This window comes from Rhipicephalus microplus, chromosome X (assembly GCF_043290135.1).
Source record: "Rhipicephalus microplus isolate Deutch F79 chromosome X, USDA_Rmic, whole genome shotgun sequence".
NCBI classification, from domain to species: Eukaryota; Metazoa; Arthropoda; class Arachnida; order Ixodida; family Ixodidae; genus Rhipicephalus; species Rhipicephalus microplus.
Genome location: NC_134710.1, coordinates 106,009,262 through 106,081,350, shown reverse-complemented (window position 1 = coordinate 106,081,350; position 72,089 = coordinate 106,009,262). Strand labels below are relative to the sequence as shown.

General features: G+C 42.7%; 2 protein-coding genes across 2 annotated transcripts; both read right to left on the bottom strand.

Annotated features, from left to right (window-relative positions):
* Positions 1-18,549: 18,549 nt before the first annotated feature.
* Positions 18,550-20,120, bottom strand: LOC119176275 (retinitis pigmentosa 9 protein). Its single transcript, XM_037427478.2, has 5 exons — positions 19,907-20,120; positions 19,644-19,804; positions 19,489-19,580; positions 19,347-19,408; positions 18,550-18,833 (listed from the first exon to the last, which is right to left on the bottom strand). Exons 1-5 carry the CDS (start codon positions 20,023-20,025, stop codon positions 18,650-18,652), a joined length of 618 nt encoding a protein of 205 aa, XP_037283375.1. The 5' UTR covers positions 20,026-20,120; the 3' UTR covers positions 18,550-18,649.
* Positions 20,121-31,819: 11,699 nt separating this feature from the next.
* tamo (PUB and ZnF_RBZ domain-containing protein tamozhennic) lies at positions 31,820-70,617 on the bottom strand. The gene is made up of 4 exons (XM_037427479.2): positions 70,052-70,617; positions 49,469-49,800; positions 49,214-49,393; positions 31,820-35,178 (listed from the first exon to the last, which is right to left on the bottom strand). Exons 2-4 carry the CDS (start codon positions 49,778-49,780, stop codon positions 34,135-34,137), a joined length of 1,536 nt encoding a protein of 511 aa, XP_037283376.2. The 5' UTR covers positions 49,781-49,800; positions 70,052-70,617; the 3' UTR covers positions 31,820-34,134.
* Positions 70,618-72,089: the final 1,472 nt, after the last annotated feature.

Sequence of the window (72,089 nt, the reverse complement as noted above, 5' to 3'; positions counted from 1 at the left end):
ATGTGGCATGGTTTACGTGGTTTCGACTAGTCGCTTTGTTAATGAACGTTCGAACATGCGTGATCGTCAGGCGATCATTCGGCCAAGTTCATGAATGTACCCGCCCATTGTCGCTCCTGCAAAGACAACGCAAAATCTGTGAGCCACAACTTCAGGGGATAAAAATTCTTGCTAACAGTTGAGAGAGATTAGCTCGGGAGCTTTCTGAAACCCCTTATATAAAGCAAAGAGTTGATACGTGCGTCGGAACCACTTCTTCTTCTCTACGCGTAAGCGAATACAGAATAATTGATAGACAAGTATAATCAGTGTGTGTTCCTTCATCTTCTGTCTTGAATGCGCATGCGCCCAGGACCTCCCGCGTCGTGTGCAGAGTGTGTCTATTTTCAATAAACTTAAGGCACGTTTGCACTAGAGCGACGCGACACTGACATGACCCGACGAAGACAAGAGGCAGACGCAGACCATCGGCCGACGAGTCACCCGCCGACGAAGTTACCAGACTCCATGGTCACACTAAGCCGACGACGATGCATAAGACAGCATGCCGTCGTTGTGTAACATGAGGACAAACCAAAAACACCAGCAAAACTCATCCGCAGACCTGTATAGCCGGCGAGTCGTCGGGAGATCTGCGGCTAAGCGAAAATTTGCCCGTGTCTTTGCTTCAAACGACCACGAAGGGGCAATCTTGGGGGAGTTAACAATGCCCTTTCCGAGGCTTCCGCGACGTCTGAATAGGCATCTCAAGCACCCAACGAAAGTCTTTTCTTCGAGTGCATTTTGTGTTTAACCACCCCCGTCTCTCGTCACCGTGGATTATGGCGGGAGCTGCGTCGCCTAGCCGGAGAGGGACAATGGCAGAGCAGGAAGCATGGCTGAAAATGAGCTGTAGGTGTGCAAGTTTAGTCAGTGTCGCTGCGTGTGCCTCCAATGTGACTACAGAATCGGTCAACGAAAGACTGTCAGCACGACAAGGCGTGGGCGGAGTCATCGAGAGACAATCGACGGACTGTATGTGTCTTTGCAGTGTACATAGAACGACGACAAGACCAAGTACACCTTGTTATAATCTTTGAGAAATCATTGCGTACTTCTTGTTTACCTAGTGAATGGAAAGTCGCAAATGTGGTTCCGATACATTAGGGTGGCCCAAAAAATATTGTCTCCAACTACAGGCAAATTTCCCTAATGAGCGTGTGCAGCAAAACGATGGAGCACGTAGTCTACAGCGTTATAATGAAACATCTAGAAAGTAACAATTTTTTTTATCGAATATCAGCATGGTTTTCGGTCTGGTCTTCATGCTCAACACAGCTCATTGAATTCAGCCATGATCTTTTTTGCTCATATGACCTTGGGGTGCAGACGGACTGCATATTCCTGGACTTTCAGAAAGCGTTTGATTCTGTGCCCCATGTTCTGCTGCAACATATACTCGCATACCTCGGTATTACTCCTGCATTGCTTGATTGGATCAGGTGTTATCTACAAGACCGGATGCAACGTGTCGTAATTAATGGTTCTCAATCTGAATATGTTGCTGTTACTTCGGGAGTTGCACAGTGGTCTATATGGGGATTTTCGTTGTTCTTGGTGTACATCAACTATATTACTCAGAATGTGTCATGCAAAGTACGTCTGTATGCAGATGATTGTGTGATTTACTGCTGTATTAGATCTACCTCTGATCATCACTACTTGCAACGTGATTTAGACAGTATTATACGCGCTGGTGTGATAAGTGACGTATGCGTCTGAACCCCAAGAAGTGCCAGTGCGTATCCTTCACTCGTAAACGCGACCCATATCTGTTTCATTATACATTAGACACCGTCCGGCTAACGCGAGTAACTGAGTATAAACACCTAGGTGTTTACTTTTCATCAAATCTTACCTGGACTAAGCACGTTGAATATGTCACAGCGAGATCCTGCGGAATGTTAAACTTTGTTAAACGGATCTTCCGGTTAGCTCCTCCCAAAATCAAAGAACTACACTACTTTTCGAATGTCCAACCTATCTTAAAGTACACCTCTGTGGCGTGGGACCCACAAACAAAAACTTTGTCTAATATGCTTGAGATCGTTCAAAACCACGCAGCTTGTTTTGTGACTATAGTCGCTAAACTATAGCAGCTATAGCAGCTACAGCTTCAGTGTCAGTGTCACTGTGCTTAAAGATAGGTTAGGGCGGGATCAGTTCGCATTACGTAGAAAACACTTGAGATTAGAAATACGCTATTCAATGTATTTCATGGGTTGATCAAAATAGACAAAGAATCTTGCCTTTCACCTCCCCACTTTTTCTCTGAGAGAGCTGACCACCCCCTAAAATGAGGAAAACTTTTTTGCAAAACAAACATTTATCAAAACTTTTTTTTTCGCTCACAATCTCTCAATGGAATCGGCTCCCACAGGAGGTTTCAGACTGCCGCACTGAAACATGTTTCAGGGACATATTGCTACTTTCATATCTGCATTTTTTATGATCTGTTATGGTGACCACCTTGTTTTTGAATAGTTCTTTTTGTGTAAGCGTATTTTACGTTGTGTATTTCCCCCCTGCAATAATGCCATTGGGCGCTGCAGGTTTTTTGATAATAAATACATAAATAAATAAATAAATAAATAAATAAGCAAAGACAGTCGGCAGACCAAAATTGGTGTCGTGTTGTAAACGCGTCTTTAGTAGTAGTACAGAGCCCATCCCGTCTTGTCTTCCTGTGTCTGATGAGGACGTGTGGGGTTTAACGTCCCAAAATCACCATGATGATGAGACACGCTGTAGTGGAGGGCTCCGCAAATTTCGACCGCCTAGGTTTTTTTCTTTAATGTGGTCATAAATCTAAGCACACTACCCTCAAGCATTTTATGCCTCCATCGAAAATGCAGCCGCCGCAGCCGGGATTCGTTCCAGCAACCTGCGGGTCAGCAGCTGAGTACATTAGCTGAGTACATTAGCTGAGTACATTAGCTGAGTACATTAGCCACTGCACCACCGCAGCGGAGGATTCCTTTCCCTAAACTTTAACGCTGAATATATAATGAAAATAAAAACGTATGCATCACCATCTAGCCCCACAGCATGCTTTGTTGAGCCAACCAGATGTTAAGCGTGGGCTCGAGCTTTATGAAACCACAAAAAAGAAAACTCCTAAAAAGAAACCAATGATCCAAGTTAAGAGTGGTATATTATACACATAGTGTCAATTTAATATCATAACTGTCAAGGTTTACGTCGCAAAACAACGATATCATTATCAGGGACGCCCTAATGGAGGGCTTCGAGAATTTTGACCAGCTATTTTCAGCCGCCATCAAAGTTGCGGCATTCGTTGGCCGCCACGGCCCGCATTCGAACCCGTGACACTAGGGAGCGCTAGCGCGCAGTCAAGCACCATGCATATAACCACTGGACAACCGCGGCGGGTTGATATCGAAGCGTACATTTTAAGGTCTCTCTAGCTTTGCTCACTTTCTTTATTTCTCAGCATTTTCCCTTCCCCCTCGGTAGGTCAGTGGCCAGGGTGCCCGGCTGCTAATCCGAAGGTCGCGGGTTCGATTCCCGCCACGGCGGTTGCATAGCGGCAGAGGCGTAACGGTAGAGGCCCACGTACCATGCGACCTCAGTGCACGCTAAAGCCCACGAGCTGGTCGAAATTTCCGGAGCCCTCCCCTACGGCGTCTCTGATGTGGCGGTTTAGGGACGTTAAACCCCACGTAACATTATCATCCTTTTATTTTCCCCTTTCCACCTTTCTTACGTCTTCCTTTGATACTCTACACAGTAGTGGCGCTTAACCGAATTTCTGTGGCACATACCAACTTGAAGAAGTTTCTGCTGACACCGCATTAAACTAAGGCGAGCTATACAACATGCGGCTTCACTGTACATAACTGAATAAGTTATTAACAGACTGTGTCTTCGTGATCAGCTGGGATCATTGCGGCATCCGGCGAAGCGGATCTCAACGACGCGCTTCCTTCTACACGCCTCCGTGATTCGCTTCCGAGGCGACGCGTTGCTGGAGTTGATTTGCGGGGGGCCTCGTAAAAAAAAAAAAAAAAAAAAAAAAACATGTGGTCGACATCTGCTCCCGCAAGTGCCAAACGCAGAGCAAACGTGGACGGACGCGCCGCTCCACTCGTCCAGTGCACTTGAATTAGTTGTACCAGTTCAGTGAACGAGCAGACTATTTTCTGTGAGTATGTGTGCCAAGATGACATATACCCACTACAAACATAGAGTTTCCTAATATACACTTGAGGGAACTCTGGCGCTAGTGTCTATGGGAGCTGCAACGCACGGCGCTTCAGCGAGATGGGAATGATGGGCAGTACACACGTTTGTCTAATCTTCGTACTTCTGGCCTCCTTTTGGCTCCGTGTGTGTTCGTGTGGCTTGGAGCTATTTTCTCACAAAACAAAAATTGGCAAATGTTTGGCGGTTGCGCTTCACCACCGCATTTTTTTCGACTTACGTTTTCAAATCAGGTCGCGAAGTTCAAAAGGGTTGAATTTTTCTTTCAAAACGAAACCGAAACAGAGCAATAAATGAAGCCACAAGTACGATTCTCCGCTCGCAAGTCTAGGCAAATGTGTTTATTACGCTACCCATCATAATCATTCCATGGTCGCTGAATGGGTGGATGGATTGATATGGCTGTACCCTTCGGATCGGGAGGCGGCTAACGCCACCTACCCGTAATAATTAGTGAACCAGAAACTAGATTTATCTTTTTTTCCTTTATATAGTCAAGTTGAGGACTGGTACTTTGAAGGGAAGGATCTAATTTTCACTCGTGCCTTGACTTTAGCCACCAATCAGATAACCTCCTTCTAGTTAAGTCTACCCGCTTAAAGTCTATTTTACCCTCCCTGTCCCTAAACGCCCCGCGCTTTGAAAAACTCTGCGCCATCATCCTGAACTAACAGGTGAAGCCCTTTACAGAAGATTATCAAGTGTTCGACAGTTTCTTCTTCCTCTCCACACGCGCTGCATACCGTGTCTACCCCTTCGTATTTGGCCCGATATGTCTTGGTTCACAATACTCCCGTCCTGGCCTCAAATAGTAGAGAACTACCCCGAGTATTATCATAGATCCTTTCCTTGGTAATTTCCTGCTTAAATGTTCGATAGACCTCTAGTGCGGACTTCTTAATCATGCCACTTCTCCACATATCGGTCCCCGTTTCTTTCACCATCTTCTTAACCGATAGTTCTTTATGGTTTGGCCCCCTGCTCTATTCTAAGTATTTATTTATGTATTTAACATACCTTACAGGCTCTCGTTAGAGCATAGGGTAAGGGGGCTTACAGAAAAAAAGAAGGAAAAATGAGAACGTATAAATTCAAATATACAAATAAATGCAACATAACAGCGGCACTAATAACAGTAATAGAACAAGGAAAATACAGTCACCAAGTATATGCACCTCCATACAAATGTCTATGAAATGATGCTAGATGTAGTGAGAGAGTAGTTTCTCGCGGAACGCGTTGTTAGTGACTGAAACTATCTCGTCGGGAAGATCATTCCACAGTGAGATTGCCTGTGGCAAAGCAGATAAGTTGAACGCGCGTGTTCTGCCAAAAATACGCTTAAAGCTGCGCTGATTTCGCATGCGTGCAGACATGCGATCCGGTGTGTGTAGAGGGAAAGCGCATGGTTTTCTGCTATTAATGTACTTGTGAAACAACACAAGGAGGGCTATCTTGCGGCGGATATCCAATGGTTGTAAACCGATCTCGCGTTTATTTTGAGATACACTGCTGTGACATAGGTAGTTCTGTGTGATGAAGCGGGCTGCTCTGTTTTGAATGGCTTCGATAATCTGTATTAAATAGTTTTGATAAGGTGACCAAACTGGTGAGGAATATTCTAACTGTGGACGTACGAATGGTAAATAGGCTACTTTGCGGACGCTCGATGTGGAGTAATGGAGATTTCGACGTAAATAACCTAGTGTTTTTGGATGCCTTGGAACAAATGGAAGTTATGTGGGAAGACCATGAAAGTTTAGAGTCAATAATAACCCCTAGATATTTGTATGATGTGGTTCGAGATACTTCACTATTTTTAATTTTGTATGAAAAAGTGGAAATCGAGGTTTTTCGGGAAACCGACATTATTTTACATTTTGAAGTGTTCAAGCTCATTAACCACTTATTACACCAACGGCAAACGAGGTCTAGGCCACCTTGAAGGGCCTCATGATCAGAGGGAGATGTTATAGTTCGATAAATGACACAGTCGTCTGCAAACAGGCGTATACGGGATGAAATGTTAGTCGGCAGATCGTTGATGAAGATTAAAAAGAGTAGAGGGCCAAGGACGCTACCCTGCGGCACTCCTGAAGTGACTTCGGCGATATCTGAATGAGAATCATTTGCAAATGTGAGCTGTTCACGAAATGAAAGAAAATTTCGAAGCCATAATAGCGTTAAGGCGTCCAATTTAAGAAAAGACAGTTTGGAAATCAGACGACAATGGGCGACACGGCCAAAGGCCTTCGAAAAATCGAGGAAAGCGCAATCTGTCTGTGTTCATGTCCAAGTTAGTCTGTTGATCTGTCGTGAATTCAAGTAGTTGTGTATCGCAAGAGAAACCTTTCCTAAAGCCATGTTGGGTGGAACTAAAAAAATTGTTTCATTCAAGATGACTGTAAATGTGAGAAGCAATGATATGTTCAAGTAATTTACAGCTGATAGAGGTTAACGAGATGGGACGATAATTTTCAACCTGATCTTTACATCCTGCTTTAAATATGGGAATAAGTTTTGCGACCTTCCAGTCCCTAGGACGCTGACCGGTACACAAAGACTGTCTGAAAATGTGAAATAATATATGAGAGGACGTGGGAATTGTATTTTTTAGTATCTTTGAATTGATATTATTTAGGCCACTAAAAGTAGAAACTTTGAGGATGTTGATTAGTTTAGTGATGCCCTCAATGTTAATATCTACGGGTGCCATGAAAGGGTAATCAAGTTCCGGAAACTCAGAAATGCTAGAATGATCTTCCCGTGTGAAAACAGAAGAAAAAAATGTGTTAAATGCAATGGCACACTGGTCTCTTGGGAGAGGTAATTGATTTTTGCCTTTCAAAGTAATATCTGTCACAGCAGAAGCAGGTGATAATTGTTGACAAAATTTTCTGGGATTGCATTTTTATAATGGTGTTAGGTCATGTTTAAAGTACTTGTCTTTAGCAGTGAATAACGCAGAAGTATAACTTTTAAGACATTCCTTATATGAATTCCAAGCAGAGGCACTACAAGCGTGCATCACGGTCCTATACAGCCTTTTTTTTTTCGATTTCTCAAAGTTCGCAAATATTTGTTCAACCATGGGTTTCTTTTATCATTAGATATGGCAATTTCAGGGACGTATTTGTCGACTAATAAAGTAATCTCCTCTCTAAACAATGACCAACTTTCATCGACGGTACGACTTGACAATGAGGGCAAGAATGTGCTGTGATAGAATTCTTCCAAGTCAGAATTCATACAACTATAAATGGCCTTACTGTAGTCTCTAATCACTTTTGTAGTTTTACCCGCAACTTTGAGAGGAATGTTTATTGATAATTGAACGAGCTTATGGTCACTAAACCCTTCAAGGCAAGATATTTCACCTACATTATCAGGATCTGAGGTAAGTAATAAATCCAAAATATTATTGCCCCGTGTTGGCTGGTTGTCAATTTTGCCCTTGATTTTAATTTCGCTCAAATAATCAAAGTCATGAGGAGACATTTCTGAGGTCGATGAACAATTGATCACGTCAATTTGTGGTAAATTGAAGTTACCAAACAGATATTATTAGTGCGGTATTCTCACTAATGTGAGAATTATTAGTGCGGTATTTCTCAATAGCTATTTTCTAATAGAATTATTAGTGCGGTATTTCTCAATAGCTATTTTTCAATAGCTATTTTTCTCAATAGGTATTTCTCAATAGCATTATTAGTGCGGTATTTCTCAATAGCTAATGTGGTGTTGCTGCGAAGGTGATCTATAAATGATGGTTTAGAATCAGGAGGACGGTAACATACGCCTACTAGTATTTTAGTGGCACAAATCTTGCACGCGACCCAGACAATTTCCAAGTTTAAGTTTGTATCGATGACAAAAGTAGGTATAGATTTTTTTATAGCAATAAGGACACCTTTCCCACGTTTGCTTTGACGATCGCGTCGGAAGACGTTATAATCGGCATTCCCGTGAAGAATTTCACTGTCATCAACATCCTGAGTAAGCCACGTTTCAGTGAGCAGGAGGACAGCAGTTAGGCTATCTTATGGACATCATTTAGTCGCCAACTTTCTGGTTCGCTTCCTCCATTTTGTATCGACATTATTCATGTACAAGTAGCTGAAAACCTTCCTAGCCCAACGCTCCTCCCCTATTTCTCTCAATCACTTCTCAAATTTTATCTTGCTGCTAGCTTCCCTGCCCTCAAATGATGTCCATCCCACATGACCTTGTACTCCCTGATTTGGTGTATTCCCGTGAGCTCCTAAGGCAAGCCTATCTATTCCACGTTGCTTAATTTCTAATCTTGCTTGAACTTCTGAACAAGACCGCATTGCCGAACGTCAGATCAGGAACCATGACCCCTTTTCATATTCCTCTCACAACATCATACCTATTCCACAGTGTCCCATTTTTCATCACTGCTGCATTCCTGTTACCTTTAGTCATTACGTATATTTCGTGTTCCTTTATGTACTTGGTTCCATTGCTTATCCATACGCCCAGATATTTGTAAGTATCTATTATCTCTAGCGTGACCTCCTGTATCCTAAGCTCACTATCTTCCTTATCATTAAAAATCATGACTGCTGATTTTTCCTTAGTGAATCTGAAATCTAACCTATCTCCCTCATTACCGCAGATGTCTATCAATCTCTGCAAATCTTCCTTGTTGTCGGCCATTAGCCCTATATCTTCTGCCTACATCAATGTTGATAGTGCACGTTCAATGAGTTTCCTTGTTGGACGAAAGAGGTTGAAGCCAAGTCACTTCCCCCTAATTTGGCCTCTCACCCTTGTAGGTGCACCATAAATAACAAGAGAGACAGGACACCCCTGACTAAGCCCCGTTTTACCTATGAGGGCTTCGATACCTGTTTTTCCCACTTTATAACAACCTTGTTACTTTTATAGATGTTCTGCAAAAGATTAGTGACTCCATATTCGACATCTAGTATTCCACGTCTAGTGTGTCCAGTATTTCCCACAAGTCCTCTTGAACCACGCTATCATACGCTCCCTTGTTATCCAAAAATGCTAGCCACAGGGGCCTGTGTTCTTTTTCTGTTATTTCGATGCACTGCGTCAGTGATAACAGATTGTCTTCCAATCTCCTGTGTTTCCGAAATCAATTCTGCAGTTTCCCCAGCACCCCTCATCCTCTATCCATGCCTGCACTATTTCCTTTATAATCTGCATCGCTAGCCTGTAGACCACTGGTGTCACTGTTATAGGACGGTAGTTGTTTATGTCAGCTTTGTCCCCCTTTCCTTTATAGATCATGCTCATCCTGCTAAGTTTCCATCCATCGGCGACTTCACCATCGATTATTATTTTGCTCACTAGCTCTCTCAAAGTCTACTTAGACTTCGGACCCAATATCTTTATCACCACAATCGGAATGCCATCCGGGCCTGTTGATAAACTACTAGGAACTCTCTTCTCAGCCCTTTCCCACTATCATTGTGAAAATGGAGCCATTGCGCCACTTGATTCATTCTTGTCTACTGTAATGCATAAGGCACTTCTTTGTTGAAAATTTTCTGTCGCCCGTGTTCTTATATATTCAAGAGCTTCGTCCCCTTCTAGCCTAGCACCTTCAGCTGTAGTTATTCCTCTGCTCTAGGCTTGTCTCAATTCTTAGGGAGTTTAGATGGTTCCAAAATTTCACAGCTGCCTTTCTATCCTTTTTATATACTTCTGCCAGTCACTGAGTCTCCTTTCTTCTAATCTTTTCATTGATCAGAAGGGATGCTTCCCTTCTAAAGCCCAGAAAGATGTCCCATTTTCTTTCAACGTCATCTGTCGGTTCACCCCGCTGCTTAGCATGTCTGGGTTCCCGAGAGGCTTCCTGACATTTTGCTATGGCTCTCTTAACTTCCTCTTCCCACCAACTCTAGGGTTTTTGTCTTCTTTTCCGGGGTGACTTGTCACGTGCCTTAGCAAGCTCTAGCTCAAAACAGTCTACTTAGATTTGTGTATGTCCACACTGTTTTATTATTCTCAGCGATTACTTTCTCAATTTGTTTAGTAGCTATTTCTATTTGCCTTTCTGAATAAAAATTTCCCTGTAGTTGCTCATCTTGTCTCCTTCCCACTTTCACTGATCTTCCAAAACTTAGCTTGATACGTTTGTGATCAATACCCAGACTTCTCGAGCCACATTCATCTATGTGCATTCCCCTGAGCCTATCATACATCCTATGTGACATCAGTGTATAATCTATCGTCGACTGCAGCCTTCCTACTTCCCATGTTGTTTGCCCTTCACACTTCTCAGTACTGTTGAAAATTATCAAATCATGCCTCCAACACATACCCATGATCATTTGGCCTGTTGGGTCGGTATAACCATCTATATCTTCTATGTGCGCATTCATATCTCTTAGTATAATTATTTCGCACTCTCCTCCTGATTCCTCAATGTCCTTTGATATACACTTCACCATTGCCTGGTTTTCCTCTCTGGCCTTTGCTCCCGTCCACAAGTACACCAAACAAAGGAGTGTCATCTGCCCAGCTACTTTCCCTCGTAACCATAAATGTTCCATGCATCCCTGCTTGACTCGTTGCCAACCCATACTTTTATGTATAAATGCACGAATTCCACCCCCTCCCCTTTTTTTGCTATCTTCTGTTCTAATGCAATATTCCCATACGTAGTCCGGATTTCAAGGGGGTTGCTCCATGTCCCGAAGATGTCTCCACAACCCCATATACCATCAGCTCCTCCTGCCTTAACTGCTATTCTATCTCTTCCAACTTTAACCTATTCCTCTCACCCTGCATGTTAATATGACCTATGTATGACTTAGCTTCAGATGCCATACCAACTAGCCGAAGCTGCTACACTTCTTAGCTCGGTCCTTGTGTTTACGTCGATTTCTTCTCCCACGGAGCCCGTGGGGCTTGAATATTTGTGCCCCTTCAGAACCGTCTTTGGCTATACTGTTGGCCTCAGGGCTCTGGGTCCCCCTACAAAAGCTGTGGCTTGACGACCCATCCTATTACCAACTCTTCTGCCCGTCACACCGCTGTAATGAATGCCATCCTGTGCAAAGGGGCGAGCGCCGGGCTCGTACACGTCTTGGTTCACCTCCATTACGCTGTATCCGAGCTGCCGGTTCATACCCTTGATCACACAGTTGGCCTCCACTACCCTTCTTTCAATCCCACGAGACTGCCCCCAGACCTCTGGGACTGCGCATATGGTCACATGCCCGCTCCCAGAGGCGTCTCAGAGCTTACGCATCCAATCCTCTGTCTCTGAAGGTTCTGATCCTTGCCCTTCAACACATCATTGAGACCAGCATGAATAATGAGATTTTCGCCCTCCATGCTGTCCTATACAACCTCCTGAGCTTTGGCCAGTGCATCCACTATACTCTTCCCTGACTGGGCCTCCACCCTCACTCTCCCATCTTCCTTCACTGTCGTGAAGACGCCATCCCTAACCCTGGCCACGTTGGAGTCCCCCACCACTACGACCCTTCTACGCTCCAATCGCTGGCTTCCTGTTTGTGATGGCGCCTCTGTTTGCTTCACCTGTTTTTCTCTCTGCCGTCTCTCTTGTGCGCCTGCCCTGCTCGAAGACTGCAGCGCCACCGAGCTGTATGTTCACGGAGCATCCATGCTGTGGCCAGGCATTGCGGCCCCCTGACCTCTCTTCTCGCCTGTTCCTTCCAGCTTGTCGTCTTCTCCGCTACCCACGCCTTCCGTCTCACACCGCACGGGGCCGTGGCAAAGCGCCATTAGCACCTTTACCCGCTGCTCGAGCTCAGTCCGCCCTTCCCGTTCTTTTCGAAGGTCGCCCTTCATTTGCTCTAATAGGCTGGCGGTAGCCTCCTCCCACTTACGCCACGCTCCGAGCTGTTTTTTGAGCTCTGTCCTCCACTCCCGTGCCGCCCTAAGCTCCCCCTGAAGCCCCTCGATGCCAGCCTCCATGCGCTGCACGGACGCGTCTTCAGTGCCTGGCACAGCCTGCACACGAAGCTCACCCTCTGCGCGTCCGCCAAGAATGCTGTCGCGTCCAAGTAGCACCAGCGCTTGCATTCTTCGCACTACACCAGCTCACTCTCGCCCGTGGTTTTCCTAGCCTCCTTAGCGATCCCCGCCCAACCATCGGACCCTAAGTTCAACCCTAATCTCGCTATCCAGCCGCCTCCGCTAAATCTCCTGCCTCAACAACTGTTTGAAGCTGCCGCCTACACCGCACACAGTGTTCAATTTCACTAGTAGCCTCTCACTAGGTCCACTTCGTATTCAATTCTAGCTGTTCCGTTTAACTAACAACTAACTGTTTAAGAACTAACTTCTTCAAAACAGCGAACGATCGCAGCGACAGAGACCTTTCTAGTTATTTTTAGGAAACTCTATGACAACAAAACAGTCAGTTTTTTTGTTTTTCACAATGATGTTTACCCAACTGAACCAAACGTCCACCAAACGCTGGGGCTACCACCATCAAAGAAACCTAAATTTAACATGAAGATCCGTTCAAGATTTTTTTTCCCCTGACATTCAATATTGTCGACGAAAAGGACGACCACTGCCGCAGCCCAATTGTTTATTCAGCGCGCAATGTGAATGTCGCACGTACGGTCCCCGCCGGCGGCAAGTTGCATTTTTGTCAACTTTATCTTTTTGACATCTATACCACAATTATTCCAATACACTTAAAATAATACTATTAATTTTTTATTTTGTCCACGGCATCGTGCAATCGACGACACTACACAAAATTGCTCCAAGCACGTACCTCAAAAACAAAACAAAACCTGCTAATCCGTGGAGGAGTAATTATTCAACAATATTCATTGCGATCTCTAAGTGGTTATGAAAAGGAAAAAGAGAAAAGTGCCGCCCGCAACTGCGTGTCTTTACGGTGACACCTCAACAGGTCGGCACAGGAATGGGGTAGTGGGAATAAAGGGGATAGGAAAGGGTAGAGGAGAAAAAGAAATAGTACACATTCACTCCGCGAACCACCACGAGAACCGCAACCGTCCGGAAAAGCCGCCGAGAAGGCCGGGGGAAAATCTCCGAAGAAGATAATGAACCGAAGACTAAGTCAGGAGTGCGCGAAACACTCACCTGGCCGCGTAGCCCAGGCACAGTGGTGCCCCGTCCTCGGACTCGTGCGACCGTGTCCATCCTTCCTAACTTTTCTTTACTTCCATATGTGGTCTCTCTGGCCCTGCCCCTCTCTCTATCCCTATACATTTTAATCTCTCCTTACCCGCATCCCTCGTGAGCTACTGTTGAGGTGTCGCACTATGATGCAGACAGTTACGGGGCTCACTTTCTTTCCTCTCTTAAGAATCGCCCCCCCCCCCCCCACCACACACACACACCACCGTTGTGGCATTTTTGTGTAGTTCGAAGCCGTGAAGCAACAGCTTGACCGAACTCGCGGGTGACACTGAGTTGGGCCGCCTGAAGCGGGAAGCTGGCGTTTTCGGGATGATGTTGTTTTAACAACTTCCACACTACCAAATACTATGTTGGTTCAAATTTATGTATTTCAAAAATAGTAAGAAATAATTTTTGTCATTTCATGACCACAGGGTCATGACAACGTAACTTCAATCCATAGATCGATAAACGTAATCCATTTAATCCATAGACGCAATTTAAACCCATAGATGATGCTTACACCACTGGCTCAATTTTTTGTTTGTGGTCGAGGTCCCATCAGAAAAATAGGCACCAAAAATGTCTCGGACAAAAATACAAATTTCAGGGCTGAAAGAGTTGAAGTACCTTCCTTGGATTCATTATCTGCAGGTTCTCAATAAAGCTGTTCATTACAAATCACTTGAACTTACACAACCTTAGTTCAGTTGATTCTGCCATTTTTACAGCTAAAAATCAATTACGAGAACAATTATTATAAAGAACGAACCAAAGTGAATTCTAGAACGGCTTGATGCACGGCTTAAATAACAAAAAGAATTACGCCTTAGCATTAAAAAAGAACACCGTCAACACTGTCTTGGTTAGATTCAATACAGCAAGTGAACATTTAAAAGACGGACGCACTGACGCAAACACCGACAAACTGTCAGCAAATGAACTTTTTTCTTGCGTCTGAACGGATACCGTTCATGTTTGTTGTTTTCCTTTCGAGGTACTCCAGAGCATGTATATAGCTCACTCCTTTTCATCGTTGTTATAGATATTATTGTAGATGTAGTTAAGTACTACAGAATTTTCACCGTTGTTTCTTTCCTGAGTGATAGTGTTCTCAAATCAAAGTAGTTCCACTAACAGCCTTCAGGACACCCTTAGTGACAAAAAGACTAACAAGTAAGCTTCATGCAAGTTTCACAAAAAGTGTCTATAATAAAGTATAAAAGAAACAGTGTACCAAAAAAGAGTGTACTTACAAGTTTTTGGCCGTTGCTTGACGAGACATTGTCACACAGACAAATGCTGCCCTTATTATATAGAGCGAGAAAAGGTTGCATTCCTTTACGGCGCAAATTCAAGCACGTGACTACAGCGATAATAAGGATGCCACATATCTAGCATCTGTGTGGCCCATAGAATGAAGTTAGAAAAAATGCTGGAAGTTATGCCTCCATAGTGAAGCCAAACCTCTGCTATTTTACGAAGGGAACGAAGAAAAAAAATGGTAGCAAAGGAGTGTTGAAAAAGCTTGTTTTGTGTTTAGATCACGTCATCAGGGGCGTAGCCAGGAGGTGACACACTGGGCCTGTGCCTCCTCTTGCCCCAAAATCACTTTTCACCAAGGCATACAGCACACTAAATACCAAAATACCCATTTGCCTGCCCAACCCCCGCTTTAGGTCAAGAAAGTGCCCGCCTCCCCTTTTCGAAAACAGTGTCTGTCTACGCCCCTTTGCGTGACCAGTGCTCGTCTATGTACATAATTTTCACAAAAAACAACAATGTCCTATTTCATAATTGGGGAAGTATTTATATTAAGAAAGCAAAATCACTATCACAAAGCGGGTATCTGCCAACAAGGCATGAGTCAGTGCCGGCTTCATCATTGCAAAGCCCCCTTGAGCCCGCACTGAAATATGTCAGCCGTGCAAGAATCGACAACTTCGCGTGTTCGACATTTCAATGAAACATTAGTTCCAAAGACGTCTCGCACTACCAGAGCACTCGTACTTAAGTTTTTCCACGAGTTCAATTAAAGAACGCTGCAAGGTACAACTAGCTGGTATGGCTGGTCGCAGGACTGCCAAACCAATTTGTGTTCCTTTGGGCTCTCAGCACGATTGCAAACCACGCTGCAGAAAATGATCACATAAATAGCACATGCCCGAGCGTGTACGTTTCAAGGGACATGTATAAGCTTCACGATAACAATAGCGGTTAACTTTAGTAGGACTTGTGTGTAACCAAGCACATGCAATTAACACTTTACGGCAGTTTTGCCATAATTTTTCACTCGATTACCATGCAGTGGCTCTTGCTGTCTCGCTGAATGCAAAATGACGTAACCCAGCTCAGAATACTTGAGAAAATGTAACGGGAAACTTTGAAAGTAGTTGTCAGTGAAGATAACAAAGTGTGAAGGGTTGCCGAGAGAACAGTTCGGGTTTGGCATACCTAACAACGGTATGATTTTGAGGACCGCCGTATAGTGCCAAGCCCTGCAAATTTCAACGACCTGGGGTTCTTTAACATGCGCATAAATACAAGTACACGTCCCTCAAGCATTTTCGTCTCTATTAAAATGCTGTCGCCACGGCCGTATAATTCAATCCCGTGACCTTAGAGTCGGAAGTTGAGCCCCATAACCACTAGCCCAACGTGGCGAGCCTGATTGGTTGCAGTGAGATAGCCAGGCCAGCTAGTCTTACTGGCCGCATCTTATACAATGTTAACGGTTTAAATGAAAGCCTCATAGAAGCAAACTATTAGTATAACGTAGAGATGAGCTAGTTGGTACGTATTCATACTAAAAATATAGAGCATGCAAACACGGACACAATAAGAAAGTCGGGACATCACAAACTCCTACTGACCATCAAAGATCAGATAAAAATTGAGGAGCTCACTCGTACTCACACTCGCAAAAGTTTTCTTCCACCGGACTTTCTCAGACTCAAACTAGCCAAAACATTACTCACCCGGACTCACGACTGGATCTGAGTCCGAGCGAGACCAAATGAGTCTACTCATGAGTCCGTTGACTTCGAATTAGTTTTTTCAACCATGTTATAAATGTTCTTTGACACCAATGTCTCAAGTAACCATAGTACCCTCGAATACGTATTATGAGTGGTTTCAAACTAATAAGGACACCTTTCTTGTAAGAGATGACAACATTAAGATATACTTGTCAAGAACTTCCCTGGAAGAGTCCCCGGGGGAAAGCCATGATACTACCTATGCAACTTACACCTCTGATTAATGAATACTAAAAGGTTGGATCAAAAGACTTTTTGCAATACGTGTGAGGAGACCCGACTATAATCGTGAATCCAGGTGAGGCGATGGTAATGCTGAAGATGCATAGATAGCACCATAGATCGGCAAAAAAAGTGGGACTCGCTTATCAAATATATCTTGCGCTAACCCAGACTCGGATTGAAGAAAATTTTCCAGTCAGACTCACACTCACAAAAATTTCCTTCATCCGGACTTGCCAAAATATAACTCGCCCGGACTCGCTCATACAGAGTGATACTCACAGCTCGACTTGAGTCTGAGTGAATCGACTCTTGAGCGAGTTCGCCAACTTATGCTAACAACCGAAGATGCGCACAATGGCGAAAAAGAAAAAAGGCACGAAAACTTATCTGCACATGCCCATGCAATATGCGAACCTATCAATCTGGCACACGTTAAAGTCTACGTGAAAACCGTTAAGGGCTTTGATTTTATCTTTATGCAAGTTAATCGACGGTTGGCTCACGCATGCGCTACCCCTATTATCTATATACCATACAGCAATAATCAGACGCGTTTCTTCATTCCTATGCCGGTACAAAACTGCACATTCATTGAATACTGTCGTGCCCTTACATTCTCGACAATGTAAAGAAAAATCAGGTGGTGACCCCAATCATATCTGGTTAAAGGAAACGTCCAGTAAACTGCCAGCAAATGTGGTTCTTCAGAAATGTCTAGAAATAGTATTTTACTATTCTGGGGCAATTTTTTTTTAGTAATACTTAGCCCTTCTTCACTTAATTCAAAGTTCTTGCTCCCTTAGGTTACCACAGTTCAAAGTCCTCTCCATTACAGAAAATCAACTAATCACATAACCGTCTACATAACATAGTACCTTAATAGAATTCCCTAAATTGCCTTCCAAATGTTTCTCAAATTCACTAAAGTAAGAATCACTATGAACAAGAACAACCTTAGAACATTAGGCGGAAATGTTGTAGGCCCGTGTGCTCAGATTTGGGTGCACATTAAAGAACCCAAGGTGGTCGAAATTTCCGGAGCCCTCCACTACGGCATCTCTCATAACCATATGGTGGTTTTGGGACGTAAAACCCCATATATCAATCAATCAACCTTAGAAAATTCTTCTGTCTATGATCGCACACACTATCTTAGAATAATCTATTATCTTTCAGTGTTCCTGCAATTACTACATCTTAGGACTGTAACTGCAAGCATTTTCTTCGAGTGCGTGATTGCAATCAGTTACTCCTTGTTTTTCTTTAAAATGTAAAGTCTGAATTTTCGATTCCGACCACGCCTCCTTCACACTCACTTCAGTTACAGAGGCAAAAATTTTCCAAGGTCAACGAACGTACTTGGCATGCTGAAAAACATTGAACAAAAGCACTTGTACATTTGTGGCCAGAACTATTCACACGAACAAGAGGAGCCGTATAAGAAATAGAACTGATCACAGAACGGAGCAAGTTTGGCGCCTGAATTCTCCAGTCCAAGAAATCTGATAAAAAATTACTCGTGCAGATTGGTATTAGGATTTCTACCTAGCGAACACGGTGGTGTCCACTTTTATTAGGTGCGCTCCCAAACTGCTGAAACTTGGAACACTCGTGGTTCATTGACTTTTCACATCGACCACAAAAAGACTCTTACACCTAAACAATTGTTGCGCTGCTCTCGAAGAAGGTTTAACCACAGGAATTGTGAGGGCAATTGTACTATCAGCGTCAAATGAAACGCAGGGCCTTTATCTTGCGACTCTTGCATCACTAGAGAGTTTTAGAAAAGCGCATGCGTCGTACGCTTACCTCTTGCGGGTTCCCGGTGAGTGACCGCTACGCCCGCAATCTTTGCGTACGGCATTCAAAAGCTCTCTACGGTCAACAAAGGAAATTTGAGTAATGCAAAATGTTTACTTCCGTAGGCATGATGTAATATGTAAGGCAATTATGAATGTGACAAAAGGAAGTTAAGTGCTATGTGGTAGCGAGCACTATTTTTTATGCTTCTTTTTTGATTTGCGATGATGCTTTCGCTTTTTTTTGGAATGGTGTTTTGAGTGGCTGTGCTTGTGGCGCCGCTTTCTTGATTTTTTCTCAGAGCTATCGCTGGTTGAAGAGCTCGAGCTGCTGTCTGAATCTGATGATTCTTCAAGAAGTGCCTGTAGCTGGCGAATTCTATTGTGGAATAAAAAGAAAAAGAGAAAAGAAAAATTACACTCAGAACACACATGAAAAACTGACAGTCTTCTTGATATCGCTAAACTGCAACACATAAATTACACTTGTCCTTGAAGTGACTGGTAGTGCAAGCTAAAAGTAAAAAAGAAAAAAAAGAAGGCTAGATCAAAGTTTGACAGAAACAATACTGTGCACAACTTCCATCCACTAACCACAATTCAGCCACTGCTTTCCCACACATTTCAACAGCTTCCACACTGCCAAATACTATGTTGGTTCAAATTTGTGTATTCCAAAAAGTAGCAGGAATAAATTAATATTTTTTTTTATTTCATGAACACAGGGTCATGACAATGTAATTTTGTCATGACCACAGAGTCATGACAACGGACATAAAGTATGAACCTTATGTCCTACAAATATTTGACGCTAACGAAAATCCGCAGACGAGCATCCTGCCGATTAACGAATGCATCGTAACGTTTAATTTTCATCAACGGGAGAACTTACCGTTCCTGCGTTTCTGCAGCTTTGCTTTTTTTCACGAACTGGTGCATCGGATCTTCGTGCACCTAGGAATGAAGCAGCGCTCTGACGCACTCCAAAAGCGTTTCAGAATATATGCAACTGCCACCGCGTACAATCGACTTACAGTTCTAAACTTCTCACTTTCCGAGTTCCCAGTGAGGAACAATGGACACTCCCTGTCTCCTGTCCTATGTCCGTAGGCTTTGCACCTCCAACCTGTTGGGAAAGAGTGACTGATGTTGAACGATTGACCTGGCGCTGCTGCGGAATACTACGCACATTTCATTACTTTAACTTGCTTTCCCAGGGGCATCCATAGACCCTTGGTGGGCGCCTTTGACAGGAACTCTCGCGCCCGCCGATTCTCTGGCAAGTCCGGAATGCAGTCTTCAGGATTCTCCTTTGCCTCCTGAATTAGACCCGGTGGGGCCTGGTTGTAGCTGAATAAATAAACAAATAAAAAAAAATCGCAAAAATACCGTTAGTTGAACTTTAAAGCCTAGAAGAGGACGTGCAACAGCAGCTTGAAAGACAGGCAGTACAAGGTGTCGATGTGTTTTAGAGCCTCTATTTTGTCGCTGACATTCTGCCCCTTGTCTGGCAGCGCCGGCCCCGGCTTAGCTTCGTGACTATCAGAGCGACTAGACTTGGTTGACGACATTATTAAAGGCAACACATCACAAACATGTCACTGACACAACAACTAGTTGCACAATCATGCCCATGCGGCAGCTACAACTATGGCTTGACTCGAACCGAAACATGTTTTGCAAACAAAACTGAATAACATTGTAGCATTTAGTTATAAAAAAATTCTCGTAGTAAGCATCAAAAAACGCGACACAAAAATAAATTGGAGTGAGTGTTAGTTGATAACACGAATACACACACACACAAAATCTTATCTCGCATGGCGCTGCCAGCGTCTTATTTTACGAAGCGCTGTGGCGCCATATTCAAACAGGCCACTTATAACTGCAGCACTACAACTTACTTGTTGCTTCCTGCAGGAATTGCGTATATTATGCGCAGGTCAGTATATTTAATGTCACTCCTACGTAAGCACAGTTAATGTTTTCACGTACCACACCACAGGGCGCGCACTGTCAGGTGTCTAAACAAATGTGCCAAAAAAAATTCAGAAGCGATGTCATGCACTCAAATTACACTGAGAACTTGTTACTTAGAAGCGTAGCGGTTTCGGCTAGTTGGTATGACATGACGAGTGACTAGCGCTCGTCTTCTTCTTGTCCCTTTGTCGTCGTTCTGATCTCGCGCTATAACAATCACCATGTGGACTTGTTATTGCTTATTCACACAGCACTGCTTTCTTAATTTACAAATTACGTTTATTAATCGATACTTGCAACTTGCCTAATGCGTTGCTCTCATGCCACAAGGGTGCTGTGCGTATTCTCTCACTCTCGGATTAAGCATTTTACAGAGACGGCTGGTAAGAGCTCATTATTACCCTGTTTGCGTACTCCAGCCTCTGCGCTTTCCACGCCGTGTGCTCAGGCGCTTTCTAAAGATCACGCGATTGCTACAGGCAAATTAGTTGTATCTAATTAAAACTTTTGCATTCATAGACGTAGAGTGTGTGTGTGTGGGGAGGGGGGGGGGTGTGCTGGGGTGTTCGGGCTCCCTCCGGGCTGCTTAATGAAAAGCAGAGCCCCCCACCCCTGACGCAAACCCGGGAGATTTTCTTTTTTGAACTTGCCTTGGGCTCTAATCCGCGCCAACCAGTCAGCTATTTTGCAGAAGATTGTTTATGACCATCATGCTTTTAAATTTTGGGCAGTGACGAGTAGGAAGTCTGGCGCCGTGGTCGCATTGAGAATGTAGTCACAGGATGACGAAAGATGTGCCATTCGCACGGCTTTGGGTACGGTATGTACGCGTAAGCATAAAGAAAATGACAGCTTTTGTACTTAACAGACAATAGTTTGGTATCTTCTGAATACGTTTGATAAGTCTCTCTCTCTCTCTCTCTCTCTCTCTCTCTCTCTCTATATATATATATATATATATATATATATATATATATATATATATATTCTTTCACCCACTTTTCTTTCTTCACATTTACATTACCATTCGGTCTAATCACTTCCTCAATACTTTCCTTGGCATGATTGTCTGCTATATCTCATTAATATTGAGTCAAACAAGGGAAAACAAGCCCTTAAATATGCACTTCTTCACACACACACATTATATATATATATATATATATATATATATATATATATATATATATATATATATACACACAGAGGGAGAGTGTAAAAGAAATGTTGAAGAGCAAGTCGGGCACCCCGCCCCCTCCAAAGCTAAGAAAACTCTCTGCCTTTGTTTGCAGTATCACGCAGTCTTTGTAAATAGACTGCTGAGTGTTTCAAATGGTGTGATAAAGTACTAAAGCACTGTATTTAGTTACAAAGTTAAAATAGACTCAGTAGCAAGATCTGTAGTTGAGTTTGAAATGATTTAATTTCCATGGCAGCTGAAGAGACTAAGGAAGGTAAAGATTAGTAGAAACCTAGTAGGTCTTGTGTATGGACCTTCTTAACGGATAGGTGGATCCCCTCTTTTTTGGGTTGTTGCACGAAAGCACAAAAGGCAATGTCACAACCTGGGCTATGAATTCTTGGGGAGTCACGCATGTTAACAACAGCCCAGGGAGGACTATGGCGGCGCCAAGGGAGCCTTCAGTAAAAAGGTGTATACACTCATAAATAATTTGAAGAGACCGCTAAAGACCTTTTCAGGCCTTGCAAGACATTTCCTTCAAAAACTATAAATGTGTATAGTTGCGATAAGTGCAATATTTATGGAACTTGGAAGTATACTTCCAAAGAAAAATTTTAAAAAGAGCTAATAAGAATGCACATCAAAAAAGTGCAGTGCAATTGAAGTTGTTTGTGCCCTCTCAATACACATGCAAGGCGAAAGGCAATGCTCGAGCCATTTATTGATACTTTCTTCTTCTTTGTGTTAAATGCACCTATAGTGATTTTTCAAGGCTGGTATCATTCAAAGATGCCTTAACAAAGATGAAAGGGTGTACTTATGTGCATAGTTTTGCCCACAAGTAAATGATGGTCAGGAACAATTGCCCATGGGCTGTTGTCTATGAGCTGTTGTGCTAGCTATGATTACGTTAACAGCGTCGAGATGAAAGAATCTCGAAACTTGCAGCCAAAGTGGAACCCGCTGATGGCTGACAAATTGAAAAGCACTTGGAAACGATTGGCTCCATCCAGGACATGCTCTTCAAGGATACTGTAGTGAATTTTTTTTAGTTGGGTATTTTGCATTCATGCTTAGCTGTTTGTTGTTTCATTTCTGGTTTTTGTATGCACCTACCAGTGTCAGCATAATTATGTGCAATTTATTACCAATAAATATTGCTAAGGTTAAAGCTTTGGTGTGTTGGTTCACATACGTATTAAAAAACTCAGCGCAAAAGCGGCAGAAAATAAAGGAAGAGACAGGACAGAGCGCTGTGTCTTGTCTTTTTCTTTCTTTCCTGCCGTTTTCGAGCTGGGTTTTTTAATATTATTCCCAATGCTAATCGGGAAGTTCTTGACCCATTAAGGCCCATGCAAAAACAATTGGTCGGATTTCGTTGAAAGTTTGCATATTTATCAAACTACAGTTGAACCCCTTTATAAGAGACACTGGTGTAACAGACAAACTTGTATAAGAGACACAAGTGTGGCTGCATTGAAATAGGTTTTGATAAGAAATTGCATTCGTGGAACCCTGCTTATAAGAAGCACCTCATATAAAAAACAAGAATTTCTTCTTAGTGCTTGTCTCTTATAAAGTGGCTCAACTGTACAGTAGTAAAGAGCAGCTGAAAATTTTCACAGACCTACATTTACTTCTTCAGAAGTTATGATATTGTGCTTCAGAAAGTACACTAGGCACTTAACGTAGGAATAGGCAAGCTGTCTTTTTACAAAAATAGGAAGCATGCTACGCCCTTGCCAAACTAATACCAAAGTTGTCTTGGCATATAAAACTTGTCAAAGCACCGACGCGTCTTGCAAAGCATAATGCCACACTCTTCGCAGCACCATTTCTTTCTGTTCAGACGGTACATTTCAACAGTCTTGCAAGCTCATTGTGCAAATAGTCATACAGATAGAGGATAATAGCAGGCACAATGAGCACTGGCGACTACTTGATAGCTCTGTTGGGTGTAACAAGGCAGAGGTAGTTTCTTTAGTTTCTTGCCATTATGTGGCTTAGTGAATGGCAGAAGTCAATGCATAGCGGGTCTGCTAACCTCCCGTAGGTTAGTAGATCCTTCATGAGTTGAGTGTTGCAATGTTGACCATTTCTGTAAATTAGAGCCTCCACCAGTTTTTATAGTGTATGAGAAATCTGTAATTATAGGCAGTTTCATCATGGAGGTGACTCCCTTATATGCCACTGCAGTAGCTGCTGATGAAGTTTCGTCGTAGTACTACATCTTTATTTTGAGAAGATCACGATCTCTTTCTCCAGAATAGTGACTCGACCATGTGGAAGTTTGTTTCCGTAGCAACTATGCTGTTTTCGTGTCTCTTTACGAAAAAATCTTCGTTTTCTGGATCAATACATAAACAGTATTTTTTCGTTCAATCTTCCTTATCTCTAGCAGAGGGCATCCATTAATATATGCTACCATCATTCCTCTCCTTCTCATCTATCCAAGTTAGGGTCAAAGGCCACAATGACGACACAATAGGGCTCTCATATATCTATATCGCCATCTGTTGGAGCCTTGCGAGCCTCAGACAACCGTCAAAATGGCACTCTTCCGAAGAAAATACGTGGTTCGGTCTCTGAGACAATCTATAAGAAAATGCTCATGTAAGTACTACGAAAAGCACACCAGCATTTCAATACTCTTCGGAGCGAAATTGTGCACTTTGGCTGATTCTTGCTCTTTGCAATGGTTATCTTGTTCATTCTGAAGCACAATCATTTTGTTCCTTTCAATATATAAAGTGTAAAACTTCAAATTTATTTAGAAAATGTTGCACACTTATTGTGCATTCAATGTGTGCTTGTTTTTGGGAAGTTTAATGAACTTGTAGCAGGGAAAAAATAAACCTTAGTCAATATGTCAGATTCTAAAGTGTTGCTTAGCAAAATCAGAATATTTGATGGTGTATTTTGCATTTTCACATTGGTGCATTTGCACAGTTGTGTTTTATATGGCGTGAATTCCACTGGGTGTCATAACTTTTATAGGAGTTCAGTGATTCAGGCATTCATGGATGTCGCTATTTCTTATTAGTCTTCCTAAATGTACCAATACAAGTGTTATGCTAAGTTGAGCTAATAGTTCACGTCAGTGTCGAGAAATGAATCTTGACGTCAAGCTTAAAAGATATTTAATTGTTGATAGATGTGAGGAACACGTTGGAACACATTGGTATGATGCAGGAAGCATATTAAAATAAAGTATGGTAGACTCAGTAAGCAGAAATCTGTTAAATGGAACTGTTGCTTAATGGGAAAACTGTCTCTGACCCGATTGGTTTCGTACTTGTATTTTGCACCCCTGTTCATCCCTTAGTAAATTAAACTCCTGTTAAATGGAACATATTTTCCTGTTCCCTTCAGGTTCCATTTACTGAGAGTATACTGTATACTTTATAAGATGTAATAGTGGTAAATGTGCCAGTAGTGTGTTCAATAAAAAAAATCAACATGACAGATAAATTTTAAAGCTTATCATTTGTGAAGAGTGCTTGAGCTAACACCGATCTTGTCGGAAAGCAACTCAATGGAAACCACACAGCCACTAATAGGTCACGGTACCCTATTTTGCAGCATCATTTTGAATGTACTTCCATTTCCATCAGCCCATGAGAAGCTCATCACAGTTCATGATTGCTTGACATGGTTAATGGACAGCATTACCCTATTCTGATTTCGTATTTGGTTGATGCATCTGTTTCATGACAGTTGCTTTAGCATCACAGAGAGCTTCTGCCAAAACGTAGTGGAATGGGAAGGAATTAAAGATGTGTGACGTTACTAACACATTCGAAATATCCAAACTGCCATGTAATTATGTTTCCACTGAATGAGGCTTCTTTAGACATTTACTACTTTGTTATATTAATATCCAGCTGCATGATGCTCGAGTCCTGTATAAGGCCTTACTATATTTGTAGTTGCTGACCATCATTTTGTTTCCATGCTGTATCTTGAAGGAAGCTGAAGGGCTGTTAGCACCACATGCTCGCATATTTATTGCTGGTGCTGACTGTTTCTTCATTCAAGTTTCTTTGAGTCGTGCAGAATATCATGTCTCGCCATATGCATTGGTTCCTCATACTAGTTCAATCTCGGGAGTCATCTATGCCATTTTGGCCACTGGTAGTGAAAGGATGGGTTCATGTGCATATAGAAGAAAAATCACTGTTTGTCTTGAGAAAATGAATGAAGTCTACCCATAGCTCCCATGAAAACAACTTGTAATGCTTATGTGCCTGGTCCAGTATGTTTGGCTTCTGTGATATTAGAGTCTCGCTTCAGAACAGGTAGTCGGCTTTTAGTGAGGAAACCAACCTTAGCATAGATACAATGAATGATAATGTGACGAGTATCATTACGGAGTGTGCAGTGAAAATTCGAGGCAGGGTAGTTAGACAAGACATGGGCAAGCTTTCCCAGGAAATGAAGAATCTTATTAAAAAGCGTCAAAATCATGAAAGTTTCAAGTACAACAGACAAAATAGAATTGGCAGAGCTTTCGAAGTTGATTAATAGGCGTAAGGTATGCGATGTAACAAGGTATAACATTGAGAGAATTGAACATGCTCTGCAAAACGGAGCAAGCGTCAAAGCAGTGAAGAGGAAACTTGGGATATACAAAAATCGGATGAATGCACTAAGGGACAAAAAAAGCAAAATAACTACCAATATGGGTAGGATAGTTAAAATAGCGGAGGAGTTTTACAGAGATCTGTACAGTAGCCAAGACAACCACGGCCTTAATACTATAAGAACTAGCAGTAACCCAGATGACACCCCACCAGTAATGATAGAAGAAGTCAGAAAAGCTTTGGAGAGCATGCAAAGAGGCAAAGCTGCTGGTGAGGATCAGGTATCATCAGATCTGCTGAAAGATGGAGGACAGATTGTGTTAGAAAAACTAGCCACCCTGTTTACGAGGTGCCTCCTGGCGGGAAGAGTACCAGAGTCTTGGAAGAATGCTAACATCATCCTAATACATAAGAAAGGAGATGACAAGGACTTGAATAATTACAGGCCGTTCAGCTTGCTCTCTGTAGCACAAAAGCTATTTACAAGGGTAATTGCTAACAGAGTAAAGAAAACAGAATTCAATCAACCAAAGGAACAAGCAGGATTTTGAACAGGTTACTCAACAATCCACCACATTCATACTATCAATCAGGTAATAGAGAAATGCTCAGAATATAACCAACCACTATACATAGCCTTCATAAATTACGAGAAGGCGTTTGATTAAGTAGAAATATCAGCCGCCATGCAGACACTGCGGAATCAGGGCGTCGATGAAGTATATATAAACATCCTGGAAGAAATCTACAGGGGATGAACTGCTACCATAGTGCTTCATAAAGAAAGCAACAAAATACCAATCAAGAAAGGTGTAAGGCAGGGGGACACAATCTCCCCAATGCTGTTCACCGCGTGCTTACAGGAGATTTTCGGAAGCCTAGAATGGGAACAGTTAGGGATAAGAGGTAATGGAGAATACCTTAGTAACTTGCGCTTCGCCGATGACATTGCATTGCTCAGTAACTCAAGGGACGAATTGCAACTCATGATTACGGAGTTAGACAAGGAGAGCAGAAAGATGGGTCTTAAAATTAATCTGTAGAAAACAGAAGTAATCTACAACAACCTCGGAAGATAGCAAAGCTTGGAGATAGGTAATAGTGCACTTGAAGTTGTAAAAGAATATGTCTACTTAGGGTAGGTAATAACCGCGGAGCCGAACCACGAAATTGAAGTAACTAGAAGAATAAGAATGGGGTGGAGCACATTTGGCAAGTACTCTCAAATTATGAGGGGTAGATTGCTACTATCCCTCAAGAGGAACGTATATAACAGCCGTATCTTGCGGTAGTTAGCTAAGGAGCAGAAACCTGGAGACTTACAAAAAGGGTTCAGCTTAAATTGAGGACGACGCAGCGAGCAATAGAAAGAAAAATAGTAGGTGTAACCTTAAGAGACAAGAAGAGAGCAGAGTGGATTAGGGAACAAACGGGGGTTAAGGATATCATGGTTCAAATCAAGAAGAGGGAATGGACATATGCCGGGCATGTAGCGGGTAGACAGAATAATCGCTGGTCAATTAGGGTAACTAACTGGATTCCCAAAGAAGGCAAACGGGTTAGGGGGAGCCAGAAGGTTAGGTGGGCAGATGAGATTAAGAAGTTTGCGGGTATAAATTGGCAGCAGCAAGCACAGGACCGGGTTAATATGGGAGAGGCCTTTGTCCTGCAGTGGACGTAGTCAGGCTGATGAAGAAGTTATTGGAGCAGCTTGCACAACAATAGATTTTGTAGAATACATGAACCTCGTAACAAAACAAGGGCATGGGTGAGTAGCAATTAAGGATGCCATGTATCTCATAACAATCTTTGACTTGAGCATATACCAATTTTGATGCATGAATATATCGTGATTAATTGCTTGTTTGCCCACTGTTTTTAGCGCATGCCCATTGTAGGTGACTACTCGCCCATTATGGGGCATTCTATAGGATAGGAAATAAAAGTAGATGTAAAGCTCTAACTAAAAAACAGTTGAAATATTTCATTATGAATCCAAGAAATGAAAAACGGTATAAAGTGCCAGAAACTAATCTAGTTGGTTACTTTGAAACAATAATAAAATCCTCAATGACCGAGTAAGCATTCCCATGACATTGCCAAAAAAAAAAAGGAAGCTCCCATGGAAATTATTTCATGAATAAAAATTAGCTAGTTTTTCTAAACATTACTTATAAAATGTTTTTATTTTCATATCGAAGCTGGTGATAGAATAAGGCAACACAAGAATACATTAATTTCCTCATTTTCTGTGCAGAATGAACAAAGCTGGGAATGCACCAGAGCAGTACTGTACTGACAAATATTTAAGTAAGGCATCGAAAGTGTGAGGCGATCTTTGATTCTTCAAGTTAGAGATTTCCGAACCGAAAAAAGCGGCATAATCAAGTATCTGCTCGAAAGTGCTGATGAAATAATTCTAACTAAAAGTGACCTTCAAGAACATTAAAATGCACCATTTCTGTAGCAGGTTTTATAGATTAAAGGTTGGATTTATAGATGTAACAATAACGGCACTGATAGTGTTACAGAATTTGAAGGTATCTTGCTGAGAAAACTCGACATACAAGAAAAAAAAAAACATGTCTTCAACATGTCTTCACCTTGAATTGTGCGAGTTCTCCTATCCCCATTTTTCTCGCCATCTGATGCAGCCCCTCACAGCCAAAGGTAAGAGCTGAAAGTGCTGATGCAGATGAAGCCTGCTCATTGTTGTAGCCTGTTCTGCCTGGTATGCTTATTATCACTTATTACCATGGCAATAAACTGGGTGAAGCCACAAGCTAGTGAAAAGAGCGTTGGGGCAATAATTTGCTGAAATGATTGCACTGCTTGAAAAACGCTAACAAGCACTCAAAATGTGCAAAACAAGGCAACAAGAAGGCACATGAGTGTACACAAGCAAAGAGAAGCTACTCTTCTGTGAACTTTTTTTAAATGAGAAAAATGCTCACAGACCAAATAAGAAAGAACAGGTAGGACCCCTGCAGAGTTTTGCAGTTCAAAAAGGGTCCTTGCAATACCTTTCTAAATGTTCGCCGAGTGGGTGCATTAAAGTTTATTACATCACAAATCAACTGCCAGACAAATTTTTTGAATGCGTCATGAATGAGCGAAGCTCACACGTTTCAAGCACTTTTTCTCTCCTGTTGTGCCAGCAGGCACGCTGAGAGCTGTGCAGCGAACAGATGTCAAGGGGGCAAGAAGCTTTGTCAGTTAGTCAGTGCATGCCATAAACTTAAGCACATTCCTTCTTTTTTTTTTTCCGAATAAGTGGCTTATCTACAGTGTGATTACAAGCAAGCGCGAAGGAATGTGGTGGTATCCCGTGGCAGCCACTGTTACTGTGCAGCTCACTATACTCAAATCAGTTAAAGAGGTCCTGAAACACTTTTTTAAGTAATCATGAAATGGATTCACTAAAAGAGCTTATTGCCTCACGATTTCAACATCACAAATATTAAGAATCTGTCCAGTACGAGCGGAGTTACAAAGAATTGTCGCACACTGCAATTGCATTCTTTCTTTTCTCGTCCCGGTGAATGTACTGGAGGGAAAGCAGGGAGGGATGGCAGGGGCAAATAAGATACGTCATGTACGCCTGATGACCTTGAGGACTTTTTAATTTTTTATTTTTGGAATACGCGGCTTTTTCTATGTGATCACACGCGCATGCGTGGACAAGTCATGGCCTCTCGCGGCGATCCCTGTAATGACCGAGTGCGCTATGTTCAAATCAGCCAATGGGTGATAGATGGCCTTCTATGCGTGATTTTTTAGTGTCTTTCTCTCGAGAGAAGAGAAATCAATTTTGAGCTGACTTTGATAATTTATTGTGAATTACAGGCCGTGTGCTGCACTATAATATTTGGCTTCCAGAGGTGGCACTATGATGACAGTGCCACCTCTGGAAGGATGGTAGGTGCAAAATTATCTGCAAAAATATTAACTTGTGATCTTGCTCTACACAAGTTTCCGCAACGATGATTCTCAGAACGAGGCTGGTTAGAGAGACAAGTTTGGTGTACTGAAGCTCAATAGATTGAATTGCAGTTCCACTTAAAGCCTTTCAACAAGTCTAAATTGATGCTGTGCTTCTTCTTGTACACTCCTCTAGTTTTCCAGAGGAATGCGTGTCTTTCACTGTCCCTAGTAGTAAGTGCTGTGACAATTTTCCTCTGAATATGTATAATCTTGCAAAAGCCAGCTATTTTACTGTATTTCTCCACTTTCAGCCTTTCTGTTACTTCATTGTCATCTAAGCAGCTTACATTTTTGACAGTAGTTATTTCAAGCTAGTGGTAGTGAACAAGGTCATTCTCTCTTTATACAGGGGTGCAATCTTGAGCACATTCTGCAAGAGAATGGTACGCAACGTTACCAAAGAACAAGAGGGAGCAAACAGCCAATAGGTGAGCTCAGGCAATTCAAAAATGTTTTTGAGACATGAAGAAATATAGAATTATTACAACTTAACATCAATATTGGGAGGCATAACTTTTGAAAGCTTGAACTTGAAGAAAGCAATGACTGACAATTTATTTGTGTTAATGTCTTGATTCGGTGCCAGGTGTTTGCCACAATTTCAGGAAACTTTTCACATAAACTTTCCTCCACACATTTTCACAAACTATTAGCGTGATATTGGATTAAGCCAGGCACAAAACAGGTTCATTCAATTATTGACCTGAGCACTTGCGTTTCGATCCAATTGAAGTCACTCGGAGACTGTTGGATGAGACCGAAAGGGGTCTCCATACGTTATGTGCCTGTTGTTTGCTTAGCAGATGACAAAATGATTGACGGCACTGCCTTTTCTGGTTGCTGTTCTTACGTCTGACCATCAGATGAACCTCGAAATATCTCATGAGCGCGATAAAATGTTCCATCATAGAATATGTTCGAGATTGCACCACAGCTCCGTCAATGCTATTTGCAAGTGTGTAATGCTTCCACAGCGCATTCCTTTCATTCTGAGAGATTAGCATCGTGGCACATAGCAGAGCATGATTTCGAAATAGCTGGCACAGACTATTATACAGGTCGGATGCTGTAATTTTGTGAAAAAACTAACATGCCTCTTATATGAAGCAACCAGCGTGAGGCTTCATCTAACTGCCAAGTAGGCCCTTTTGATTGTAATAATTTTTAAAATTTGTCAGCTGCATAATGGCTGCCGAAATACTATATTATAGTTCACGAGGGAAGCGATGCGGGCTTGCTAGTAGCACATCTTCAGTAAGTTTTCTTGTAGCGCCCGAAAAGGACAGAAAAAAATGAAGGCACATAGCAGATCATGATTGATGCTCAGAGAGCGTTTTGTTTGCTTATATGTGCCTTCATTTTTTTCTGTCCTTAACGTGTGCTACAAGGAAACTTACTGAAGACCATATATTAGGTTACCGATTTGGTAGCTATCTAATATGTACGTAAGTACAGACTGACAACTGCTGTGTTATTGAATAATTGGAAAATGAAAGAAATAAAACTTCTGCTTGAGTAATACTGAGGAAAATCACTAGAGAAATGACACTGGGGTATTGAACAAAAGGTCCCACGTTGTGTCATGTCACCTGCACTGCACACAGCCTCATTAAAAAGTTCACAGCAGACACTGCATAAAGCCAATAAACTTTATTCATGCATGTTTCATGCTTAGAGTATGCAAGTGACAAACTTTTCTATCGTCAGGGTATCTACATTCACATACGCAACCGGTGCAGCAACACAGTAAAATGGTGCCCTGAATGAACATAAGCTGGCATTTCTGAGACAGTCCCAGCTATCTTGACAAACAATCACAAGAATAAAATTGGTAACAAATATTTCCATAAGTCAGTTTACACTTCAAACTTTTATGTCCTATAGAGTGCTCCGTGAAACAACTCTGGTACTTCTCTAGTCTGGCGTTCCCTCTAAAGTTAATGTGCGTTTGCATCAAGAAGACACTTGGTTGTTTGCAGAGAAAATAAAAATAATGTTTCTCCTTCCGAACTTCATACCTCAACTTCAGCATTTGTGCGTTAGACTGATGTCATCACGTCAAAGTACTTTTCACATTTTCAGCTCCTTTTGTACAGAATTTTCAAAACCTAGTGGGTTGTGTATGATTCCTTCAGAATGAGATATATAATCTTTGCTTGTTGATAAACTCCTACAGTAGAACCCCTGCAATACATTTTTTATAGGACAGCCAAAAAAAAAAAAACACAGTAGCTGAGAAAGCTATTATGCAAACATATAGTTAAAATTAAAGTGCTGCTAAATAATGAAACACGTTAGACTCAGATTTACCCGGAAAAATTTATTCGTCAGTTGATGGAAGTCTGACATCTCTATTGCATTTCTGCAGACCCAAAAAGTTTTGAGCATTTAAATGGCCCTGTCACATCACCAAACTGATTGATGGATAGGTGTTGTCTGTAGATTCATTGCTGAAAGTGGATGCCTGAAATGTTTCAATTAGGAAAACGTATATGTGAGGAATGTATAAGTGGGGTTCACGGTACCTCTTTTTAAGAATTAAAATTTTTAAATTAATTTTTTTGTAACTGTAGGGGCTTTTTTGTCGCGAAACCACGATAAGATTAGGAAAGATGTCGTAGTGGAGGGCTCTAGAAATTTTTACCATCTGGTGTGCTTTAACGTGCACTCAAATGCAGGTACACGGGGCTCTAGCATTTTTCCTGCATTAAAATGCAGCTGCCACGGCTGGGATTTGATCCCGCGACCTTCAGGTCACTAGTCAAGCACCATAACCAATAGACCATTGTGGCAGGTGATATTCTTGAGAAGATGCTTTGCATATATATATATCAAGAAGTCATAAGGACAAGGTGTGGAAATTCAGTTTCATCCTTTTTTGAATATGTTTTCGGGCTTCCTCTACTAACAGTCAGACTTGCATTTCGAGGGTTCCAAAAATGCAAGATGCTGGTCAAGCTTAACATCACTCTTTAATTTGCATTTATCTTCCTTTTTTTTTCATAATCTTTCTTATTTTCTTCAGCGAAAAAGGTGAGCAAAAATTGTAAACTAATGTGTTGAGGAAGTGGCAAATTTCTAGAACAAAGTTGCATTCATCCATAGATCTTGTAACACTGGTTAGCAGCATTTTGCTGCCTCAACAAACAATATCAGCACAAGAACAAACACTCGAGCCATCTAAAGTTCCTGCCGATGGAATTCTTTAACTGGATAACAATCCTGAGTTAACAAGTCATTAAAAAGCAATCTGCCACAAAATGCAGGAGTTGTGACCTTATATCCTAGAAGAAATAATCAACACACAAAAGCAGTAATGAGGGCTTTGCCACTGCTTCTAGCAACAGAAAAAAAAGACTATACAAACACACTGTACATGCCCTAACATAACATTAGTTTCATTCTAAGAATAAAGACTAATGAAATGGTATAAGTGACGGCACCCTGTTGAATGCTCATAGCCTTAAAAGCGCACTTTCTCATGGATGAAAAACCTCAGTAAAATACAACTGAAGGCCATGCATTAGGCGAAATAAATTATGTGAATAACACTCCAGAGGGACATCAGGTGAGCACCTGCAAACATACTGTTTATCAGTTTATACTCCAGAACATTGCATTGCAACACCTACAACAAAGGCTTCATTGTGACACTCTTACCAGACTTATCTGCAATAGAAAAAGCCTGGATGCTCCAAACACACAATTTTAAGATTGAAGTTTACAAACAAATTGAATAAATTTTAATGTTTTGGCTCTTCTAGCTGCCAAACATGAGCATGTTTAAATACTTGCACAGCCAACATTGCGTGATGGACCTCTGGAGGATGTAATGTATAAGAATGAAAAAAAATACGGCAGCAAGCGAGCTGAAACATACTATCGCCTATTCCAATGCCCATGACCCATTTCTTAAGACCTAGCATAATCACCAAGGTAGAGGCAGTATATCAAATGTATGTGGGCGAGTCTTTCAGCGACTGACTACATGCACTGCAGGACAATGCTTGACGATCATTGACAAGCGTGCATAAAGGGCACTGCTTGCCGCCAGAGAGCAATGGAGTCATCTCTGGGCCCAGGTGCTTGCTTTTGCTGCACATCTCGCACACGTCACGCTCTGGCGCATTGAGATATGTGCATGCCCCACAGGACCATATCTGCTTCTCACTAGCTGCTTCCTCTGCCTCTAAGTAGCGTTGGGAGGCCTGTACCACAGCAGCTGCATCGAGACAGTCCCCAGTGCTGTCAGGATGAGAAGGTAGCCTAGCATTTGCCATGGCAAGGGATGGTTCATGAGGCATGCCATTCATTTCCAGCCCACTCAGCTTTGATCCCAGGGAAAGTGATCTAAAATCTTGAGACAGATGGCCAGTTGCATCCCTACTGCTGCCGCAGTCCCCAGAGTGGCGTGATAGACGGCCAGGCATATCTGCAAGCACTGGGTAGCACTGTTCCCCAACCAGACCGCAGTGCAGAAAAGACCGATCACCAGCTCTTGACGCAGCGCCAGGAAAGTCGTAACCACTGGCAGTACAGTAACCTCCCCAGGAGCCAGCGGAAACACCGTAAGCATCTGCGTACGAGTCACCATCAGCTACAGTATTGCCCAAGACATCTGGACTGCCCATTACCAGATCCTCAGGATGTCTGGCTGCATGCAGTGAAGCTCTGTAACCTGATGCTGTGTGTCGTTTAATATCTGAAGTATCGGGAGCTGATGCCCCAACGTGTGATTGCCAATTGGACGATGGCCAAGTGCCATTGGAAGTCATTTGATAATCGCTAATCGGTAAATCTCGCCACGATAAACAAGGCTCATTTGCACTGAACGCTGGAATAGGCTGCTTGGAGCTCTTGTATTTATGCTTTTGCACCAGGCTTCGAACGGCATCCTCGGGATAACAGCTGCAGTCTCGCCGAAATCTGTATATTTCTTTCCAACTCAATGACAAGCCGCGATCCCTGATACCATCCATTATAGCTGCCAGCACCTGTAATTAGACAAATGAAAATTAGTTTCAATGAAAACCATAACTGCTCTGATCATTTAAGGAAGATTAAACAGTGCAAAAAGACAAAACACACAGAAAGAGACACAAATATGTCTTCCTGTATGATCCATTTTTTCGTGGTTTTTATCTTTTTTAAGTATGAACCAACTAGTCCTGATTACATTATAAGATTTCTATAGAACTGATATACACTCATTTATACTTTGTGACATATAATGTGACAAAATTATAAACCACGATATAGTCTAAACTGTTCAGCTTCAATAAAATGTATATAGAAAGTAAACAATAAAATGACAGAAGAATGCATCAGGGCAAAGGTCAATTTTACAGACCTTCAGGTAGCAGGAAAAAGGTCTATGTTGTAAGTTACACAGCTGGTGTCATATGAAAACATACGGAAGCTGTGTCTACCTTACGCAGACTATATTGGAAAGCAGTCTGACATATATGCTAGTTATCATGACACCAATTCAGGTTAATTCCTGTTAAATTAATAAATGATTCCAGCCTTCCATAGGCAGATATGTTTGCTGTGCTGTTGAGTACTGGTAGAGCATTGATATGCTGCAGCCACCAGTTGTGTGACTCGGGTTTGCATTCAGGTTAGGAAACCTTTAGGTATCGACGATAAGTGCATAAGAGTAGGAGTAAAAAAAATATTTACATCGTTCAGCTAGCATGCTTCTTTAAAGGGCACTCAGAATCTTTCCTTCAATTTCCTGGATCACTTGCTAGGGAAACTCGCTATCTATATATTGACAGTAGTTACAGCTAAGAAAGTGATGAAAATACCCCACCGCCACAAGGGACCAGCTTTGTAGCTTAGCATTTTGTTGCTCAGAGTAAAGAGAATCGGAATGCCTCGGCTTCCTCAAAGCAGAGTCCTAGACAGGACCAAGGACACTGTTTCCTTTAAGCAAATACAGAAGCTCAAGGTCTTTATGGGAAGGGCAGATTGCTTTTCGGCAAAGGTAACTGTAAAATACACCTCCACAAATTCACACTTTCTATTTTTCTAACATATGCCACACTTATACTGTTTCTTATTACAGAACATATGTACATGTATCTGTTTCAGAAGAAAAAGGCATACTTTAGAAGAGCTATAAGACAAGCAGTTTCAGATGCATTTAAGTGCTCTACAAGTACAGAACATATATAAAACCTTGTAAAGAGTGTACAAATGTACTAAAACAAAAAATAATCAGCTAAGCAGTGGGATGTTTTCCACGAGTTCGGCGAGTGAGTGCAGACTATGTTAAAAGAAACATGCTGTATTGAAGGATAAGAATACGAGACAACACAGGGAGGCCAAATGTGCAAGCTGCAGTGTGGCTATGAGGCCACCACATCATTTTTTTTTTAGTAAGGTAATGTTTATACAAGAATGGATGTTTTTTTTAAGGTCTGTATAATAGAGCACCAAAAGTCCATGTCATGGGGCACTCTGGAATGGTGGCCACTCTGCGTGCAACATGCCCACGTCCTGTGTACTTGACATGTCCGTGGTGTTGGAGCTATAGTGCGTGGTGCCGCAAACTCTGAATCAGGTTTGCATCCTCAATGTGCATCTGCCACAATCAACTGGGACATACTGCGAGCAATGGAAAGAAAAATGGTAGGTGTAACCTTAAGAGACAAGAAAAGAGCAGAGTGGATCGGGGAACAAACCGGGGTTAAGGATATCATAGTTGAAATCAAGAAGAAAAAATGGAAATGGGTCGGGCATGTAGCACCTAGACAGGAAAACCGCTGGTCATTAAGGGTAACTAACTGGATTCCCAGAGAAAGCAAGCGGGTTCGGGGGAGACAGAAGGTTAGGTGGGCAGATGATATTAAGAAGTTTGTGGGTATAAATTGGCAGCAGCAAGCACAGGACCGAATTGACTGGTAGAACATGGGAGAGGCCTTTGTCCTGCAGTGGACTTAGTCAGGCTGATGATGATGCTTCGTGATGACTGCGCACAACTGCTTTTCACCTTGATGCAGACTCAGAACAACTCGATGTACAGTGATTAGACAGACTGATGAGCTGCGTCATGGTAAATGAACACTTGTACAAGAATTGAATTTTGATGGTATATGCACTGTATGTGTAACTGCCCACCATGGTGGGGAAGTGTAAAAATAGTTCTGAAGCAAAGTGGCACACTGGGCAGGCTAGCATAGATTCATGGCAAGACAGCACACGAAAAACAGGACTAAGAGAAGAACACATGGGACAGGCACTGAATAGAGTTTTTATGGTATATGTATGCACTGCACATGGTGCTACCCACCATTGTGGGGGAGTGTAAAGATTGTTCTGATGTAAAGTGGTGCTGTACGGGACAGCACCTGTTGTGTGTTCTTCTTAATTAATCAGCAAACTGGGAGCACGGAAGGAACACACACACGTAACAAAGAGGAGGCACAAAGCACAAGCGCTCCATCGAGCCCACCATTCTATCCTGTAGCAGTGTGTTCTTCTTTGTCCTGTTTCCACACACTAAGTCTTGACATAAAGCTTGTTGATCACATCTCGTAGCATAAGTGTGTAGGAGACCCTGGTTTTTTAAACGTCCTGAGGAATACTTATGAAGAATCCCTCTGGAAGGAGTGTCGGTCCGTGGGCTCATTCTGCTGTGCTAAACCAATGTACACCTCGCTAGCTCTCAAAATTTCCAAGAAAATGAGTGGCAGTGCTTCTATCCTGCTGCACTCTCCTGATGTGAGTACAGTGTTCAGGGGATGATGAAAGCACTCAACCATTCTACTGCTAATGGGTTGTTAGTTATCCTGATGCAAAAAGCACCGATAATATGCATGATGCTGGCCAAAAGTAAAGATTTGTACTGCCTGCCATAGTCTGACATTATGACGGTGCACTGATGTCAGCAGTAATGATCGCTTTAGGTACCTCCGGCAATGGCACAATTCTGTCAATGCATGTGAGCAAAAAGATATATTCGTGGCTAGGTGGCAGTGGTACGACACTGATCAAGGTGTACACGGTCGAAGCATGCATCCCGTGGAGTGAATCTGGGGCATCGCCAAAAAATTTTTTTAAGAGGAAGGGGGATTCAACTGTACTTTATGTGTGTGTGTCCATTTGCATGCTTGTACAAGGAAAAACTGAAATTTGGGCGAGGTTGAACCCCCGTAACTTTTCAGTGTAAACATTGCCAATGAAGTCGCAGCATGGTTATGGACCTTGTTGCACTGACACAACATGCGTCCTATCGTCAGAAGCAGGCATCTTGATAGACATCTCGCAAGATGGAGTAACTTTCATGCAGCTTCAATTCTTGGATAGAATAGTTTGTGTATAGGGGAAAGTGTGGGGATATAGACAGGAGGGAACGAACGGCCATGGACTGCCTGTGTAGTTGTCGCAGGCAGTCTGGTGTTCTGATCCTTGACATCGCATCCCATGTTGTCCTAAGCTTTTCAGCTTTCCTTCATACTGGGTCACTGCCAGGTTAATGAATTCATCAGTTCCTTTCGGAGCAGTGACGGCCGTTATAGTGCTTAGAAAACGGGCATCTGCCACAACACTGTCGCTCTCCCTTGTGTGGTGAATTCTGTCATAATCTTGGAGATATGTGCCAGTTGGCTAATTTCACAGGCCAAGAGTTTGCCACTGTTTGAATAGAGTAGTGCCTTATGGTCTGTTAAAATAAAGAAGAACAATGTTTTCTAGAAAGTGATGGATGCGTATGCTGGAGCAGGCAGCAAGCAGTTTGTACCTAAAAATGCTGTAATGATTTTCAGAAGGTATAAGCTTCCTTGAGAAAAGTGCAATCGGGCACCGTACCTTGGTGCCAATAGTTATGCCTGATGCATGCACCACTGCACACTGTGGAATGCCTGGTCATGTAAACCGTGAGAGCTCAATTTGCTAAGGCTTGCTTGCTTTAGCGAAAAGCATCGCATGTTGCTTTGCACAAAGGGAGGTTGACTAAAGATCCTTCTGTTGCCTTTAGCTGTTCATGGAACAGCTCTAAGATTTGGGCGCACTTGGGACAAAGAGGTTTAAGAAATTTATTACACCGGGAAATTATTGTAGCTGACACTTTCTAAGTTGTCTACTAAAAGTCTTGTATAGCCTGCACATTAGATGGGTGTGACTGTACACCCTAGTTCAAGATGATGCGGTTCAGAAATAATGATTCCGGCACTCCATATTTACTCTTGGTTGCATTAACAAAGCCATTCAAATATATGCCAAAAAACAATCCTTATGTTCTCTTTGTGCCCTTTGTGTACTGTTCACAATAAGCAGGTCATCGAAACAGGCAAGCAGAAAATCGAGGCCTCATTTTACACTGTCGATGAATATTAAAGAACTTCTGACCTGTGTTGTGAAGAACATGTAGCAAGTGCAAAAATTTGAACAGGCGCAAAGGTGTAGTGATGGTCGTCTTAGGACACTGTCTAGTGTCACAGGTATCTGCTGGTTAGCTTACACAAGATCAATTTTCGAAAATATCGGGGTGTCATACAAAGCAGCCAATATGTCGTAGATGTACAGTGCAGTGTATTTGGCATATGTTGCAACGCCATTCAGCATCAACAGTCCACACAAAAATGCCAGTCACGATGATGTTTTTTGAACCATGTAAAGAGAAGATGCTGAAGGGATGGAATAGGATTGGATGATAGCCAATTAAACATTTGTTCCTGTTCAGATATGCTTGCCTACACAGTTCAGCAGAAGAAGTGATGCACTACTGTCGTGGTTCAGTGCGAGCTTATGCCCTGTAATCAGTCTGAGCTGCGTGTTACATGGTTTGGACCAGCTTTGTCCCACACCAATACAAGGCCAATGACTTAATTGGGCATATAGTTTCTCAAAGATTATGCGTGTAGTACGCAGGATGCTGCCTCACATGAATCTAGAAAAAAAAACAAAGCAATAAAGTGCCTCAAAAGAGAGGCCCTTGCTCATTTCACTCTTTCCTTCACTATGCTCTGTTTCTTGGCTTGTCTCTTCTCCTCGATGAGTGCTACTACTCATCGTGCAAGGTGTCCTCGTAAGGAGAGACAGTTACGGGTTAGCACTTTTCTTTTTCTTCACTTATTCCCTTCATAACCACTTAGAGAGCACTGAGGGCACGTACCAGCATGCAGAAAGACAGGTTCTTTTTGTCGATGACACGAGCAGATAAAAATGTTAAAGTCACGGAGAATGCTGAGGGGTTGAGGATTGCTGAAAGGCCCACAGAGAAAAAGGGCTTGTTTCTTGGAACTTGATGAATACCTGCAGCTCATAGCGTGGCTGCATTTGGCATTGTTGATTGTGATGGCATTCTGAACTCAATGTGCATATTTACTTGAAATGTTAAAAAATGATCAGAGGATGCTTAGTGGCCCTTTTAGCACACAGCTGTTGATGACGACTGGAAGAGTAAATATGAAAGATTACTTCATTATTTTTTATATCGCAGACATGTATAACTCTTCCGGCTTATTTAACTATTAAATTATCAATAATAGCATAATACTGAAAATGTTCAATGCCTGTACGAAACACTTGCTCTGCTGGCTGCGTAATTGATAGTAATATTGGAAAAGAGGGAGAAAGAGATCAAATGTTTATTAGTATTACTTCTCATTAGTAACTAAAGTGCGTGGGGCCCTTTGTCAGCTCCAATGACTATAGCAGCTTGCCGAGCCTGGTCTAGGGTTGCCAGTTGACTTCCCACGGCCTGATCCGAGAGTCGCGCCTTCCACGACCAATGTGGTAATGTGTGTGCTTTTATGAGGACAGAGTTTGCCGCAACAGGACGCGAGAGATTGCAGCATGTAACGTGTGTCAGCGTTGGTATTCCTTCACACCAGGGGTGCTTATTGCGATATACGGATGAGTTTTTTTAGAAAGTGTGAGTAGGTTTGGGTACATGCAGTCATGGGCACGTTATCTATAAAAAGTTACAGTGGTACAGTTATAGTTACCTAAGCAAAAAAAGTAACCCCATCACAGTTACAGTTACCGAGTTTCCAAAAGTAACTTGTTACAGTTACCACAAAAAAGTATTGTTGTTTTTACGTTACCACATAAAATAATTGATTACATAACAAATTATCAATTTATGTAATAAAACGTACTAAGAGGTATGGGAAGCGCATAAAGAGTGAAGATGACGTCCACTGACCTTTGCTGTTGCCAGTTGGGTTGAAACGTGGTTCATTTCCCACAACCCATCGGCTTGCAAAAGCAACAGCGGCTCTCTGCCGAATTTTCGCAATGAAATGTGTCTCTAATGAATGTCCTATCAGTTTTTCTCTTTTTTTTTCTCTTTGTGGCCAGTTTTTACTGAGCATGCTCCCTGTATAGACGGCGGAACGTCTGTAATATTGTTAGTAATTGTTATGTGAAATTGGAATAGACCACTTAAAATCGATTACGAAAAAGTTTAACAATAATATTTGAGGTTTTATTCGCCAAAACCACTGACTATTATGAGAGAGGTCGTAGTGGAAGGCTCCGAAATTTTGACCATCTGGTGCCCTTTAACATGCACTGACATCGCACAGTACACGAGCCTCTATCATTTCACCTCCGTCAAAATGCAACTGCTGTGGTCAGGATCAAACCCGCAACCTTTGCGTCAGCAGCGAAACACCCTAGCCACTGTTCTTCCGAGGCAGATACAGAGAACTTTTTCAAAATTGCTTCACAAACAGCTGTTTTGCACGGCTCTTTTCTAGTCACCTGTTAAAAACGATAAGCTCAGAGCCTCGGACGAACGAATGCTCCACTGACTGTGCACCAACAGCAGAGCTAGAAGCTGAAGTGACAAAAAAAAATATATGACCCATGACCGCCCCCCCCCCCCTCTGAAGCTGTTGTGTTCAGCAGCAACATAATTGATTTGTGACATGTAGTTTACATGTAAACTTCGAGCATGGTCTTTTGCACGGAAGGCATTCCTCTTAGGGACATCTTCTCCTGAACTGCTAGGAGAGCCCTATGGTGGCAAGTTGAAATGAGAAGAGAACATGGTAAAAATGAAAGTTTGAAAAAGTAAAAAAAAATCGCAACATATCTATGGACTGAATGATGATGAATGGGGCGAAGCGTCCGTTCGTCAGTTCGTGCATCTGTCCAACTATGGGTCGATCTGTCCGTCCGTGCGTCTGTCTGTCTGTATGTACGTCTGTCTAGTGAACACTCCAAGTACCAATATCTCGCATTTTTTCATTATATATTGATTATATACAAGTATTGCCATCTAGCAGATATTCCACGAACTAAATGAGAGGTGGCTACATATTACATACATCGAGGACACACTACCCACGGCTTAAGGAGCTTCGACACTCCAAGAACTAAACAAGAGGTGGCTACCTGCTGGATACATAAAGGGCGCACTACTGACAACTTTAGGAGCTTTGCCCCTAACAGTCTATCCCCTGTGGCACATACCCGCTCTCTCGGGTATGTGCCATCAGTGGTTACAAACAGGTATGTGCCACCGGTGGTTACAAATTATAACGGGAGACGAACGGGTGACGCCATAAGAAACTTCGCCCATAAAAGCATTGCAGTTGGAGAATATTTATAAAAGCAAAAGTAATTGTGAAGATATTTCACGTTACATTGAGTGTGTAAAAAGTATCAGTATTACAGTTACAAGTGCCTCTAACTAAAAAGTAACAAGTTATAGTTACAAGTTACTGAAGAAAAGTAACTAGTTATTGGTAATAAACTACTAGTATCTAGTTACAGTTCAAGAATGGGTACATGTTTGTCTGCAGATAACCCCGGTCTCTCAATTGTGCTCTGTTCAATTTTAGGTGACGTGGTGTCATAGGGCGTCGCTTTAGCCGTGAAGCTTCGAGAATGTCAGCTCGGCCGCTTAGTCGCTCATCGTAGTCAGGGACTATGGTGTCGTCTATAAGCATGTCCGTCGCTCGGTATGTACTTGCATGAGTGAGTCGGTTGGCCCTCTCATTCCCGGGAAGACCTGTATGTGCCGGGCACCAAATGATGCCATGGTCGGGTAGGATGTGTGAACCTAGGATTCTTAGATGGTGGGTTTTTTCTAAAAGGCATCTACACCTAAGATGTTTTCCTCATGCGTGGAGAAGACGACCTCAATCCTCCTCCTCCAGGAAGTCTGGACTGAATCCTATTAGCGCTAGACATTAATAAGGCTTTGGACAGTCTCTCATAAAGCAGTCCTGTAAGGCCTTCAAGATATCGAATGCCATCAATGCATTAACAAATACATACAGGGCTTCCTGACTGGCCATACCACTAGAATTGGTCTGGGCACAACACACTCTCTAGCAGACATGGCAACCCTGCAAGGCTCCATCTTTTCCCCACTTCTCTTTAATCTCACCATGAAAAGAATATTCTTGACTAACAGGAGGATCCTGACTTGTCCTTTGCCATTTACACAGATGATACTACATTATGTGCAAATGAGGGATCGTATGGAAATAGGCAGGATGCACTGCAAAGGGCAATTAATGTTATATACAGTCACATGAAAAAAAAATTAACATGACTTGTTCACCAAAGAAATCTGCATACATCTATGTGCTACCAAAGTACACTCGGGCTGACAGATCCGAAGAACTCCAACTAATACTAGAAGGCAAAATAATCAGGAGTGTATCGCAGCTTCGAATTTTGGGAATGCACATCCATGAAACGGTGAGCACAGCACACACCCTTGCAAATCTCAAGTGCACAGCCCGGGGTATCATCAACCTCTAAAGTCGCATGGCTCGAAGCAGTAAAGGAATGCACGAAGCTGATACCTTATGGCTATTGCACACCTTCGTAGTCAGCCGTATCACCTATGCACTGCCTCATCAAGCAACCCATCGGACAGACATCGAGTAAGCGGACAGATTCCTTAGAATTGCTAGTAAAGCAGCCCTGGGGCTGCCGCAAAACACCAGCACCAAAGCTCTGTCTCAGCTCGAGATGCTGAATATCTATGAAAAATATGCGACAGCCATCCTCTTCAAGCAGCATGAACGACTAAATACCACACGACACAACGATGGGCTATATTGACCAAGCTTGGAATTCCTCTTGCACCGCAACAGTGGAGATGGTACAGAATTACTCTCTCCTACCATACGCTCGCAGATCCACGTGGCATGAATACCGCATCACGTGCACTCGGTCTTCCACAGCCCGCAATGCCAAGCTCGTGCGCAGAAGCTTCGCAACCACGGTACTGAACCTGACATGTACTATACAGATGCCCGCCCTTCCAGCACTACTCCAAGTGCGTCCCGCACGTACACAGCAGTGGCCAGTAATAAAGGAAAACTAGTGGCAACAGTGGAAGCTGCTGCAATCTTGCACGCCATCACAAATGCGGACGGAGAGCGAGGTACAAACTCCACAACTCCACCATCTTCACAGATTGAAAAACAGAGGAAGTAATTTTTGTCAGTTGTAAGAACAGGAAATTGGCAAAACACCTAAATTACTGCACATAAATTACATAGTATTACTACGTGAGGAGATTTCGAGTCAAGAACCCATACTTTCTAGAGAAACGGTTCAGGTTCACATTTTGCAGAATGGGAAGTAGTAGGCAGGCATAATAGGAAGCTTTTAATTTGTACTTGCAGGGAATTTGCATGAGAAAGAACAGCCCTAATGTCTACGATGAATATCATTCAAAGACTGTCAAGTCTTAATCTGTTAGCCCACGGAATAATAAATGCTGCACGTGCGTCTGATACTGAGTGATCTACAGATGCCGATTTTAATGAGATGCTTTAGTTTTTGTGTATGTTGCCTGCTGCAATACGTATCTGGAACATACACTATGCACATAATTTAATTCCACTATACCTATATGGTTTTTTTTTTTTGCTGAGCATGCCACGAGGCAAATACTCCAGGACTCCATAAATAGTGTTGTTTATAAAGGCCCCCAAACCACCTCCGTTTTTTAAAAACATTTTAAGTAAACAGCTATATTGATTTCTGAATGCTGGCATGATCAACATTGACTAACGCGGCAGTGCTAGGAGTCGTGGGTGCCCCGAGAAACAATCCCTTCCCCTGTCAGTGCCTTTCAGGATTCCTCATCCCCTCGATATTCACCACACAGCAAGGCCCATGCGCTTGCTGCTTTTCCTCCTCGTACGGTGAAGAGGAACACTTAGGAGAAGGGACGAACTCTCGAACTGAGCATAGCAAAGAAAAGAGCGAAATTAGTGAGGGTGTCTTTTGTATCGTCAAACGTGTGCAACCCGACAATTGTGGCACCGTTTCGAAATATTCTTAAGGCAACTTAATCGCCGTACATTCGTGCAGAACTGCAAAATCACAACTCAATTTCGACCTTTGGGTGATTTAGGGGCCTTTTAGGGATGATGAGATTGACAAACACGATTGGCACAGTTTTTGCACTAGAACATTAGGTAAACTTTTATAAATAAAGTTCACAAATAGGCCTTACAATTACCTCCGAAAACAGCTAAACCAAACTCAAACTTCCGAGATTCCGCAATCAGGCTTGAGAAATAACAGATGGCCCACTAACAAACCAAATACCGTATTGAGTTCCAACACCAATGGGCAAGAACCTGACTAAATTCTCGAGATGCCCCACATGAAAACTTGACTACAAACAAGAGATTGTGCATAAGTGTAGCCTAAACTGCTTTAAACATGCGCACAGAATACTATCCAGGCGATTGAAGAGGGACACTTAAGCTTTTCCATGAAAGATGTGGCTGCCTAAACAATGTCACCGATGCAACAGAAAGCCCACACGGGCCTGCAAGCATGGTAGACACTGACCTGTAGGGCGATAGTGTCAGACAGTATTGCACACTGCCAGAGCCCTCAAAGTGGAGGAGATGGCCATCGCCCTTGCAACTGTTTTCAGTGTAATTCTGCGATTCACAAACTATGTCATTACTGATTAACAACCTGCTGCAATTCTGGCAGAACCAGGATATTCAATATCTTTGCATGTATCCTGGCAACCAATGGGCAACTACCATGAATTGTCTTCCTATAAACACGAAGTCCTGATCTAACTGTAGAAATTAGCATGCCCACTTTGTTTTCAGAGCTTGTGCTGTATGGGAACTGCAGAAAGAGGATTTGAGGTTATCCTTTGAGCCAGTGTCTCCACAATATAATGCCACTCTGAAACAACACTAAATCAATCGTTGGTACCGACCCACCACTGCAACATGTTCTCATGCAAGAGGAAGCAGTGGCAAGGAGGCAACTTCAAACTAACGTGTCATTTGGGCCTACTAAATTCTATGCAACCCGTCCTATGTATTGGGGGCGGGGACATATTTCAGTGCCACCATGCGGAATCGTCTCTGTAGGGTGCTAAGTGGTGTACACCATAATGGCGGCATCCGTAAGAAAACATACTTTGCAAAGGATCTAAAAAAGGAAAATGAAGCAATGATGTGCTTCTCATAATGGCCTGCCTCAGGCTTTTAAGGGAAAGGTGGGAAGTAAAGAGCTTTTGGGATGAAACATTGGGGATCCTCAGCCAGCATTATATTTTTTTTTAAACCTACGCTGCATGGCTATAACCCTGCACTTTAACAAATTACAGCACATGTATCATGAATGAGTACAGGTGCTGAGTGAGAATGTTATACATCATACTGAGTGTGTGATCATATCATGTTGTCTCTGTTTTGTTGGTATTATTCAAGTGGCCAATTAAGCACTGGGCTTTCGTTAATGGGGATTAACTGAGTTCAATAAGCGTTGGGGTACAGGAATAGGTGTGGCTACATGGAGGTACGAATGCAGAGTGTTCGGAAGCGGGGCAGTGTCCTGCGAACCGGAGGGCCAGGCGCAACTTGATATTTCAGCTCGGGGTTTAGAGAAGGAGGAAGAAAACATAAACACTGACGGAAGGGGAGAATCCCGAAGCAGCGTGTGACTTGACACTGCAGGCGATGGTTGCACATTTTTCTGGATGCTTTTTGTAACAGTCTGCCACTCACCAAACTTTGCATTCCAAATACGCATAGAAAGTAACCTTGTTGGAAGTGCTTGGTGCAAACACCAGTTCAACCAAGTTCAGCCATGAGAAATTACACCCTGATATTTTGTGAGTGTTGTGCATTGTGACTCACTGTACCAGGCAACACACTGGTCTGGTGCAGTGGTCACATTGGTCACACCCTACAATCTTTTGCAGTTTCAACAAGTCTGTGCACTTGAACTGGGAGCAAGTTGGGGCTGATTCAAGTGGAAAACATTGAAAGCAACAAATTCCAGCCATTCACTTCTTTTTGTAAGAGCAAGGTCTGATTGCATGATGCAATATAGCATGTCACAACAACTGCAGCACCAGTATCTGCAGTGGTAGGCTCGTGCCCAATATTAGAAAAAAATGCGCTCTATGAACAAGTGTAGGAAAAAAGATAATTTTTAAGGGTGTGTATTCTATTTGTTAGACACAATTATAAAGGGAAGTAGCAGACAATCACACCAAAGAAAGCATAGGGAACACTAATTGTAGTATATTTATGATGTACATGTGTAGAAAGTAACATGAATGAAAGAACTTACCACTGACGGGGAGCGCATCTGCAACCTTCAAATCTCTATGAACAAGTGTGGCTCCCTGAACCATATCATAAGAGCTCACTTAAATTTTCAAGCAGCACCGAAGCTAAACAACCCACCATCTAAGTGTTTAACAGCTGCACTGAATAGCTTGTACTATCTGAAGCATGTGCAACACTTAACCCAGTGGGTACAAAGGGCAGGCTCCTGTATGAGGGCCCATGTCTGATCAGGTCGCGAATACCTGCCTACACTTTCGATTTCATAAATGCTGTTTTCTCACATAGTACCGTATTTACTCGATTCTACCGCGCCCTCGATCGTAACGCGCACCCAATTTTCACCGCGAAAAGAAAAAAAACGTAAGACATCGATTGCAACGCGCACCCATTTTTCTCGCTGGCCCGCACGATCACACCAGTCGAAAAAACGACTCCTTTCGGGAGCGTCTTCCATTTAAATATGAGGTACGGGCGAAGCTTGTGCCCATCTGACGTGTAACAGAGCATTGCCGTCACTGTAGTTTTACCGTGGACCGATGTCAGCACGCGAACTTGCTTCGCCCCCTTCTTCTCGACGGTTGTGGTGCCAGGCATGTCGAAGTAAAGAGGCGTCTGATCGGCAATCTCGATTTGCCCAAAGCAGATAGCCGTTGTTGCGCCGCAAGTTTAGGACGAACCTCTGAAAACTGTGAAGCTTTTCATCGTACTTCTCCGCAAAACTTTTCGCATATGCATGTTCCCCTTCGGAGGGAAAAGCCTTTCCTCTTCATAAAGTTAGTTAGCCAGCACCTGCTCGCTATAAACTGGCTCCGCATTAGACCTTTTTCTAAGACTAATTGCACAGCCCGCACTTGGAGCAGTTCTGTCGTCACGGGCCGCTGTGCCGCTCGCTACTCAAGCACATACTCGCCGAGCAGCTCTTTAATTTGCGGATACCGACCCTGCTGTGGTCCACTGAAGCCTTTGCGTGAAGCTTTGCTGTCGACAATCTTCTGCTTTTGTTTCCGCCGGTCCCGCACGCACGTTTCGGGAACTCCAAACGACCGCGATGCGGCCCGATTTCCGTCCGTTTCTGCACACGCGATGACTTTTTTTTTAAAAGCGGCATCGTGGTGCACTCGAGTTTTTGGAGTCGGCCCTTCCACGCCGTCGATGCTAATGCACTACTAGATGACAAACTCCTCAGCACACGTACGAAGTGCCGCACATGGGAAACACATAGGCAGAAATGGCCGACGCGCCATGCCGACGCACGTAGGGGGCGGCCATTTTGTATTTGCCGATGGCAATAGATTGACCCTACTTTTTTTGTTCGCACTCTATTCTAACGCGCATGCGATTTATGAACTCGCTTAACCGGAAAAAAAGTGCGTGTTAGATTCGAGTAATTATGGTAAGTTTTTTTTTACATATAAAAACGTCACATGCATTTGTTGGCATTGGGGAAAGTAATAGATGCTACAATTACAGAGCAAGCAATACCTACCCTACATTCAGCTGTTGCTATGAGGCAATCTAGTGCCACATCACCCAAGGTGGCAGTGTCTACAGCATCAGTCAAGTACAGCACACCGCCTTCTCGCTTCTCATAGCCCATCAGCTGAAGTACTGTTTCTGCATTCTTGAGGTATCGCTCCACGGTGTGCTTGTAGTAGCCACTGTAAAGCTGCACGTAAATGACATTAATTGAGCCCAGGGCAAACCAAGACATTACTTAAAAGCCACTTGATAAGAAAGGTACCTTAATTTGTAGCAATTCGGTTCGCCATGGCTGGAGTATCAGGTTGGTAGCATACTCTTCAAGAGCAGCAAAGGCGGTGGCAGCTTGAAGAGGCTCAAAGGAAGCATCATCTTCGAGCGCACGACGCAGGACAGCCTCGACAGGTTTGCAGACAAACTTGTTTGCATGTGGAAGCTTACAGACTAGTCGCCAGGCAGCATCTTCAAGGCTCTGGCGCTTCTCCTCTTGGCGGGAGCCTTCCTCTTGAAGCAAACACTCCCGCTGATACTTGGATAGGACGCTGCGCACCATGTCTGGGGCTGAGCGCCACATCTCGGCTTGTTGACGGGTACCTAAAGAAACAGAAAGAGCAAGCCATAACTTTCATAGATGTAGCTAAAATAAAAAAAAATTGTGCAACTTCAATTACTTGTTTATGCTGCCCTAATTTTTCATCTTGTTTAAGTAACCCTACCTGAAGCCATGAAAGTTATGGCATAACATAGGAATGTTATTACGGACACTGCAACTGGGTGGTTGTTACATCGACTGCATCTCAACAGTGCCAAGACAAGCCAATGTGGCACAGCAGTCAGCCAAATGCTCCATTACAAATCTAATTATTTTGTCAGATCTGAAACTGCATTTTTAGCAGGACTTTCGTTTTCATACAACAGAATTATTCTATGGAGGTCCTGAGCCATAAACAAACACAAGGCACATTTATGTTAAATGAAACCCTGCGAATGGGGCACACTAGCTTTAGTAGCTTTTGTTCTAATAAAATCACAAATCTAAATTAATGAAAACAATAGCGTTAAACACAACAAAGTCTATGCAGCTGATACCTGCAGCAGGACTAAGAAGACAATGCATACATCGTAATAAGTGATAAACAAAGTAAAAGCCACATTTGCATTGAAGGAACCGACAACTGACTTTTTTCGATCCAGTTTTTTCCTGCGCGACAGAAAGCCTACCCTTCGTAGTGATCGTAGCTACAATAGTTAATCCCAAGAGCTCGTAGTAATTTTATAAGCAGTATTTTTCGATCAGAAAGGCTCTGAACACGGTAGTGCCTTTTGATCCAGCAACGCTGAGTATTGATAGCGATGCCTGTAGCCTTTCTGGTGGCTTACGCATGATGTCGTTTTTATTTCGCAGGATTTCCTGGAACTATGCTTATCCACGTTTATTCTGCGCTTTACAACTATTTTTGAAAATAATAAGCCGCTACAATGAGATGATGTGGCTCTATGGAGCTTCCCTACATTTGTACCATGTGGCCAAGCCAAGTAATCGAAAACGAAACTGCGCATGTCACGCAAAGGCAGCTCCACTTTAATGCGTACTACAAAGCAAGCTTATACATATACTTTTTTAAAATATTATCTTTTGTTAAGGAAAATCGAACAATATTTCAGCACTAACCAATAAATTATTGACCGTGTACATTAACGCATGGTCACGTGACAAGGCCTTCATGATAGTTTATGTTTTTGCCACCAGAGACGCCACAGGTCATTTTACGTGATTTTCAATGAAGAAACAAAAACAAAAATTTACTTCTCATGGAAAAAAAACAGGGTTGGTTTGAGTCACTATAAGGGACAACCTTTTCATTCGTGCAGTCATCTCATTTCATGTTGTGGGCAGTTGTGAGTCTCTTTAACAATGATTATAAGTAAAGCTATACTTACAGTAACAAATGTCCTTTCAACTTGCACTAACAAACTAAATATACATAAGAAAATTCACAAAACAAGTGCTACTAAAAATTAAATCAGTGATTGGAATTATGAAAGGTGATATTGCTGAATAATGAGGTATAATTTCTTGACTAATGAAACTGCATGAGACACAAGAACATTTTCATTGCATAGCATCAAATAAAGAAATGAAAGCAATGCACATAATAAGGCCTTTGTATCCTACAGCAAAATAAAGGTTGAATTGATTGTGGTTTACCAAACTGGCTGATAATACTGAAGCTTCCTATTGGTACAAAATGTGGGAAAACGACACATTAAAAGAATACTGGACAAACGCTGCATCAGGTTGGAATGGCAAGGAGTTTTATTCCATTCTGTATTTCCCAAAAAGAGCTACTTTCAGTTAAAACTATGGATGAACTGCTTTCGTTAGATTTTGAGCCTAAACTAGCACTGGTAATGCCACCTCAATGTTTTTTACTGAGGGTGGCGATTTGGGCTTGTTGGTATGGTAGCATGATAATATATGGTAGCGCAGACAAAGGACACGAACAAGAGAAGGCACATTGAAGACAACACAGCGCTGTGTTGTCTTGAATGTGCCTTCTCTTGTCCGTGTCCTTTGTCTGTGCTACTGTAATTTTACTGTATATTTTTGCCATTTTTCTATACAAAGAGTTCCAAGAACCTGTCAGACTTAATCTGAATGTACTTTAGAAATTAAAATATGAAATCCTCCTCGTCGATCAACATAAAATGACTATCATTGGGCTTCGTTACAAATTTCGGCTGTATAGAGGAAATTACAAAGCATGCTGTATAGATAATTTCATTGAAACAATTTTTCCAGTTGTTTCATTATTGGAGGGGTTGTAAGAAACCTAACTGCATAGTTATCATGCCACAGGGAAAGGACAGCCATTGTTGGCAAAGACGGTTTTCGCTTCACCTTGGCTAGCGCCTGCAAATGGCTACGTTCTCTTTGTTCTTTGATGTGCAATATTCCACGACTATTCCTGTCTCCATTTTTTTCACTTCCCTTTTTCTTTTTGCTTTACTATCCATCTACAAAGGCAGCAGAGCATGCTTTGTATTCCATGTTCAGTAACATTCCAAGGGGGGCCGGTTGTGTAGGGCAAATGGGCAAAGGACTTGACTACGCTTGAAAATGTGCCTCCCTCAATAAGGGCACACCACCTTCAGTTTATAATTGCGTGTGTTTTTGCACCACACAGCAGTTTCACAGCTTGCACATAGGATCACCATCAAACGATTTAGGGGCTATGCTTTGTCTGCCATGCCCAAACCTGGCAAGAAGACCTTCAGGTAAACTTGATGAGAGTCAACCACAATTTATAATGTCATGGGGGAGTTTGCACGAATTTGAATGGGTATTGCCATCTGCGTTTTGTAATTCATGTTTTTTTCATCTATAAATCCTCCAGTCACCAAAGCACCAATAGACTTCTGTGGTATCTGGAAGTGACCAACTCAACTCAACAGTTTTTTAAACATTAGATGTGGTTGACCGTGCTTTTTTGTGCAGGGTTTGTTGTCCACAAATACATGTCAATAATTACATTTGGTTTATGTAAAAGCAGTGAAGGTAATATCGCAATGATAGACGAAAGTATGAATGCTATGGTATAGACATCTTTTTTATACTACAGGTCGCAGCATGTGAAAATCGAAAGCACGAAATGATGCTAAGGATAATGAAACAGTACCGAAAAAGATGTGAACTGCCCATGCTCATTGCCTTCACCAATTTTTATTTAGTATGAAGCTAAGGGTTTATAAAGGGGTTATGAACAACTTTTCTGAGTAATCAATGTACGACTTCAGTATTGGAGTTTATTGGCTCATGAATCAATAGTAGCAAAAATTTCTTGAATCTGTCAAAAGTGAATAGAATTACAGTGATTTATTTTATTGCATGCTTTAAGAGCATTCTCTCTTCTCTTGCACCAACAAATGCGCTAGAAGCTGCACAGGGAGGGATGGCACAGGGTAGACAAGTTACATTAGCCCACGTCGTAAACTTGAGCGTGCACGATGAAACGCGATCACTTTTTCTCGTTAAGATTCCTGCATACAATTGCACTGATTGTGTAATATTAGCAGACTATAGAGCCTGGCACCTGCATGAGGTGGCACTGCATGGCAAGAAGCACATCTGATCCAAATGCCGCTCTTGATTTATGCTGGCTATTGGCCATAATCATGTTATTTGCTGTTCGACGTCAAAACAGCAGGCACTGGCATCTCTGAAGAGAGCGAGCACAAGCCTCTGTATGAAAAAAGGGTGCCTGCAAAATGAGCAACTTTTCACGATGTTTTGCACTCACAAGAACAATTTAATTGAAGTAAACAATGCTGTAGGTTGAGATGAATGATGATACTAAAACAAAGTGTTTTTTTTTCCTCCGAGCCTGGCGGCACACAGGTCGCCACGCCAATATAAAGGGGACACTCACAGCATCTATCCGAATATGAAGTGATGTAGCCTGCCATGGTCACTGACAATGGAGGTAATGTAGCAGCTGTATAGGGCATATGATCTTGACTATGGCTCGAAACAGGCCTTCCTTGAAAAGATAAGTGGATTCTCTTCAGCTTGAAATATCAGATGTTTTTGTGCCATGCAGCTGTTTCATACTTGGCATATATGATCACCACTGTCGTATCTATGCTTGTTTGTTTGCAAATTCCTAGCCTGGAAGAGGCCCTCAACGCCAAGCACAGTTGTATTACGCTGCCTATTTGATGATGTAGAGAATTTACAAAAGATTGTAAACATACTACCAACAAGATTGTTCACGATGTAGTACTAATATGTGTGCCGAAATTTTTCTGTATAAAGTCGGCCTCTGGCATCGAACAAAAACAATGCCGAGCACCGTATGCTGGATGTGCAACACTCCAAGAACACTCTAGTAGGTAGAGCATCAGATTTATTATTCGAAGGTCGCAGGTTCAGTTGCTGGCAGCAACAAGTTATCTTTTCATCCATTTTACTTTCTTCACATTTACATCATAATTACTGCAAGTCCTACCCTCTATATTTTCGTAGGCTTTTTTCTCTGTTAGTTCTAATAAATGTTGTACTTAGCAAGAAAAGAAAGAGACCTCCCAGAATTCCCATTTCATTCACTCTCGTAAGCGTACTTGCTGTATGACTCAAAATGTTGTTCTAAGAAATCAGATGCAGGACAGTAATCAAGAAGAAATATTTGTTTCAGAAACATAGAAGAGCGAAAAGGTTAGGAAGAAATTTGTGATGAGAGAGATTGAGAAACTTTATTAGAAGAAGAGAGAAAGGTAGGCCTGAGCTTGTGTGCTTTAGTCTGTTACTTTGTAGGCCAAAGCGCAGTGAAGGAAAAGGGAAAAAAAATTCGGCAGATCCCACGTACCTTGAAATCAACGTTATGGGAAGCATGCAGAGGGAAGGTCACCGTGCTGTAATTTTTTATGGAGCGGCACGTCATGAAATGAGCTGAATATATGTATGAATGTTGCACGCACAGACATATGCTGAAGAGTGGCAGATGTTTATATAACCAGTTCTTTGCACTTGCACAACGATGCCAACAGGAACACAAGACGCGTTTGCAGGTACATGAGTATTAGCGACACCAAAAGGGACAAGCTGATATGAAGCACTGGTACTCATGAATTTGGTAGCCCTGGACACTGCAATATAAATCAACTTGAGCGCATGGCACCTAACTGAAATTGATGCTAACCTGGCATTACGGCTGTATATAGCAGTACATATTGCCACCTGCACCGAATTGAAAGCCGCTCTTGCCGTCGACCCACTATGTGGGTCGACGGCAAGAGCGGCTCTCAATCTGGAGGAAAAAAGAAAATTGCGTGCCTCTTCTCTGCTCGAGAGCCAACCGCGACTGATGCATTGTCCTAGAGCTAGCTACTCGGTGGTTTAATAAACCCTCCCAGTACTTCTGAAGCATCGTGACAAAGTGGTGGAGGTGCGGGGTTGTCTCACGGATGCTGCAGGCCCCCCTAGGGAGCCGTAATATGAGTCCAGTGCCAGTCAACACCCCCGTTCATTGGGCCAGCCGCCGAATCAGAGGATTGCCTCCGGAAGTCGACGATACTGCTCCCACCACGTCGACAAATATGATCAGCGCTTCGGTACAAACCTCGCCAACCGGCACGGGAAGCACGACGTCGGACCGCTATACGCTGGAAAACCCACAGATACAGGCGATGTTCCATGGCACAGAGCGCGAAGACGTCGAGGACTGGTTGGCGGACTTCGAGTGCGTAGCCACCTTGAATTGGTGGGACGATGCGGTGAAACTGGGTTGTGTCTAATTCTACCTCGAAGACTGAGCACGTGCGTGGTATCAAAATCGAGAGGAGCAGCTGACGACGTGGCCTGAATTCTCTCACACTTTTGCAGACCTACGCCAGCACTGATGGCCAAGAACGAGCTATTCTGACCCGCGTCTAGTTCATCATCATCATCATCATCATCAGCCTGACTATGTCCACTGCAGGACAAAGGCCTCTCCCATGTTCCGCCAGTGAACCCGGTCCTGTGCTTGCTGCTGCCAATTTATACCCGCAAACTTCCTAATCTCATCTGCCCACCTAACCTTTTGTCTCCCCCTAACCCGCTTCCCTTCTCTGGGAATCCAGTTAGTTATCCTTAATGACCAGCGGTTATCCTGTCTACGCGCTACATGCCCGGCCCATGTCCATTTCCTCTTCTTTATTGCCGCTGTTCGGGTTTGATTTGACGCTGATAGTACATCGACGTACAGCACAAAACATGGGACTGAATGTTACCTTACGTGACCTTCGTGTAATACCGTGGTGCGAGAGACCATGCGATTCACGCCATTTCGGCTTTTCTACGGCTGCGAAGTGCAGACCTATGTTGAACTCTATGCTACCGCGTCAAGACGATGAGTTGGCAACTTACGCCGAAGAATTCGCAGAGTGTGCTGAGGAAGTCCGGCAGCTCGCGCGACTGCACATCGGCCAGCAACAGCAGGCAAATGCAAGACGCTATAACACCCGCCACAGACAAGTGTTCTACAACCCCGGAGACCAAGTTTGAGTGTGAATGCCCGTCTGCCGCCGTGGCCTTAGTGAGAAGTTACTGAGCCGGTACTTTGGCCCATATAAAGTGTTATGCTGCGTCAATGACGTGAACTATGAAGTGGTTCCAGGCTCAACACCGCAGGCACGGAGAAGGGCACGACCGAGGTCGGACGTTGTTCATATGTTGCACATGAAACCATTTATTGCGCCTTCTTCGTAACTTTTTCTTCACTGTTCCCGATTTTTGTTTTTTATTTGTTTTTGTGAACTTGCTTCTTTGTTCATTGACTTTTCATATATTGGCACGCTCTTTAATTTCTACTTTCACCTTCTCCAAATTTCTTATTTATTTCTTTTTTCACAAGCCTATGTTGTAGCATCGTGGTGGTGCTACGTACGTTTCTTTCCCTCTTTCAGTACATTTTTTTCTTTTCAAAAGGGGGTATAATGCCACCTGCACGAAGTGGGTCGACGGCAAGAGCGGCTCACAATCTGGAGGAAAAAAGAAGAATGTGTGCCTCTTCTCTGCTCAAGAGCCAGCCGCCACTGACACATCGTCTTGGAGCTAGCTACTCGGTGGTTTAGTAACCCCCCCCCCCCAGTACTTCTGAATAATCCTGACAATATATAACGTTTGTAAGATTGGATAGCTAGCACTGCAACCACAATTGACATTTAACGAACATTAGGATCTATTTGAAAAGTAGTTCCGAGATCTGGTGTGGCTCTGTGATTGAATGCTTGATGGCCATGCAGAATGCTTGGATTTGATGAGTGGATTAGGGAACAAACGGGGGTTAAGGATATCATAGCTGAAATCAAGAAGAAGGAATGGACATGGGCCGGGCATGTAGCGCGTAGACAGGATAACCGCTGGTCGTTAAGGGTAACTAACTGGATTCCCAGAGAAGGAAAGCGGGTTAGGGGCAGACAGAAGGTTAGGTGGGCAGATGAGATTAAGAAGTTTGCGGGTATAAATTGGCAGCAGCAAGCTCAGGGCCGGGTTAACTGGCGGAACATGGGAGAGGCCTTTGTCCTGCAGTGGACGTAGTCAGGCTGATGATGATTATGATGACCTGCATACCAGTGGCACATACCCACCAGCGAGTATGTGGCACAGTCTGGTGGGATGTGTTTGATGATGTAAGCGATGGGATTGTGACATTACTCTTTTGTTGACCAGTGCGTCATGTTCACCAAACAATCTTACCCTCCCATACTAACTTTGGTTCACACCAAGTTAAGGGGGTGATCAAAAGAGCACCTAGATGTAAGCGACTAGATAGATAGATATATTGATTTTAGCAGCGCACAGGGGGACGAGGACAAAGAATAAAAGAATGTGCACAACACGGGCACTGACTCGCATCTGCATTTTATGAAGAAAAAACATGAGAATATAAAGGTGAAGAAAAACTGAACAGAAAACAGACAATCTTTGAGATCAACATGTGCACATGGCACTTAAGTATTAGAATTCTGCAAGACTTAGCGTGATAGAAGGTACACTAATACATTTTCCTCTTTTCCTTCTATGACCTCCTTTGGTATCTTTTGTTTTGACATGACAGTATCTTAGTGTCGTTGAAGAATGGAGTGCAACCGCATTGTTTACAATGGGCGGCAAGTGAAAATGGTTTGGTGTCTGATAGTGATTGTTCATCCTCCCTAAGCTGGGTATTGACGCATCTTCTGCTCTGTCCAATGTATGTTTTTCCGTATGATGATGGGATTTGATAGACTATGGCCTTTTTGCAATCAGTGCAATGCAAAGTGTGTTTGATGCTGCGAACACTCTCTGTTTCTCTGATTTGTGTGTCAGTATTTTACTGCACTTCTTCGCACATAGATTCCAGGTTATGTGGGGAAAAAAAAACTACGTCATTGCCGTAACATTGAACCACGTTCACGAACCGTGAGCAACCAACACGATGACTGTATGGAATGACCGTGTACTTTTTGGCTCTCGTAGCTTGTTCTTTGTCACCCCGCCTGTGAATGATTTGGCTTCAGAAGTTTGCACATCTTTTTACAGGTTTGCGCCTGGCAACATGTTGTGTCTGGCTACTTAAAGAGACACTTAGCTACTTTCAATGTTGATGACCTCTTTCGAGTTCTGAATTCTTTTGTCTTGGCAGAGTGTTACGTCGGCTGGCCGCCTGTAACAGCCATTACCAACCCTTTGGTTTTCTTTATGCAGTTGCTTCTAGTATGGTTGACATTCACAGCCAATGCATCAAGCAAGCTAGTGGTATCCGTCGGCATTGCACTGATCTATCTCGGCGACTGCGCAGAAGAGGCATCGCTAGTTCTCAACTCTTGGACACCACCACCGTCATAGACTGACACCTTTATAAGCAGCCCGACATCATGGCATTCCTTCAGTGGGCACATCGGCTGGCTGCCTGTAACAGCCATGACCAACCCTTTGGTTTTTTATGCAGGTTAGTAGCAAGTATTCCAGTGTCAAAACTAGTGATCCCTGCTTTACCCAGCTGACGTTCCCCACCAGCTTATGCATGTGTGACCTGTACTATCGGCGTCAAATGAAACCTGAACAGTGGAGCGCGTGTTTGAAGCATTAGAAACAGTATAGTGTGTTGGCTTTCCTGTCATCACCATTGACAAGCGTGCACATCTAGTGTGGCAGCACTGCGTTATCCACCAAGAGTGTGTTATCTCCGTTTCTGCTCTAGTTTTCATATGGTGACAATGGTGGAAATCGTGGGCATACCAAGCGCTTTTGATCGTATCACTTGCAATTCCTTGCTTTTACTGCAGCGTGGCAGCGCAATAGGTGTCTTGACAGGTTAAACAAAAAGAGAAATATAATTGATTTGCGGTTGATTTTCAAACAATCGTCGTATCTCGTTAGCCAGCGCTTCTTCACCTACACTCTTCTTTCAGAGAACGACCCGAAAAGGCTTCATTTTAACTGGAAATGCCGAGTGTCTCTTCGGAAGAGAGCGCGAAATTATTTCGCTTTACCGGCACGAAGTGAAACAGCGTGAAATTGCCAGCATTATGAACTGACTCTTGTCTACTATAAATAGAATTTGCCAGGCACTCCGTGATGATTGACTCCTTGATGACAAACCGTGCTACAATACTCGCCTTCGATTGCATTAGTTTAACCTCTGTAATTTTAAAAATTTTGTTCCTTTCAAATATCATACCTGGAACACAAGCAGAAATATTGCACTATAGGGGGATCGTGCAGTGCTGCCACACCGGATGTGCGGGCCTGTCTGTGTCAATGACTGGTGGACGGCGTGCACTATGCCATTGATAAGGCTTGTGCCACGCGCTCCGCTGTTCGCATTTCATTTGTGGCCGATAGTGCATGCGAAACACAGTAGTGTCTCTATTGAAACTTTGTGGTGATATCAAATCCAACCCAGGTCTGACAACCAAACAAATGTTGAAAGAACTTCTTGAAGACCAAAAGACTATGCATAAACGGCTTGATACTATAGAGTCGAAACTTAAGAAGGTAGAAACATCAGTGTCAACCCTCAAGAAACTTAGTACCAAAGTCACCAGTCTCTAAAAAACAGTGCAAGAACTAGAAAAAAGGCTGGTGAATTTAGAAGACAGAAGCAGAATAAACAATCTTCTGGTTTTTGGGATTCCTGAAAAATCGGGTGAAACACCAGAATCGCTGGAATCAGCAGTAGTTGGAGACATCTTTAAAACTAAGCGTGGTCTGTCAAAAGACTGCACAGAATATGGTGTATGCAACCCGACAAACCTAGACCTCTGATCTTAAAGTTAACCGATGACAGGGAAAGAAAACACGTGGTAAAGAACTGTTCTAAACTGAAAGGAATGGCCATTTCTGTGTCAGGACTTCTCGGCAGCCACGAGGCAAATCCGAAAAAACTCTTGGGATAGTGCCTCTGATAGCAGGAAAGTGGGAGTGAGGGTGAAACTGTCATATGACAAAATTCGAACTGATAATGAAACGTATGAATGGGATAGTATTCACATGAAGAGGGTTCCTATCAGTCAACACAGTAGTAGGCTGTGAGATAAGCAGTGACATAAAAGCAAGGAAACTAAACAGTTTCGTTATTTTAACATAAATGCCTATAGTTTGGTTAATGATGGTTTTGAATTAGAAAGTATAGTAATGGCACACAAGCCGCATATGTTAGTGATCTAAATCTTGTTAGTGATCTGAATCGTGGCTACACTGAGACATAGGTGATGATGAAGTAACGCCACCAGGCTACAAAATGTACCGTAATGACAAAGATTTCCATGGTGGCAGTGTTGTCATCATGTTTCGAGAATCACTATATGTGATGCGACTACCCCATATTAAGGGAATCGAATGTGTTATCGTCAAAGTCTTCTTAGATTAGCTATATATTGTCGTTGGGGGATTTTACCGTCCGCCCGATTGTGGTGATGAGTTTGTGGAACAATTAAACAAATTTTTGTGTCAGAATAAAAGGAATAGTTGCAACATCTTAATCGGTGGTGATTTCAATTTTCCCATGATAAGTTGGTCGCAGGAATTTCCACGTGCCATCTCTGCTGCATGTGACTTTTTCTTGATGTTTTGCTGTTCCACGACTTGACGCAGCTTGTGAAAACGTCCACTCGCATTTAAAATGAATCTAGCACAATCTTAGGCCTGGTTCTTGTTAGTAAAGGTATATATGACCATAGTCCGGTAATAGAAATTAACGATGGCATTTCAGACCATAAAATTATGCCATTAAGCTTTCAACTGTACTATGCTAAAATGCCTAATATAGAGACCACTTTTTTACCCGTGTCTTTGCGTGCTAGTGACGTGGACATAATAGACACTTTTGATAATTTTTATTCCTATTTCCTAATGCTTTCCCAAGAAAGTGAATGTTCTGTTGATCGATTGTGGTGCTTTTTCAAAGACCTAGTAATTAAATGTATTCAAAACTTAGTTATTCACAAACGCAAAGTATTAAACCGGTCTAACCCGCCCCTGGATTACGAAAAAAATCGTATGCCTAGGGCACAAGCTCAAGAAGGCAAGAAAGCAGCAAATAAGACAACCATAATTGTCTCGACTAGATTATATATCAGAGATGTGTCACACACTGAAAGACAAATTGAAAAGTGCAAAAGAAAAATAGCAAAGTGAGGCTTTGACAAACTTTCTCTTGACGTCATCAAATAAGTTCTGGCAATACCTTTTGCCCAAAAAAAAAGTCCAGTATCAAGCTTATCCATTAACGGTGATGTTATAACTGACAAGAGGGAAATAGCAGAAGCAATGAATGATTATTTTTGTTCAGTGTACACGCGTGATAATAACGTTACCCCTGATTTTATCACCTATGACACCATGCCACCTATCGATAACGTCTGTATCACTGAAGGTGTCTTATCGCTTCTGCTTAATCTTGATCCCAAAAAGTCACCGGGCATCGACTCCGTACCTAACGCCTTTCTGATAAGGTATGCTGAATGGAGTGCCAAATACCTATGCTTGATCTTTAAATCATCTCTCTTGCGCGCTGAACTTCCGAGTGATTGGAAGCACGCTAAGGTCACGCCAGTACCAAAAACTGATGACCATTCGCTTGTATCCTCGTTTAGGCCTATCTCCTTGCTAAGTACTAGTGTTATAATTCTAGAGCATATAATATTCAAACATCTGTCTATGTTTGTCGAAAGAAATAACCTAATCACACCACTTCAGCACGGCTTTTGCAAAGAATATTCGACGGTAACCCAATTTATCGAGATGTTTCATGACCTGGCAACAGCGATCGATATGAATGGTCAAGTAGATGTTATATTATTAGACTTTGAGAAAGCTTTCGATCGTGTGAGTCACCAGAAATTACTAATTAAGCTCAAATCAATTCTGAAAAATGAGAAAATATTTACACGAATAACTGCTTATCTTTCAATGAGGAGCCAGTGTGTTGCCATTGATGGTGTCACCCCGAGTTTTGCCCCCGTGAAATCGGGTGTGCCTCAAAAGCCAATTTTGTTACCATTGTTTTTTTCTGTTATTTATTAATAATATTGTGCTAAACATACCTGTAAAAATAAAGCTTTCCGCGGACGGTTGTATACTATATCAGGAGATTCATATTTACAGTGATCGAGAATCTTTAAATACTGCACTAACAACGCTACAAACGTGGTGCAAAAAATAGCAGATGACAATTAATTATAAAAAACAGTAGCAATGCGAGTTATGCGTCAGAAACAGCCACTTCTGTTTACCTATCACATCAATGGTCATGCGTTATCCAAAGTCACTAAACACAAATATTTAGAACTAATACTCACGTTAGACTTAAAATGAAATGAACACATAAAATATATTGAAAGAAAGGCAATGAAAAAGCTTGCCTATTTGCGAAGGAGGCTTGTGAATGCCACACCGCACTTCAAACTTCTCGCATTCAAAACTTCCATTAGACCAGTATATTAGAATATGAAGCTGCAGTGTGGGATCCCTTTACAGAGTCTAATATTAATAAATTGGAAATTGTCCAAAGAAAATCTGTCCAATCTGTTTTTAATTGTTATAGTTGGCACACATCACCTTCACTACTTCTAATTAAAGCAGAGTTCGAAAAACTACAGGAGAGAAGAAGAATGGAAAGGCTGAAGCTTTTTTACTGCATTTTCCACAACAAAATTGGAATCAACAAAACATGCACATCAAGTAAACTGCACAGACCCATTCAGGTATTCATTTTTTCCAAAAACTACCCGTGAGTGGAATTTCTTATCACCCGATACTGTAGAGTGTCCAACAGTTGATTTATTTCTACATGCTCTCAACATCCACTAACAATTTTTTTGTATAGTCATGTAGCCCAGAGTTACACAATGCTTCCATTTTTTATTAGTACGTTTCAGTCAGCAAAACTATGCCATTGTTGAAATGTTTTTCTTTTGTTTTTCACAAATCAATATAAAGTTTTGAATTGTATGCTTTTTTTACATTGTATATTATGCTTTCCGTTTGGCTTTTTACAATCATCACGAATTTCAGTATGTTGTGTGATGTCAATTATGTTTTTGCAGTAAACAGTTCTGTATGCCCATTCCTGCTTAAGACCTGGTAAACATATCAGCAGTATGTAACAAATAAATAGATAAATAAACAATTAAATAAATAAATAAATAAAAGGAATCCGAGGAAATGTCAGGCCATTAGTATTGACGCAGAAGACTTATTTTACTCCATCCCGCATGATGAATTAATGAGGAGTGTGTGAATGTGCATATGTGATTTCAATGAGGAACACGCCTTCTTCAGCAGTTGCATGGTCCTTCTAGAATCTTTTTTAGAATTAGTGTATTTCTACTTAAAATCCACTTATGTTCAACATAATGAAAACCTGTACATGCATTGGTTCTAGGGTAGCACCTGTCCTTTGCGAAAAATTTCTGAGTTTTGTGGTCAGGAAGTTGGTGAAAGGCTTGGATAGATTAGTCAAGCATTGTCTTTCGCTATGTCAATGACTACTAGGTGCTTTTTGATGTCCGTGATTATAATAGACACTTCATGAATATCTTGAAAGTGTTCTGAGAGAATGGTAGTGGCCTAGATTTCACGGTTGAGTTGATGACAAAGGAGGTGCTTCAGTTCCTAGACCTGAAGTTAGATTTTCTACCTACACATGTGTATTGGCGCTATCATCCACGTTCACTTAAGCCATTACTGGATTTCACATCGAACCATTCAAAAATAAATATACAGGGCATAGCTGTGTGATGTGTTCGCTCAGCCTTGCAGAAATCCTGTCAGGACGGGCTACAGATTAGCTTTAGCGAACAGGTGGCAAGACTCAAGCAAGCAGGTTTTCTGGAACATACAATTGCGCAAAGCCTGTGAAAAGATGCACAAACTTTTGAAGCCAAATCGTTGACAGGCTCGAGACGACAAAGAATGAGCTACGAGAACCAAAAAGTATGTGGTCATTCCGTACTCTCATCGTGTGGCTCACGGTTTAAAAATGTGGCTCAACGTTACGACGTTGACATAGTTTTTTCCTCTCCACATAACCTGGAATCCATGTTCCCATAAGTGCAGAAAAGCACTGACACACGAATCACAGAAAAAGAGAGTGTTTGTGGAATCAAATACACTTTTCATTACACTGATTGTAAAAAAACCATCGTCTATCAAATCCCATTATGATGCGAAAAAACATACACTGGACAGAGCGGAAGATGCGTCAATATCCGTCTTGGGGAAGATGAACAATCACTATCAGACACCAAACCATTTTCACTCGCCGCCCTTTGTAAACAATGCAGGTGCACTCCATTCTTCGCCAACACTAAGATACTGTCATGTCATGAACAAGAGATAGCAAGAGAAGTCGTCGAAGCATTCGACATCCGAAAGAAAGGAGAAAAATGTATCGGTGTACCTTCTATCATGCTAAGTGATCTAGAATTCCAATACCTAAGCGCCACCTGCACATGCTATCACAAAGATTATCAGTTTTCTGTCTAGTTTTTCGTCACCTTTATATTTGTATGTTTTTCTTAATAAAACTCGGTTGCGAGTCAGCACCCGTGTTGTGCACATTATTTTTTTCGTAGCCCTCGACACCCGGTGTGCAGCTAAAATCCCGGTAAATACGTACCAACTTGTTGAAGTTTTATTTCTCATGCAGATGGATAGATACGTAGATAGACACCAAAAGTGCTTGGATTATGTGAAGAAATACTTCACAAATAAAAGGGTGATGAGGATAATGATGAGTACAGGAAGAGGTGATGGGTATGTACAATAACCTTGTAAGGCAGCAGTATTCTTAAAGTCTAGTGTCAAGTCCATTCCTCTTCAGAAAGCTTATAATTCCCTTTGTAGCAGTTGATGTTGCTGTCTGGTCAGACATTGTGAACAAAAGATTAGTTTCACTAAGGGTTTTCACTCTGACACCTGCCAACTTTGAAGCCAGCATCTTCCGTTAGAACATGTATAGAGGGCACTTGCGCAATAGATGTGTTACTGTCTTACTTGGCAGTGCTCATAGTAGGGGCTGTCCGCATGGCCGACAAGGCGCGCATAGTGTTCAGTGAAGGCGACAAACAGTCTAATTCAGTATAGCAAACTGATGTCGCCTTGGTTTACATTAGCTGGGAGGTGAAAAGTCACATGAGGGTGTTTCCCACAGACAGCTGCTCTGATGGTCTGGGTTAGACAGACAGGTTGCTGTGAACTCTGATACAAGCAATCTCAACAAAAGTTCACGTCACTTTGTGAGTATGGAATTTTCATGTGAATGGCACTGTCACCCACAGCAGCTTTTGCTGCAGCATCACTTGTTCATTGCCTGCCAAGCCACGGTGTCCAAATATCGCAAGATAACAGTGTGACTATTTCATTTTGCGAGATTGAATGCCTGCATGATTTCAAAGCCAATATGTAATAGTGCCCTCTCTTTGAGCAAGACTCAAAGGTTTGCAAAGAAGATTTTGCATAAGAAAGTATTGTCCATTTGTGTGGTTTGGTAGGACACAAATTGAACAGCTTGCCGTATAGCAGCCAATTCTGCTGCTTTTGACGAGGACTTATGGTGAAATTCATGCTGCCGGGAGATATCTTGTTGAGGGATCACACAGGCCACAATCGAATCGCAGGGAGTCACAGACTCGTCAGTTTATACGTGTATAGAGTCTTCGTATGGCTCAGTCAAATATGTCAGGGTGAGTTGCTTCAGGCCTGCACAAGGAACATGCAATTGCTGCAAAATCCCAGTTATTTCAAAGGGCGCCAGAGGTCTACAGTATGCCACGAGTGTTCCACAGTGGCACTTCAGGGATGACTGTTGGTGCAAGGCCTATTGGGATGTATGGCTGTGAGTATGAGGCATTCTGAGCAGGCACAGCGTGGTCAGTTTGTCTACAATGAAGAGAGGGGGTATTCGCAGTCGAAGGTGCCTACAAGCAATTGACAATGTTCTGTTATTTCTATTTCACTCCCACCTTGCTTTAGGGCTACACCTTGGACATGAAAAAAACTATAGCGTAGGTGCCTGAAGGCTTTTTACAACCAATCATGTTCATAATAGGAGCTTCCCGAGGTCCAGAGAAGCACAAAACATTTTCCAACCTTGCCTGTTAGCTTATTAAGGTGTCGAAGTACTTGTCACCATGCTTGGCGAGATGTAGGCAGGCCTGACAATGTTCGCATCCTCCTGCACTTTCTGTGGGGTGACAGATTGTAAGAAGGTGTTTGTATTGTGCATCAATCTGGGATCTAGGTTTTTGGTACACTGACGAGTCTAGTATTTACTATCAAGGCTGATCCTATAATACCTTATATTTCACAAATACATTGAGTGTTGCCACATTGAATATCCACAGGTGTTTGGACGGCTTGCCAATGTATGCTTCGTACAGAATGGGGAAGTAAATGATAGAATCCTTTTAATTGTATCTGCATCGGGAGATGGTCACTTCTATCCGTTTCTAGATCTGCACACCAGCAGGTGATAGACAAAAGAAATTTCTAGAGACAAAACAAATGTGCAGACAGATGCTGTATAATGAGCCATGAATGAAAGCACAGGATTAATTATTGATGGTCACTAGTCATGATTTAGCCCAATCAGCCATGTCCCTGCTGCATGTGTTCATCGAAGCAGAGCCCCACATTGGAAATCTCCTACTAGCACATGTGGAATAGGGCAAGCTTGAAACATAGATGAGATGTGAAACACTCAATGCTGCTTCCGGGGTGAATGTATCCAACTATGAGAGACATCAAATTTCACTTGTGCTTTATAGTCGGGCTTATATATTCATCTGAAGCACAAGAAGCCATGTCATTCCTCACGTACATTTAATCACTACATATGCATGTAATCAATTTGCTCACACTGTGATCATCGCACGACCATAGTGTCATGTATCAGGATATCTGAAAAAGGTGACACCATGTTAGGCTCAAATATAACCACAAGAAACTGATATATAAACATCTGTAGCCAAAAGTGAGAGCCTACTTAGCAACCTCTTGCATTCGACTGCATAATAACAGATGCGCATATTTTCTCTGCAAATGAAGTCGCCATGTTGTTCTATGAAAGCGCTGCCAGGACCAGTACTAGCATGCTGAGAATCTGCACTTCTGCCTTTATTCCCGATGCTTGTACCTCACAGAGACATGCATATAGGAACTTAAAAAGGTGGTGCCACGAAATTTCGAGGCTATCCCAAGCTTGTTGTGGATTTCCTCTGTATATAAGGACTCTCCACACGAAGGGTAGGACACAACAAACACGTAGAATATATTTTAATTCACTTCAAAAAGTGTAGCAGAATGCTCACTCTCGCTATCTAGGCCCATCAATCGCAGCAACACTGACGTTTCAGAGTAAGAAAAGCAACAGCAGTTGTCCTGACGTCACACCAGATCTGTAGTGATGTGAGTGACCTGCGCCATCTTCGAAACGAGCATAGCCAACGAGCATAGCCAGTAAAGCATCGGTTGCTGTATTACTCGCCAAGTTTCGATCACTTCTTGGCTAAGTGCTACGCATCGAAACCTGCGAAGGCATTTAGTGTGCTCGAGTGCTGAAGGCATCCGGTAAGTTGCCCGCATAGCAACCATGCCTGTATGCTATTTGTGCTAGACTTCTGCCCGAGCAGATTCGGCGACCCAGCGAGTTTTCACAAGTTTTCCCGAGACGAACAACAACGAAGTGCCTGGATAGACTTTGTTCTTTGCCAAATACCTGGCTATGATCTTTTTGTTGAAGAGCTGTGTTGTACAACAGATGGGTAAGCATGTTGTGAACAAGGAGAGAACTCGCACGCCTGCTGTTACGAGTGGGCTGGCGTCTCTTGCAGAGACTCTGTGTGCATCCATCAAGGACACTGGTTACTTTCAAAAAGACACTCAACGCATCCTTCACGGACAACGGCGCCTATAAAAGGCCGGCGCATCTAGCATCAGGCGGCTTCCTCGTTGACGTTCTGTACATAAGTTGTAAATATAAACGATTTGTTTCTTTTTGGCTGCCTTTCGTTTTGCCACTGCCTGGATGCTACTGCAGCTGGCCATGGCGCTTGTCAGCATGCTTGTTTTGCTGGCGCTTGGTGTGGCACGTGTGTGTGAGAGCAGACAAAACTCGACATGATGCACGCCATAGCCTTGCGTGGTCACGTGACCAAGCCACCTATGCATCGAAGTCACTGCCCAACTCGGCGCCACCAAACCGAAATCTAAAATGGTCCATATAAGTAGAGCAATATTACATTATTTAGCGAAAATCACGAATGCTTTTTGGAGCTGAAGGAATTGTCTACAGCAACAAAAAACATGTATGCCACAAATTTGGTGGCACCAACCCTTTAAAAAGGTTGTTCAGTCTAGCCTGTGTCTTGTCCAATGTTGAAAAACACAATTCACTGTAGGCATTCCATTTTTCCTTAGAGGAAAACAATTTAGCAACACTATTTGGAAAGATACCATGATAATGTGGCATTCATACTGACCACTTATTCACTACCATGCTGTTGATAATTGCTAGCCTTCTTGTTTGTTCACTCTATTGTACGATGGCCCTTTCGAGGTGGTGGTGCTAATCTCGGTTACTGTACCTGGACAAACTTTCTCAACAACGAAGTCTTTTTTCAAGTACAAGTCTGTTCATTTCTTGTAGCTTCATGACAGTCTGGTGAATGTAAACTTTTTATTTTCTTAATAACAATTCATAGAAAAGAAAAGTGCATACATAGAATAGTACTACATCACATTGTACAACAGTGCCGTTCTCACAAGTTAAACGTTTGCAATGCATGAGTGCAATGCGTATATGTTGAGGAATAAAAAGTTGAAACATGTGAAAAGGCTACAAATTCAGGAAAGTATGCTGTGAGCTAAAAATGGATAGATCTCTCTGGTTTCTATCCATTTTTGCACCAGTTGGAAAATTACTGCAGACATTTTGTTATTCAGCCACGGAACATGCATGCATGCATGCACACACGCACGCACACGTACACACACACGCACGCGCGTGCGCACACACTGCAATTGTGCAGTCAAACTATTAGGAGTCCACATAAGCAAACTCGCAGCCTAACCACCAACTGAACACGAACCTCTCCCTCTCTCCCATCTAAACACAGGCACAAGACAATTAACCATCAGTCAAAGTTGCACAATACGCGTATACTCTTTTGCATGAGCACACGTGGTGACGTAGCCAGTGACCAATCAATGAAAAGATGCGCGCTTCCGCTAAAAGATGAATATGACATGACAGTGGTTGACCAATGCAATGAAAACAGGAATGAAGTTCCCGCCACAGTCACCTGTTTTTATCGGCACGTTAAGGAGGATCAACAAGCGGCAGCGCGAGCTGTTAGATGTTACTTATCACGAGCATAGGCAGTCCATATAATGCATGTCGCGCTGCTGATTGGTTGCTGCATCTATCAGATATACAGGCGCTTAGGTCAAGCTAGTAGGCTGATCCGGGATCTAGCAAGCCAATAACCAAGGTCATGAACAGAAAAACAAACAATGCTTCCAGAATACGGCGTCTAGCGTCGTTCACAAACATTGAGATAACAGCGGAGCGTAAAACAGTTCTCCTGTATTCAGGTCTCGCATTCAACACAACAATCGATTCATTAATTTTGTGGGAACTACGACAGGCAAATCGAAACAAGCACGTAGCGGCTATAATTAACGCCGAAAGCTGCACGAACGAGCAAGAATGAATTTTGTCGCGAACGTAAGAGCAGCCACAGGTTTCGGAAAAGAACTTCAAATGAATCACCCAAGCGCAGCGCAACGAGAAAGCATTTCGCAAGCAGTACTTACTATGTTAAAACCAAATTGGGTTCACACGGCCGCATCTGTCGCAATCACAGCGAAGGACAGGCCCATTTGGACAACAGCTTTCCGTTTGTCGGTCATGCGACTCGAAATCATAGCTCCATTCGCAAACTATTTTCTACGAAACACAGCTTCTTTTATGCGGCAGTAGGTTTAAAATATAGCTATTACATTGGCGTATCATGATGCTTACTATGCTTGCGACAGGGCAGCACAAGCACAGAAACGAAAGTGAATCTAAACCTAGAAAACGAACCGCAACGCCGTTGGCAGGGGCCGGAGCTGCCGAAGCGGTCGCAGAGGCAGGTAGGCGGCGACGGCGGCGGCGCGGCGCAGTTGCGGCTGCGCAGTAGGTGAAACCCCGGGAGTATCCCACTTTACCAATTTAGTATGCGCCTACACAGATTAAACGTTAACGGTTCGTTTGTAAAACTTCTTGATTTTTTCAGCAACGAAGTATGAGATTAATGGAGCTTGCGCTGCTTCCAAGTGAAGATTTCTTTTCGACCTACCGTCCTTCCGTATTTCCAGGGCTCACAGCTTCTGATACAAACCGCGATATTCAAACATCTTATGAAGGAATTCTAGGGGCGAAGCTCATTAGGACCTAGCCTTGTCTGCCGTTGTGATCGCGGTGTATAGAACAGTAATAACATCTGACACACACGCGCGCGCGAAAGGGGTTTACAATAGACTTCAACGTAGACATCGGCTAATTATACGGTAAGAGGTCGCTGTTGCGTGCGAAAATAACCCACCGAGAAGAGTATTGATGTGTTCATCTCTACTAAAATGTGCCTAGATGTTGAAGCTTCTTAAAGAAACCTGTAACACAAAGGCAGACGTCGAGCACTGTATGTCCTAAAAAAATATCCATATTCAAATTGTATCTTGCCACCAGGTCATAGGCGGAGAGTACGGGAGGCTAAATGTCCCCTACTCCCCCCCCCCCCCCCCACCCTGCCTGACTGCTTCACAGGAGGGCAGTGGTGCCCCGCCTGCACCTAGAGTTACTGTATATGCTCCCTAGGTAGCATATACAGTATCTCTACTTGCACCGGCCCCGGATATATATATATATATACATATTTTTTAGTTTGACTTAGGTCCCCGGCCATTGCCAACGGACTGTTGGCCGTCCTGTCTGTCTATTTCACAGGGGGCTGTTTATGCCGGCTTCTTTTTCATTTCAGACTCTTAAAATTTGGACATTAGGAAAGTAACAAGTAAACATTCAGTGGGAAATGCGTCCCAAACTGATTTGCGTGTACAGAACACACGTGTTGATGAAAATGTGAAGCGACCACTTGAATTAGCTATAGAAAGTCTTGAACCGCGTAGAGACTGCTTTCTCGAACACAGAAAATCCTGCTGTGAATACAAAGCAATTCCGACGCAGTAAATGAGTGAATGCTTTCGCACACTTTCTCGCAAATAAAAAAAAGACAAGTTCTTGGTTTTCCACAGGCGGGTACCCTTAAATATGGTTGCTTAAAAGAAGCCCCTAGGAAAGATGGTATGCATTTTTTTTTTAACGTGAAAGTGTTTAACGCCGGCGTCCACCATGGCTCTGTTGGCGTATTTCCGTCATGGATATAAAATATATACTAACAGATTGCAAAGAAAAACATGGCTGATCCCCCCGTCATAGGAATCGCTATAACAAAAAACTGAAAAGTGTCTTCATAGAAGTAGTGCTTATCATGTAGTGGTATATATGAGAGCCTCTAAAATTTCTATTGGCGTTTCGCAGAAATAGCTCCGTTTGACCTGGACACAGCCACGTTGACGCCTAGTGTCTCGTTTTCATCGCGACGACTACCACCGATCATCATGACTTAACCGTTGTGGTAACTGAAGTTTTCTAGCGTTAGCTACACTGGCCTCGCTGAGCCAATTCTGCGTGGCAGTGGTCTGCGCATGCGCAATGATACTCCGCCGCCGGCGCGCGTGGCTCACCGCCGGTGTGCGTGCAATTCGATGCGCTGCGCAGACGATCAGTAGTGTCACGCACCGGAGCCGG

Bases quoted from the DNA above. Each gene is read 5' to 3' on its own strand.
- LOC119176275 (XM_037427478.2), bottom strand. From the start codon at position 20,025: ATGTCGTCAACCAAGTCTAGTCGCTCTGATAGTCACGAAGCTAAGCCG. The intron at 19,805-19,906 runs GTACTGCCTGTC...TTATTTATTCAG, and splicing joins CTAAAACACATCGACACCTT to CTACAACCAGGCCCCACCGG. The intron at 19,409-19,488 runs GTAAGTCGATTG...CTTCATTCCTAG, and splicing joins AAAGTGAGAAGTTTAGAACT to GTGCACGAAGATCCGATGCA.
- tamo (XM_037427479.2), bottom strand. From the start codon at position 49,780: ATGTGGCGCTCAGCCCCAGACATGGTGCGCAGCGTCCTATCCAAGTAT. The intron at 49,394-49,468 runs GTACCTTTCTTA...ATTTACGTGCAG, and splicing joins CCGAATTGCTACAAATTAAG to CTTTACAGTGGCTACTACAA. The intron at 35,179-49,213 runs GTAGGTATTGCT...GTCTAATTACAG, and splicing joins TAGCAACAGCTGAATGTAGG to GTGCTGGCAGCTATAATGGA.